This window comes from Castor canadensis, chromosome 12 (assembly GCF_047511655.1).
Source record: "Castor canadensis chromosome 12, mCasCan1.hap1v2, whole genome shotgun sequence".
Lineage (NCBI taxonomy): Eukaryota > Metazoa > Chordata > Mammalia > Rodentia > Castoridae > Castor > Castor canadensis.
The window spans coordinates 50,047,034-50,119,122 of NC_133397.1; positions in this window are offsets into that span (position 1 = coordinate 50,047,034).

Genomic DNA, 72,089 nt, shown 5'->3' on the forward strand with positions numbered 1-72,089 from the left:
TTTTTGATTCACATCAAAAGACCAAAATCTTTCCTGAAAAGTTTGGAAATGTATAGAAACAGAGAGATAACTCCCACAGTAGTTTCCTGAGCAAAATATAATTAGGTTCTTAAGATATAAACTGCTTATGCAAAGGGTTAAAAGAGTGCTAAAGGAAATAACTGGCTCCTCCAGTAAGAAATATTTGCAGAAATTATGTATTGCTATGACACTGTCAATAATCCAGTTTACTGCTTGCATATGCATGTGCAATTCTAAAAACCACTATTTCCATAATTAATTACAGTGTCATGTGATTATAATTTGGTTGTAGCTCTTCTGGCGCCTTTTGAGACTATACCAACCACCTTGACTTCTCCCTTCTCTCAAGTTCTGTAATGGAACATATGTAGTTTGGTATTCCAGATGACATTCTAATTATTTCGTACCTTTTAGTTTATACTTTTAAATGATTATATATTCTTTATGGGCATAGACACACAAAAGTTTGCATCTTATAAATTTAATAGTTTCTTTTAAAAAGTGGTAGGTGTAAAATAGGACCTCCAAAACCAATTCTTATTTGTTCATAAGAAATTTTGTAGCTATCCTTATCTCAACCAGCAAAACCCTTTGTTCCTTCCTATTATTGCTTATACTCTCTCTACAACAAAATTAGAGATAAGGGCAAAATAGTTTCTGCTGGGTATTGAGGGGGGGAGCGGGAGGGGGCGGAGTGGGTGGTAAGGGAGGGGGTGGGGGCAGGGGGGAGAAATGAACCAAGCCTTGTATGCACATATGAATAATAAAAGAAAAATGAAAAAAAATAAATAAAAAAAAATAAATAAAAATAATGCACAAATTATAAAAAAAAAAAAAAGAAATTTTCTTTAGGAAATTATATTGCATAAAAACAAAATTTTCTTAAAGCAGAGTGAATTTGTGATGTTACTGATATAAAAAAATCATGGCATGTAATTTTCAAGGTAGAGTCCTTTAACCAGAATTATTTTTTCCTCTCTTGGCACACACATGTGGTCAGGCACATAAACACATACTCCTAAACACTAAGGAGAAAAGGTAAGTAATCTTGCATTTTAATAAAACTCTGAAGAAAGTTACCTTAAAATTCAAAACTCATTTTAGTATAATTATTAATGGTTGGTAATAGTTCTGAAGAAGACTATAAAATGATATAGATAATAATCTTGAAACCAAGTCAACTAAATTGCCTACATTAAGAAGAAGAGAAAAGTAACTACCAAAATTAATAGAATTCCTTGGTGAAGTTTGCAGGTTTCAGAATAGGATATTAAATAATGACTATACATCGAACAGTTCCATTAATTTGAGGGAATGCATAAAATGTATTGACAGTTTTATTTTATTAACACTGATATATTTGTTGTATTATTTTACAGTAAAAGAATATGGTTCAGCATTAGAGGAAGTAGGTGGGTTCTTATTTTGCAATTTAAGAACTGCATAAAAAATCTCAAAGAATTACAAAATCTTAAAGATTTATGAAAAGAGACAAAGATTTGTTTATTTAAACTAAATGGTCAATTTGTTAATAGTTCATCTTTACTTTTCAAATTCAATACACAAAATATTTAATTTTTTCATATGACAGAGTAGAAATGGTCCCTTAAGTAAAGTACAGTAAATTTTAAATATGCAAATTTAAAATTCCAGCTTTGTTTCACAGAACACTATGTGAGGATTTAGGGAATCTGATTTAAAGAACTGGGTACCATTTACTTATAAAAGAAAATGAATATGCATAGAACATAAATGTCCAAAAGAAACAAAGAGGTAAGCTGAACTAGGAAGAATGAAAGTCTTCCTTCAACTCCTTTATACCATATTCCATGTTAAAATTCACTTTAAAAACAAGAACCATCTTGCAGTAGGTTTGGTGGTTCCAGAAATAACACATGAGTAGTGGTTATTTTCCCCAGTAGGCTTCTTTGTCTGTCTGGAAAAGGAAAGTCCCAGCCTTCTATCTGTAGTATAATTAGCTTATGAACGTAGGGTCATAATGAAAGCAAAATTCACATTATTACAGGCCTATGATTGTTTGCTCACTCTAACTGGAATAAAAACTGAATTCTGCTATGTACATTCAAAGGTTTATTCAATCTATTTTCTAATATCCCCCCTCTCCTTTAAGAAAAGCAAAAGTGTGATTAGCAACCTGGAACACTAAGCTTCCTGGAGGGAGAGATGCTATCCTGTTTCAGTGGGATCAAGGAAAAGACAAAGGCTCCAAACATGGCAAGAGATGTTTGGTCACTAGAAATGGTGCCACTGGGTTCTACTGCCACGTTGTAACTGAACAGCATTCAGAAGAAGTTATGCATTGTTCTTAGACATAAAATTACTAACAGTGATGATTCTGTTGATCAAAAATGATGAAACTGAACTAAAAGCTCTTTGTTTTCTCTCACCATCAAAGATGAGTTGCAGGTGAAGAATTATTGACAGCCAGATGCAGAATCCATCTTCAGATCCTGTGGCCTAAGGTCATTAAGGTGAAGGAAGCAAAATAAATGCAATTCTCATCCAGAAATAATGGATTTGCAAGAATATGAAACAAAACTTTCCTTCCAGCTACTGCTTTCATGTTAGAGAAATAAAATACATGTACAAGATACAAAGCATTGTGTGTCTAACCCTTTCTGACCCCTTTTACATTACTTATTAATAATAATAACTATGATAGTAATGCTTATGCCCGGTACTGGAATGAGGGTTAATTAGCTAATACTTTACTTTCTGAAAATGAAAAGTACTATTTAAACACTAACTATATTCTTTTTTCCTTTCATTCCATACTTTTATTTCCTTCTTTTATCACAGACCAATTTACTCCTCCTCGCATCTGACTGTTTTTTTTTTTAAACTGATGACATTTCCATGTTCTTTTTCTTTTCTTTTCCCTTAATTTACTTTGATCCCTATCACTCTCATACTTCTACCTGGAACTTCCTCTTCTCCCCTCCAGTACTATAGTCACCTCTTTCTCATTTTTCCTTTCTTTTCTGTTCTTCCACTCCTCACTCTCTTTCATCATTCAGCTGGAGATTTATCATTTTCATGCATCAGTGAAATATTAAAACCGGTATTATTTTTAATTCAATTTTATCTCTCAGTATTGAGACCAGTACGTAGATACACCAAATGGGTTGCCCCTAATCCTTTCCTACTAGATGGCAAACTCCCTGAAGTCACAGATTGTGACTATCCAGCATTTCTCTCTTGTGCCCTGTGTAATCACAATAAGAATTGTTTTTCTTGAATATGTCCACTGTATGTAAAATTCTTTCAAGAATATGAGCTTTCAAAAGTCCTGCCATTATTGTAAATGTTCAAAAAACTTATCATGGAGTATAATTGTTGCATCAAGTGTTGATTGGTCCCACATACTTCTATCCCATTTTGCAAATGGCTTCTAAAGTCTCATTAAACAGCAATAAAATGAAAGGAGCTTACCAATTCATCTCTTTTCTAAAAGTACAAGTGTAGAAACATTATAGCTATCTCCTTAGGCTGACATAAAATGTTAGTTGCAATTATAAGGATTAAGAACATTTAAAATTGGTATTTTAATGATATGTTTTGAGACATTCTATTATTAAACTAAGAGAGTTAATCAGATTTTGGAAATAGGTTTCCAAATATGAAGACCTGTTCAGCTCATAACTGACTCAACTAGTTGCTTACTAATTATCTTTACTCATGACAGTCCCTGTATCTAGTTATGTGCGTTGACAACTTGAGCAGTCTAACTCAATTGCTTGAATGCCATCATGATCTTCCTTTTGCTTATAAAATTCAAGACTTAAAAGTTAACACCCTAAAAATTATTCTTCCACCTTTTGTATTCAAATTGAATCAAATATTAGCAAAAATATACTATTAGGTCTGTTAAGTGCAGCTGGTCTGCATTTTCCCATTCCTGCCTAGAGGCCATAGAAGGAACAGCTATTGTGTCTAAAAGTGAAATATCCACAGAACTTGACTTGGACCAAGTTCAGGCATACATTCATCCAAACTCTTGTTGCCTACCAATGGGTTGTTAACTGATCCCATGATATTCTTGTGAACTTCAGTCTCTGTGTGATTTTACTCACCCATCATGACCCTGATACTCTTCTCCATCATTTTTTAAAAAGAAGTTTCCTGGACAATTTGAAGTGATTATCTCTCATCTTGTGATAAGTATTGTCCTGTGCATTTATTTTGATAATTAATCAAGCAAGGATCTCCTGTATTTACTCAAAAATGTGCATGAAATTCCTACTTTGTTCAAGAAATTGTAAGTTTTGCAGGAACCATGGAAATGTGTGAACCAGTTACTACCATTAAAAATACTGTTTATCTCCTTGAAGAAATAAATAGTGAAGAAAATGACAAATGAGAATGAGGGCCATCAACTAAATATTACAGGTATAGAAATGAAGAAGAAAATATTTTCAGCAAGTTGAAAGCAGGTAAGAAGCAATTAATTTTACTAGTGGGAACGTGACTTAGTACAGCCACTATGGAGAACAGCACAGAGATTCCTCAAAAAAAAAAAAAAACCTAAAAATAGAAATACCATTTGATGCAGTAATTTCACTACAGGGTGCATGTCCAAAGGAGGTGAAACTTTTATGCCAAAAAGATACTTGCACCACCATGTTTATTGCAACACTATTCACAATAGCCAAAATATGGAATCAGCCCTTGGTGACCTTCAGTAGATGAATGAAGAAAGAAAATGTGGTATATTTGCACAATGGAATACTACTTATTTTATCATTAAAACATTGCAGCAATGTGTGTACAACTGGAAAACATTATGTTGAGTAAAACAAGCCAGAGACAGAAAGGCAATACCACATGTTCTTATTCATTTAAGGAAATCAGTAAATAAACCTCATAGAAATACAGAATAGTGGTCACCAGAGACAGGAGAGGGCAAAAGAAAGTGGAAACAGAAAGAAATGAGCAGGGACTTTTAGGGACTGGAAGGTTTCTATGGAGGGAAAATATGGAGGTAGAGAGTAGAAGAAGAGAGGATGGACACAATCAATGCACCATATATGCATGTATGCAAATATCACAATTAACCTCATTAATTTGTACAATAAGTATGTGTTAATAATTATAATAAAAAAGAAGCTGCTAATGTTACAACTGGTATGTTCTGATAGACAAAAAATGGGCAGAAGGCTATTTAAGCAGTATATGTATGTATTAGTATGTATTAGTTATCTATTGCTGTGTAACAAATTATCGCAGAATCTAGTGGCTTAAAACAACAAATATTTCACTTGTTATCTCAGTTTCCATGAATTAGGGATGGAACTACGTTTATTTCAGTGCCTTTTACTCAAGGTCTCTCATGTGATAGCAATCAAGTTGTCAGAAACTGCAATCTCATCTGAAAGCTTCCACATCCACAATCACTCACATGGTTGTTGGCTAGCCTCAGTTTTTCCCACTGGGGCCTTTCTATAAGGATGCACTATAACGAGGAAGCTGGCTTCCTCAAGGAGATCAGAGAGAGGGAAAGGGAAGTAGGCACCAGTGGCTCACTCCTATAATCCTAACTACCCAGGAGGCAGAGATCAGGAGGATCATGGTTCAAAGCCAGCCCTGGGCAAATACTTCAAGAGACCCTATCTCAAAAATACCTAACACAAAATGGGGCTGGTGAAGTGGCTCAAGTGGTAGAGCGTCTGCATAAGGCCTTGAGTTCAAACCCTAGTACCACAAAAACAAAAGGAGTGAGAGAGATAGAGAAAGGGGAAGAATGGGAAAGAGTGGGGAGAGAAAGAGCAAGAGAGCAAGAGTGAGACAGCAAGAGAGAACAGAGAGAGCACACTACTGACTTAAGGCAGGAAGTCAGTCTCTACAATCTATCTCAGAATTGACATTGCATCATTTCTGCTATATTCTATTCATTTTTTTCAAGACATTAAATCCAGCCTGTACTCATGTTGATGGTTTTGAATAGTAGAAGGGTAGGAATAGTAGAAGGCAGGTCTTTTGGTGCCTTCATGGAGGCTGCCTTCCACTGTGATAACACAGTTACAGGACAGGGAGCAATTCTTCATGGGCATTGACAGTGGGAGCAGTCCAGAGTGGCTAGACATGTCACTTTAATATGCAATATGGAGAGCTCTTATATTGCTGAAGAGTTTGAGTTTATGGAACTAGTGGAGAACAGTTGACAATAATTGCAAGAGAACACAGATTCAGAGTGTCATTTTAGAAAAATTCCATTTGTCTTGTTAAGAAGCCTGAATTTGAGATAGGAGTCTTAGAATAAGGTAATGCTCATTCAGATGCTAACATAATAGTCCAAATATTAGATACATTTGAAGTGAGAGTTATTTGGAACCATAAAATTTTATTATGTAATTTTATATACATAATATATATCTTGTCTATCCATTGAGACTAACTTTTGGCATAAGTATAGGATATTCCTTCATATCTGCATTGTGTCCAACAAAATGCAATCAGTTAATGTTGTATAAATACTTCTGTAAAAATCAGAGAAGGATCACAGTATAAAAGGAGGGAGAAGTTTTAAGAACACTGTGCTTGATTTTCTCAAAATAAAATAAAGAATTTGAGTCAGATCTGAAGAGATGGCTGGATATAGAAAGGGGAATATCTTCCCAAGAGCAGTATCAGAGGGGAGGTAATGTAGGTCCCAAAAACAATGGACAAATGCAGAGCAGGGAAATAGTTAAAGGAAGTGAAGATTTATGGATATTTTTAACTAAAAGGAAGAAGTTATTAATATAGGAAAGAATTTAAAGATATGTAAAAGAAGGAGGACTCTATGCCATTAAATCCCAGAACAGAGAGAAAGGAATGAGGTTTTTAAAAATGTACAGATGGTGACATTAATCGTGGAAAGACATAGGGACAAACTCTTCAGAAGACATTAGGGAAACATGAGTATTATGTGAGAAAATATTTTTAGTTCTCAAAGTTTCTGCTATTAAAATGATCAAAATCATTACACAGACATATTCTGGCTTTTGTGTCACAAACAAATATGATCTAAGGTACATATAAATTAGATATAAATATATAAGGTACATATAAATTAGATAGAATAAACTGAATCCACAATAACATCTAATTATGATTTTGGTTACTTTCGTACTTCCTTGCCAATGGACCTCATGGAAATTTATTCTCATAAAATGACCAAAACAGTCATAGGGTTTTGTATTAATCTTAGGTCATGTGATTTCAAAAGGGTATTATTTTCCCCTAGAGCATCAAGAACTCTATTTAATGAGTTTCTGAGCTTCTACAATATGAAATGTATCGTTAGAAAATTTCAGAGAGAAAAATATAAGAACAAAAAGTTCTTGCCTTTTAAGAGCTCATGATAGAGAAAGGAGAGTGACACAGATGACTCCAAGACAGAGAAAATGGCATAGAATAGGTTTGTTAGTAATAGACTCAAAGGAGGTAAGGGTAGTACCCAGGTAAGATCAGCAAGAAGTCTTCCTCTAAGAGGTTACAATTTACACAGAAATGGCAGTTGTACATCACTTCTAAGAGGAACAATGAAAAGAAAGAACACTATAGTTTGAGGTGACAACATACATAAAGGCAAGGAAGTGGAAAATGTTCAGCGAAAAACAAATTTTCCCATAAACTCAAAAGCAGAGGTATGAGGGAAGGACTTAACAATAAACCTGGAATATCTGGGACTGTAATAAAGGGTGTTTTAACCAATGAGTCAATAAATTCAGACCAATGTTTTAAGAAACTCATTCTAGTAGCAATATACTTTGGAAGCAGGCTTTTTGTTTTGTTTTGTTTTTTTGTGGTACTGTGGTTTGAACTGAGGTCCTCACCATTGTTAGGCAAGCACTCTAACACTTGAGTCATTCCACCATCCCTAGAAGCAGTTTTTTAAAATGATGCAGAGAATTCAACTAGGAGCCTCTTGTAGTACTCTTGACAAGTAATGGGGACTTAAATGGAAACAATATCCAAATGGAGAACATCCGGGGTTGTGAGATGTTGGAAGAAAAAACCAAAAGGATGATGCAGATGACTGGATGTGAGGATGATGAGGGAAGCCAGAAATGACTACAAAGGTATTCAACTAAATCTCCTATCCTGCCAAGAATTCTCATAGTTTGAAACATGGACTGTCTCCAAGAATAGCAATACCAGGAGAGTGCAGTGATGTGGAAGTCAATGCATACTTCAGAAACCTTCCTCTTTGAATCCAGGAGATACATAATGGCCTAGGTGGCAGCACGAGCTACAAGGTTGAAAAATCTACAAAGGATAAAATTGACAGAACTATTTGGAATGTGAGCTCTGTCAAAAGATCATAAGAAACAAGAGGAAGAAATATATTGGTATAGTTGTATTATACTACAGATACTATACCTAGCAGAATTCCAGAACTAGAAGCTAAAACTTCTTCATTATAGGTAGTAATGTCTAAGTATGGTCAGTTTCTGTTAAAAAACAAAGAAGATCAATTCTTGCCACGACACTTTGCAGCATCCATTCCTCAACAAAATATTCCTCAGACCACCAGTTATTAACACTTCAAGGTCAACTATCTTCCTAAGAAATGCCAATACATCTTTAGCTTGCTCTTTATCAGGGAAGACCTGAGAGCAGTGTAAAAGCATAAAGAAACTTGAAATTATAACAAGCACACCAGCCAATCAGTATAATATATATTATTTATATCCCTGGTGAAGGATGCACCAAATAGATGCTCTGTCCTGTCATTCTGCACTTTGAAGTACAAAGAGTAATTGTGAATGAAGCTCTAAATTCTTTATTTATTCTATTTTCTTCTTTTCCTTAAATCAGCAAGTCCATTACATAGGCTCTTACTGATATTAGAATCATATGCTTTTTAACCCAATGGTATATTAATTATGGAAATAAGTGACTTTGAAAGTGCCCCAAAAGCAAAATATGGAAATTCCCACTTCACTCTCCCAAGAGAAAAGGATGAGCTGTCATTATTTTTGTGAATTCAGAGAACAGTACCCCAGTGCTCAGAGACAGCGTGTATCTAACTGTTTGTCTCTTTGAGTTTTTTTATTTTAATCCTCAGATACACTCAAGGACAGCTTGTCAGCTTGGGCAAGAATACTACATATTCACTAAGTATTTGTATTTGGCTAGGTATATAGGATATGTTATCCTTATTGTTTTTCTTGTAGTTGTTTATTCAGAGACAACAGAGGTCTATGAAAGGGAGTGCTTCCCTCACAGGTAGTATTTTACACATACTTCATTACATCTAGCAACACATCGCAGAACCTGATGTGTACTTCAGAAGGGTAGTTTAGCACTAATTGTCCTAAATAGACTAATTTGAACCACATAAAAAAGATAATTCCCTTGGGCATTTGTTAGTTTATAATCCTATCTACATGTTGCTAGACTTCAGTAATATTTTCTAGGAGCAAATGGACAATCCTCTTTATTTTTGGGGGGGGTGGTATTTAGTTCAATCTGTCTGTTAGACTTTAATTAGCTCCATAGTAATCTTTCTCTGCTATCTTGTTGAAAGTCAGAAAAGGTGAAAAATCAGCCTGATGACAAAGGGAACACTTGCCTACATTCTAATCAGAAAAATCTATCATTAAAAGAAGATTCAACATTCAGATCTAAAGCTCATTTCTCTTTCTCATAAGAAAACAGACAAACTTATTGTGAATAATAACTATTTCACCAGTGGAGCTAAGAGGAAATGTTTATTTGGTACTTTTCACTAGTATTTATGAAACATGTATATAGCGTTTAGGGTTACTTGAATATTCCAGAAAACAATACATTTAATATGCCAAGTGATTCAGTAACAAGTGGCTTTCAAATCATGTGTTTCATTTATATTTGTTAAAAACTTTGATTAGAAAAGTAACACAGACAAAATCTTAGCTAACCTTTAGCATGTCCCTGAATTACAATGAAATAAATTATAATTTCACTGAATTATAATGCCCACTCAAAATAACATCTACTCATTTTTCAGATTTTATGTATTTCTTTTTCTGAATTATTTGGTACCTGGTGAGCTAAAGAAGATTCTTGATTGTAAGTAACAGAAGCCCTCTCTGGCTAACTGAAAAACAGAAAATGAACTACCTGTTAGGATGTGTGGAGACTCTTGGAATTGTTGGGCCAACTGGAGATTTGTCTGGAATGTACATAGGAACCACGCGATGAGTAGGCTGCAAAGACCACCACTAAGTCACATCACAGGGGTAGTCTAGACTCTACTCCAGCTCCTTCAGTAGGCCCAGTATCTTTGTATCATTACCCAAATTTACAATCCCAGGAGGGAGTTTCTAATGATTTTTCAGACGTGTCCCCACCTTCACCCACCGAGAATGGGGAGACGCTGGATCTTATCGTGTATTTAGTGGGAAGGGTTATTTGACTACAAAGAGTCAGACAAAGGAGTCATTCACCCTTGGAGACCTCACATATTAGACAAGCAAAAGTTACAGTGAATACTGTTATGCATACTATAAAGAGAGCTACAGTCCCTATGCCGTATTTTTATACCTGTGTAGTCAGCATATTTAATTTTTGAAACTTGGAGAATAGGATAGAGAAATATGTATTGAATGTCACCTTTTTTGAAACTTCATTGTCAAATAGTGTATAGACTGATTAGTATTTTTTCTATCCTATACAACTGGAAGGAAAGTATTTCCCTCCTTTTAAAAACTTCCTTCTTTAAAAACGCTTTTTTTATTTATTAATGAAATCCATTTTAACACTAACACTAAAGAATACAAACACCCTGCTAAGAAGAGGTTACTTTTATGCTAAGCATTGTTCTAAGTGTTTCACATGCCTTAACTCACTTATCTGAATTAACTCATTTTACGTAGTGGAGTTCCTAAAGTTTCTGAAATCTTTTTGAGAAAATAAGCTAAACTTCAGATAAGGTTTCTAGCAACACCAAGCATCTCCAAATGCTAGAAGAATATAGAACTGCCCAATATCTCATTTTAAAATTTATTTTTTTTAAAAATCTGCATCATTTTCTGAAAAACTGAAGAACAGGTGGTTCTTATTTTGTGGTACACACTTATTACTCTAACTCAAAGATGATTCTAAAGCAACCAAAATAATGAAAATATGTGTGAAGTTTTTCTAAATTATATCTTAGTACATTGACGAAGGGTAACTGAAAATATCCAATTTGGAAACAGGATTAAACTATGAACAATTTTTAAACAGCCACTATTATGTCAAATAACTATAGTCTAGCAAATAACATATTCTAGCATGTAGACGATCCAATCACATATAATCCCATGACATAGGATATTGGCTGGCAACACGTTCTCATTTACCTAAAGAACTCTAGCAATGTATTCATCCAGAAGAGAATATTCCCCAGCCCCACAACAAAATATAAGCAGCAACCATAAGATGGTGTTCTAGGAAAACTTTTTACCATACATTAATTCTTTTTGCCTTTCCCCTAGACTTCCCTTTTGATCTCTTTGTCCATTTTCTCCTCTTCATCCTACTAGAATGCAATATCATATCAGTCAGATTTCTGTCACTGTGACCAAATACCTAAAACAAATCAACTTAAAGGAGACAAGGTTTATTTTGTCTCATGATTTCAGAGGTTTCAGACCATGGTCACTTGATCCTATTGCTTTGGGTATGGGGAAAGGCAGAATATCATGGTGCGGAATATGTTGTAGAGCAAAGCTGCTCACTTCATGGCAGGTGGCCAGGAAAAGAGAGAGAGAGAGAGCGAGAAAGAGAGAGAGAGAGAGAAGGAGGTTGGGATCCAAATATTTGTTTCAAGCCTCCAATGACCTAACTTCCTTCCACTAGGCCCACTAGGCCCTACTTCTTATAGGCACTACTCCCTCTCTATAGTTCTACATGCTAGCATCCAAGCCTTTAAACACATGTGCCTTTAGGGAGCACTTTAGATCTAAACTATAGCATAAGGACTAGACCTCCAATAGCTAGTGTTAGGCTGTAATGTGACACTAGAGGATAAAAGAGAAACTATAGAAGCACAAAAAGAAACTGGTTCTCTGAACACAGGATAGTGATACCACACCCACAGTAGACTCCTACCTCTGTTATTTTATATAAACTCTATCTTGCTGAAGTCTATGTAGTTTGAATTTTTGATGCTGAGCATAATCCTAAATGTTAGGACCTCTTCCTTCTTTGAACTTCATATTATAAATGTATATATCAGGTACAACATATACAAAGAATTCTGGTAATGATGCCTTTATCATTCTAAGTAGTCTAACACTCACCTAGCAATGTATCATTGAAAATATTTTCCAGATATATAGTCTACTTTCAAAACTCTAATAACCTGAGGAATGGTAATGTCAGATGAAATTATCCACAATTGTAGATGGTGAAATAGTTTCAGATGTTAGCTGTGTTGCTCATGATTATTGAGTAAGTAGAAATCTTTGCTATGGGCTTTAGTCATTAAACTCAGATTCCATCTCTTTCTACTATACCATACTGCTACTACCTGAGAGATCACCCCCATCTTTGATACTACATTTTGCATAATAGACAGCCACGTTTACAGCCTATAACAAGGAAATGTACTTACTTATTCTTGGTATTAATAACTTTAATTCAATGAGAAAATATTACTTTTACAACTCCATGGTCATGCCCCAATGAGAAACACACCAGTATGAAAGTGATTTACTGTGTGTTCCAAAATCTGCCAAATTCATTTTAGAAGACCTCAGGAATAGTTATCTGACTCAAAGTAAGTCAAAGAGATACAAATGAGTAGAGGGAAATATTAAATGAGAAGGAAAGGAAAATCTTAAATTTATGACTTAAGATTAAGTACTACTATATGGAGAGTAAAAGGAAAAGAATTCATTTGTCCAAATATTCAATAATGGTGAGATTTTATTGTAAATTATTTGTATAATTAACCACAATTTTACTTACATCTTTTTACATTTGCTTGCCTCACATAAACTCTAATCATACACCATGCAGTTTTACAAGAATCAGTTGCTCATGTTTCCATCCACCCATTCCTAGGAGTCAAATGGTCTCCATAGTCTGCATTATATTTTTTAAAAAAAGGCAAAGAGTTGACCCTGAATTCAAACTATAAAGACAATAATAGAACTAGTGACTGACCTAGCTTAATCATTTATTTCTTATATAAATAAAAATGGTTAACTTTAGAAACTAAGAATCACATAAAACAGTAATAGTTCCACCATAATAGTGTGTTTCAGTAACTCATAAAAGAAATACAAAAAATCTAATATAATAAACCATTAAGTGTTTGGACTTTGACACCTGGTGAACACCTTGGATAAAATCCTGACTTTGCAACCAACTGCCTCTGTGGGCATAAATGAATCATGTAATCATTCAGACCCTTTATTTCTTCACCTGTCAAATTGAGAATAAGGAGTCCCTCAAAAATTTATAGTGAGTTCTCAAGGAAATAATCCCTGTTGCATAGGAATTAGGGTAAGTGCTAAACAATTATATTACCATTATCATTTTCTAATGCCTCAAAGTTTGTTCATGTAACTCTTAAATCAATAAGGCTACAATTTCCTGAATAATATGCCCAAATAGCATTACCATAATTAACATCTCTGTATATGCATGAATATGGGTACATGCACAAGTGTCGCCACAAGCATCTTGATCCAAAGCAATATGGTTTATTTTTATTTTGAAGAGTTATTTTATGAAGGAGGGACTTGTAGCTTTATAGAACATGGTAGTTTTGAAAAAGATAGGCTAAATTCTTCTCTGTCCAGAATATACATATTATTGAAGCAAATGCAGGAAATACTAGATGGAGTTACTTTCTTGAAACCTACCTTGTTGAATCGTGCTCTCTTGAAGTACAGAAAGAATCATTATCATTTAGATAAAGAAGAATGAAATCAAATTCTGAATATTAAGGAGTGAAATTTCATCTAGTATCTGTCATGATTTCAATAGGGCTGAAAAACAGCAAATTTGAGATAAACATATTTTGTGGCCCAGGCTTTGGCCACAAAATGCTGGAAACACACATGCTCTGAGGATGGAGGGTAGAAGAGAATACTGACGGGCATATGAAGTGACTTGTAATCCACTTGGATTTTTGTAAGGCTATGCTGATGCTTCTTGGGCTCATCCAGATTCCTCAGTTATCTGATTGATACATTACTTGCCCGACCAAATATAGTCTCTTAGTACACAAGCGATTTCCTGGAACCTGTCCGAAGTTTACCCTGGAAGTCTCTACTCCTTAATGCTTAGCTACATGGGGTCTTTGCAATAAAGACAATGATGCAGCTGCTTCCCCAAAGCACCTCATCATAGAACAACTCCACATTGCATGTTACACTTTAACCACTGGCTCTGAAGCCTTGGTATTTAAATGAGAACAAAATAAAAAATTAAAACCTCATTAATTCAGAATATATTCTTGCTGAGTATGAGGCATTTTAGACAAAAATCTATGAAAGCAAAGTTTAGTATAGAAATTAATATTACAAATAGGAGGCCAGGGGAGATGTTTATTTAAGAGAATAATTTATATTCAATCCTTCAGAAGAATAGATAGGCTAATCACAATCACTTTTAAATCTCTTCATTAAAAACTTTTAAAGAGCTTTTAAAATGATACGAATAGCCTAGATTGACATTATTTCATATTCTAAAAAATATTAAAACTACATGTCTTTTAAAATAATACATAGTGACAACTGTTTCAATGTTTATTGAAATTAATGAGCTTGAACAATTTTTTTAAATAAACAGGCACAAAAATTTTATAATGATTGATCAAATATTAAATGTCACATATTTGGAAACATTGCATTGCATCCTTTGAAAAAACTATGCACATATATATACACACACATGAACACACATACTTATGTACACATATGCATATATGCAGAGACACATATGAATACATGTGCCCTTACCTCATTTACTGGATAAATTAAAAAATAAATAATGGTTACAGAATCATTTGAGAAACCAAATGGAAATATCAATGACTACTTGGCTAGCAAGAACAAACAGGCAAAAGCTTCAACTGGAATAAACATATATTGTAGCCAATAAAATTTTATAAAAATTTTGGCAGGGATCTGTAAAATATGTTCTGGAAAGGTAATTCCACCCATCTTTTCAGAAAAAGCAGAGGGGGAACAAATGCATAACACGGACACAAAGTCTTGGAATCCAGAACTCAATTTGAAGAGGAGGAAAGGATCACAAATCCAGAGACTCCTTTACATGTATTGTGATGTTTTCCTTTTGTGTACAGTATTGATGAGTGTGTCATGTGCTCATTGAGAAACCAGCCCTCGGTAATTGTCAGGGATCTTCATTCTGAGTGCAGACTCTACTGGAAATTAATTGCTTCGGTGCAATCTGAACCACATCATAAATGTCATGTAGAAGTTGCAGGGAGTGAGGAGGCAGTGACAGCTCAATCCACACTGTTTCATTTAAAGGTGGGTAAAACACACTGCGACAGAAGTGCTCTTCATCAATAATTTAGTCCGCAGTGTAAAGCCAAGCCGTGCCAAAGATGCCAGGGGAGCCGCTGCCTCCCTGGTTTTAATGACACCAGCAGGGAGGGGTTGAGGGGCCAGCTCAAATCAACATTCACTGCACATCTGGGCATGTCGGCAGATGAAGATATCAAGGACTGAGCTGACAGGACAAAGGGTTGAAAAAAGAAGTGTAACCTAGAAAACCTTTACTTTGAATTCTTTGTATAAATTCAAGGGAGATGGCAATTCCTAAGGTCATCTTACACAATAAAACTTCAGTGATCTATGTAGAGAATTTTAACCCTTTCCGACATGTAATCAAAGAGATGAAAGTTAAGTTTCTAACATTTACTTTATGACTCTAAAATGTTCTTATTTGTTCCCCCCAATAAGATTCCTGCAATGAGCCAAGTATTAATAGGAATTGCTTGATTTGAACCCTAATTATGATTCCTCAGAAGTCCCACTAGAGTTGGAGGTCAGTCCAAGCTCCTCTTAACCTTGGGGAATTTAATATCTTGGCTATTTCACAATTTGTTTGCTTGAAACTCAAAATTTAGTTTGGGAGCTCCCATTGTAATATAAAATAAGCAATGTAAAATAAAAAGCCATTCCTTCCTTATCATACCTTCTCTTAAAAAAATAATAGAGGAAGGAGGCATATGTGTTTTCACTACCTGAAAAGTGCTGTTTCTGGGATTCTAATGGAAAGTATGGATAAGGATTAAAAAGCAAGAGTCATGAGATTCACGTGAGTGGCAATTTGTCCTGGTCTTTGGAGGACACCATGCATTCCCAGGTTGTGCTATTCTTTGAACCCCAGAGACCAAATTCAATTATCTCATTCTATATTTGTGGTTTTAGAGGACATCACAACCTGGGTGAGGACTGATTGGATTCTCACACTAAGGAGATTCTGTTCTCATTGCAGGAAATTTCCTGTGTTTCCCTTTTCCCCCAATGGTTTCTACACTAAAGCCTGAAGTTAGTATTATTATTAATACTAATCAGTTAAAAGTTTTAAAAAATTGACTATAGAAAAGAAGAATATAAGATAATCAGTATATGTGTTTTATAAAGATAAAACATGAGATGAGCATGAAATTAATCTTAAATTGAATATTCTGTGAATATTTAGCCCCTTTTAAGTGACTAGTCCACAGATGATTGTTATCTAGAATCTAGAAAATGTTAGAAAGCATCAGCCATGTTAATTTCAGAGTGTGAGTTCATGGGAAGGTACATGGTAAAAAGGTAATAATTTCAAATCCCCAAGAAGTCCTAGTCATTATCAATCCAGCTTGAAGCCCAGGTAGAAAATATGTAATACAATTTACGAAATATTTTAACATGTCTTACATGAGTCAGAGTATCCATTGACAGTTATAAAATTCGGAAACATGATATAAGAAATTTAAACCATGACTAAAAATCATTTTATCATAGTATATCCCTTCTATCTACATGCCTAGTATTTAAGGAAGATTATAGATTTCCCTGTTAATCGGTTATTTTTTTCATTGAACTCAAGAAGATACAGAAAAAAATTTCTTAACAGACAAATAATTATCCTAGAAGATTTACATTTGACAGGTTAAGCCAGCACAACCCAAACCAATATTTAAAATGGGTTTCCTGATGGAGGAAATTTCATGTGTCCCAAGTGAAGGGTCTTATTAGAAAGAAAGAAAAAAAACTTTTGACTTTGATGTCAAATTCTCATCTAAAGTATGTAATAATGATTCTGTAATTATTTGGACTTAGGTAACCAGTTGTCAAAGTGGAAACTTTGTTTGAATACATGTAAAATTTCCCATTTTTTAGCTGATAAAATACAGAATTAATCAATAAAATTCATATTTTCAGTTAGACTGAGCCTACCATTTTTGGCTTCTTTAATTGCATTGTTATAGTCAAGGTAAAAAGTGACCTAACTCCATTTTCAAAACAAAATCATTTTTATTTACCAAGGGAAACATGAGATCGAAGACTATTGTAACAGAAAGAGTAAAGGTGAGCCCCATGAAGGCTGGATGCATGAAGCTAGGCAAGTGACAGAGCGCTTGCCTAGCACAATGAAGGAACTGGGTTAGATCTCTGGCACTGAGAAAATGAAAATAAAAAAGGAAAGGAAAGGAAATATTCTTTTATCTACAAAAATGCAGTTTCATATGACTCAAAAATGAAAATTTTAATGAAGCATTTAAATATTTGTTAAAACCATTCATTAATATGTTCAAGTTTTTGATATCTTCCTATGTATCAAGAAATGACTTTGGCCCTAGATTTTTTTAAAGCAACTGGTAATAACAACACTTGCTTCTTAGAGACAAATTGAGAAAGATTAGGAAATGAATTTAATGGTAAGATATTTGGAGTTCTATCATATGTTAAGTAATAGAAAATTGAAACTATCTTTGAAATTATTTCAGTTTATAGAAAATAAGATTTGGGTAATAATTATTTTCCTACTTTTGTCTTTTTAGTCTCTATAAAAATATTATCATGAAATCAACTCATGTAGAAAACTGCTACAATTTTCTAATGGCAAGAAAGAGTTGGGAACAAATTTCATATAGGTTATATAAACCAAAATGAAAGTAGCAGGTGTCACAAATTAAAAATTTTTGTCCACTTTACAAGCCAAAGATGCTCAACTTTCTCTCCACATTGAATGCATGAGTCTAGATAGCAATGAGCAAAAGCTGTAATTATCACTGGATTGTTGTAGACTTAAATGGTACTGAAGGATAATCATGCTGAAGTGTCAGACGCAAAGGATGGCTGCTTTTAAAAAGCCCATTAAACAATATTATTCAATTTAAATGGTAGCATTATCAGAAGGTCTTTGATAATGTAGCTGCCAATTGTGTTCTCTTGACTAGTAGCTTTTGTGAGGGCTTGAGGAACATGAGCTGTTTAAAGCACCTTTTAAGAAGGCTCCTAATATCTGACTTGGAATATTCTTTTTTCACTGTAAAACTGAACAAACTGTAACTCTGATTAAAATGAAGTTAGATTATTTGGACAGCCTGCCCTACAATTATATAGGTGTTATGATTAAAACTCAGAGATACCAGTAGTAAATGGTATGAAACCTCAGTAACAGGTAATAAAAGCTTCCATTTGAAACTTTATAAGAAGCAGAATCTCAAGTAGCATTTTTGCGTAGTGGGTAAAGTACTGTAGAGCTGCAGATTTCTAACAAAGAATTCACAACCACAAAAGAAAGGTCATGATCTATAATCATTCTATCAGAATTAGCTATTTTAAGAAAATTGTGTGTATGTGTCATATATATATGTTTCCCAAGACACATGACTACAAGTTGCTAATGGCCACACATATCATTTTAATCCAATCTTTTTATTTAGAGTATAATGAAACATACCAAAGCCAGTAAACATGCTTATTTTATTTTGGATTCTTATAGCTAGGGTGGCTGACTCTCCACTGTATCATTGTCTTGAACTGTTTGAAATTAGTCATTATCCTGCATCTTATCCAGGTTTTCTGTGAGATCTGTAATAGTATTAATATGAAAAAATGGCAGATAGATAACTTTTCTTTTGTTGATCATTTAGTATAAAAGTCACAATTTTTAATGACTAAAAGAAAAATGTACTTAATGTTTTAATTTCATGAATAGCTAATATTTCTGTGAAATTACAAACTAATACTAACTTTATAATTCACACAAAAGCTAAAGAAATACCCTAAGCATAGAAGTCATATACTAATTATTACATTTCTATTTCATCTATAATATTATTTGTATAATATATATTATATATATACTACAGTGTTCCTGGTTGGAACAGGTGAGTGATAGAACACAATAAAAAGGAGTTATTTTAAGCCAATAATTTTATGATTAACATGAATGTCTTAAGAGGTTAAATAAGAGTTTTTCCAGATTTTGTTAACCAATGAGTTGAACGCTCCAAAGTAGGAACTATTTAGGCAAAAATAGATGAAGTGAGTAACTTCATTCTAAGAAGTCAATTCTTTATTATTTAAACTCAACTTCCTTGTAGAATAACAAGACCTACCTAAGAGAAGGCTTGCCCACCAGCCTTATGAGTGATGAGAAGTAACACTCCTCTGGTCCCACCAGACATCCACCCTACATTCTAATTGTTTCAATTTGTCATAAAGTTAAATATTTCCCACAAGAGGAAAGCATTCACCTTGACATTTATTCCTACTCCCTCCATTCCCATAGTGTAAAATAGCAATAAATATTCATGCTTATAAGAGGATAGAGTAGGAAAGAAGACTTTTTCTTAGAAAGTAAAAAAGGGAAAGGTATAATTCAAAGATGGTAAACACCTAAAGTCCCTGCTACCTTGACCAGTTTTGGTGACCTGTAGTTTAGAAGGAAAAGGTGCCTAGAAGATTTGCAGGAAGGTCAGAAAAGGGAATGATATGGGCAAGGGGTAGTAAGGGTCTTTGGAGAGAAGCCAGGGAAGTAATATTTAACATAGATTTTTTTAAAAATTCACTTGGGTTTGCACAATATGTTTCTTGAAAGAGTTTGAAGCCCAATATATAAAAAGCTGACTATTTATATATTTGATTCCTTAAAAGCAATTAGGAATACAAAGCAGATGGTCCAGCATTGTAGATTTCCCTTTTCATATTGCTTAAACACTAGAGATCAATAAGTCTAATATAAACAGATGATTTCCATAGCAGGGTTTATAATTAGCTGGCACTGAATGTGTCCAAACTCTAAAATAATTAGCAGAAGCATGTGGTACACCATTAAAACCTTGTGGCTTGTCTGCATTTACATTTATAATTATTAAAGTTAATTATGATGCTTGTGGTGTGGTTGCAAGCTCCTTCACAACTCAGATTAAATATTTTTTTAATCTTATAACTTCTTTTCCAACCTTTCTTAAGCCTCTGGAAAACACTGAAATCAGACCAAATTATAAATGTATAGCTACATTTTTTTCTCCAAAGAATAAAATCTGGTTTGATCATGAAAGATAGGCTCTTCTTAAGGAGCTACCAGCTCTCTCAACTGATAAAAATATTTAGATCTTGAGTTTTAATTCATTCATAATGATGGGGATAGGCAGGATAACAATGCTTAGAAGTTTTTGGAGTGATAATTGTCATTTTCAGAGCTAAATGAATGGCAAGTTAGTGCTAATGTAGCTTCTCAATTTATTATATAGTAATGGAGAATTTAAGAGAATATATTTATGTAGTGTTCTGATTCAAGATTTAAAGATACTCTATTTTATTTTAGTGTACACTTAACATTTCACAAGGAGGGTAAAGCAGTTTATTTTAAAAATTAATATAACCCCCAAATGGTATTTTGTAAAGCCTTCCCCTATATTAGGAGTGTAACACAGACCCTGCCTTATCAGCTAGAACAATGAGTCTCAATATCACCAACAGTCATGCTTACCCTCAAGAGTGCATTTTTTAAAAATCTGCATCAAGAAATATTATGACACATATTTATTGTAGATCTTGTAGTCAGGTGTCATCTATTGTCATTGCAACAACTGGCCAGTGTTCTTAGTATAAATCTCATTAAATCTGGAGCTTTTCATGTCTGGTTAAGAGTATCCTATGAACATTTGGACTCTGTATCTTATTCTAATGTAGGCCAAGTTAAAAAGCATAATGTTTAATATGTTTATAAGTTAGTAAATCAGAAAAAGAATATTAACTACCTAATTTTCCACACTTGACTTCAGGTACTTCTGTTACTATTTTTAAGGTACCTATTCTCAATAAACATAACAAAATGTGCTTTTTTTTTTTTAATAAGACCATCCATTGATTTACCAAAAAGTGTTTTTGCTAATCTGTTATTATCTGGTACTTTCTGTTTGCTTGATATTTATATAAATTCTATACACAGCATTCTGTAAAATAAGAAATAAAACCTCTTTTCAGCCATTTTGCTTTTTAGATAACTTCTATTATATCATACATGAGTTTAAGTATAGTACTTGGGTATCTAAAAATTTCAAAAGACATTTCTACAAAATATCTAACTTCCAGTCTCATTTTTCCCATACCAGAGAGAGGTTTTTAATAGAAATTACTGCATTTTTCATGATAAAGAAAATCTTTTGTTTCATTACTCCTGATACACCACTTAGTGGTAAAAAATTAAAATCATTTTATTCAAATTATTAATACTACAATGAAAGACATTCATGTTAATTTCACTGCTAATGAAATATGTAGAGACATAAGATACCAGATTTAATGTAGCAGACTAAAAAGCAAATATAATATTAGCAGTGAATTTTAAATTACTTTTTATTTTAATAAAACCATAAAATAATTGTGTCCAATGAAGGCTATGGTCATTACTGGTCAAGAGAGGAACAAAAGATGAAGAAAGAAGATGGTTGAAGGTAAGAATATCTTCAATATTGGGAAGGAAAAAGAAAACACAGGAGTGCATAGAAGGGGTCAAGGAGAAGATTAGGATTATGGAATGTACATTTCAGAAATAATCTCCCTCTAGAAAACACCATGGATGTTCCCCTGCCCATGCTCATACTTGAATAGTCCTCCAAGGTTTAGTGATGTAATTTTCCTCCCGAAGCATATCTTATTCATATAGTACCCCTACTGTGACTACAAGAGATGTGATGGATTTAAGTACTTGTTTCATTATCATATCATTATAGTTATGTGTGTATGTGTGTTTATCTGTATAACCAATATATACTCCATGTTTCTTTTCAGTGTTTTCTCTGTGAGTACTTGTATAAGCTATTAGTCAGGAATCATTTTTCCTAAGTAAACTCAAATTCACATAACAGTCTTTCTCAACTGAGGTAACCCAGAGAAAAAACTAAAGGTGATTTTTTTAAAAGTTACTAAGATAAAGAGAACTATTACTAAGAAACCCTGTGATACTATTTTTTATTTCTTATACACACCCATATGTCATCATACACATAATTTAATTACACAAACATGAAGTATGTCATTCATCATCAGTATAACCCACTAGTTACACTGTTTGGGTATCTGATATGTGTAGGGCAGCTTGTTAGGTGCAAAAGTTCCTAAGATTAATGTCAAGTGATTCAGAGCCTGACTTGGGGAGATACAAAATATCAGGAGCAATAATGCAGGTCAAGTCTAAGGAGTATGTATTTCAATCATCAGGGAATAGCAAAAACTTGGGTTCTTTCTCCTCACAATATGCATTAACTACTCCTCCCCCCGCCACACACACAAAAACAATTGGCACAATTTTTAACTCCATTTTGCCCACTTCAATATATCTGTGGTCTACAGAGAATAAAACTGAGGTCACATCTTCCCTACAGCCCAAGTGTTTTCTTTTCTCTAATCTAAAAATTAAAAAAAAAAAAAAAACCTATACTCCTCTCTCAGAAAACCCACATTCTTCTCCTAGACTATTTAAGTCTACTCCATGTCCATCACACATTTTCTGGCCCACATTTCAGTTTCCTCTGGCTCAGTCCAGACCAGAAGATGTCTGGAATGTGACAAGGTAGTATGAGCCTGCCAGCTCTATTCTGTTAGCAAATTTATTTTCTTCTCTTAGACGGATGATAAAAATGTCACGGTGTGATGCTTCAGCAGGCCCAGGAGCTCCCACCTACAGCTGTGGGGCTCGCATGGGACCTGAAGCCAAGAATGCCATAAGGAGCACAGAGAGCAACTCTACCATCATTGCTTCTTCTGCATTGCTCATTCTCCTGCTAAATGATGCAATGGGACCCCCTCAGGGATTCTGAGTCTGATCATGTTTTTCTTGCTATTTTTTTAGTTCCATTTTCCCTTCACTAAAGCAGCCCAAACTGCTGAATTTTTCATGAAACAGATAATATCATTGTACACAAGATAATGGCATTCAAATATATCCATCTGCTTGTTAGTTCCGACTACATTGATTGCAAAGCTACTGAAAGAATATTTACCAAAAAATAATTTTTCTCTGCTTTTGTAGTATTAAAAATGCACATTTTCATAAGGGAATGATAGAGGGACCTGTATACATACATCAGCCAAGAGGGAAAACTGAACTGAGAAATTAAGCAGCAATCCTTGGGGCTCATCCAAAAACAACAGTTTACTTTTTCTCAAAGATGGATTTGAAATCCAGATGAGTTTTATGACTCAATGATCTTCTTCCATCAATTAAAGAATGAATGGTGGAAAACAGAGTTTCACTGGTATGATAGACAAGGCTCAGGCCCTAAAGGTTGGAAAAGAGAGTCATGCTGTTTACTATATCTAGTGAACCACACGGAGCAGGATGAGTGAACAAGATTCTTTCCCACCAATCCTTTCTAGGTCTCCATAGGAGTTAGAGTGATAGAAAAGATAAAGAGAAAATCAGAAGAGAAGTTTAAAAAGGAGAATTAAAAAAAAGTGTGTCCTTTGGATCTGCCCTTTTATGCCCTAGAACTTTGTTTCTGAGTTTAGAATGGGTAGTTATCAATACAATTCAAAGAAGGAATGTTACAAAGGTGGAGTTTACTTCTATCTGTATCATGAAATGTTACTTAAGTGTACCCAAACACTATCTACCTCAGTTCTCTCACTCATGAATGATGCACTTATTTATTTACTCTGCTATTCTAATTATCATTCTCATATTCAAAAGTCAAATTGAAAATTAATTCAGCCTGTTGGTGCATGTGTAACCATTATGTCATAAGATGTTGTTTTCTCCGTATTTTTTCTTTGTCCTATTCAACCACAGTCATGTCATATTAACTGGTTTGGATTCTTATTTGAATAATTGCTAAGACATTTTCTAACTGGCATGAGATTTTTAATTGAATGTTCAATTAATTCAATTACCCCTACCTTCCCTAAATTCTAGACAATTACCCCTAGCATTCTTAAGTTCTAGACAAATATTTTTATCCAGTATATAAATGAAACATCAAGTTTATTTCACTCCATATTATCTTCAATTTTCTAAACCAAAAGAAATAACACATTGCACTTAACCCAAATGTTGTTTCTACCAAAAGAGCTCTACCATTCTTCAATACTTACAAACTTTAGGTAGAAACTTATTTTGATATTCAGGAAGTGTTTTAAAGACTCAGCCAGAAATTCTTCTGTTATGAAGTGGTAATTTTAGTGAAAAACTGAAGAAGTATTGTGACAATAAACATACTCACACCCATACATCTTTTGAATAATTTGCAGATTGGGAGGGTGTCTATAGGTATGATGGTAGGTATGTGAGTATATTTTATTCAGTGTCATTTTCATAGATCAAATCCAGATTCCTGGAATATGGAATGATTTCTTCTGTGTGCTCTGGACCATAGCTAGAACACTGAAATCAACAGAATAAAAGTGAAGTGAAAATGGTCAGTCTTTACTATTCACTGATAAGTACTTCAAATCAATGTTGAATCACAAAAGATAACTTCTGCTGTGATCATAAATTCCTTTTCCACTTAAAACATGTTTTATCATTTATTAGAGAGATATACATGCTGCTACCAATGTCTGATGATCTTCTGATTGACAGCATTTTGTATAGTCTCCTCTACTTCCAAATAATTCAAAACACCTCATTGGTTTGAAGTATCTCTCCTCCCCTTTTAAGAAACCAAATTAACAATAATTTTAAAGAACTCATGTGATACATAGATTTGCAGCTCCTCCCGTGGAGTTCATAGTTCCTGTTATATTAATGGGAGCATTGCTAACTGACCAAAAAGAAGGAATATTGTTCTAAAACTTCCTATTAAATATGTCTATCTCTTGATGTTGAATGTACTTCAAATAGCTATAATTTTGCCTGCTAATGCTTTAGTTAGTCCTCTGCATAGTAAAGTTGTCTTTTTCCTAACAGCTAAATAAGCTGTCAAAATTTCTAAATCAAAAAACAAAGGCACTGTGATAGCAATAAAACGATACTCCTTATTTTATATATAACTGAGAAATAATAACAGCATACATATACCTTATTCAAATATTCTTCTAATGGTTATGTAACTAAAAACTAAGTAGTTAGGGAAGGAGGTAGAAGGGATAGCTGTGTACGTTGGCTTCATCAAATGGGCTGAAAAAAGGGTGACAGCTTTTGGTTTTGGTTTTGTTTTGTTTTGTTTTTTCTGGCAGTACTGGGGTTTCAAGTCAGGGCATAGCTTGCTCGGCAGGTGCTCTAACACCTGAGTCATACTTCTAGGTTTTTAACTCTTGTTCTTTTAGAGATAGTGTCTCACTTTTTTGCCCATACCAGCCTGGACTACAATTCTCTACTTTATACTTCCTGCAGTCACTGAGATGACAGGCACAGCTTTTTCCCATGAGATGGGGTCTCACAAAATTTTTTTTGCTATGGCTGGCCTGGAACAGCAATTCTCCTGATCTCAGTCTACCAAGTAGCTAGGATTTATAGGCATGAGTTGTCAGCACCTGGCATGCATTTTTATAATAAACTTTAAAGTACATTATAAGGCCTCAATAAATATTACCAAGAGCAAACATTTCCATTACATAATTCAGTGAGTTTCCTGTGACCACTACAGTGTACAAAGCATTACCTAGTATTTTCACTTTCACCCATATGATAAATGTTAAACATTTTTGCCTGGATTAGAAACATAAATGTTAAGTCTCCAATATAGATCTATTATTTCCCACAACTATTTCTGCACTTCCTTCCCACTCAGGCAAAACAACCAATTCATTTCACCCCCTAATTCCTCCGTAGGACTAATGTTTATGTCAATCTGTTTCCTGTCTCTAGCCATGTATCTACCTCAACCACAGTGAATTTTCCCAATAAATAAATCATAAGTTTTTACATGAGTGCAAAATAACATTGGGCCCACATCTTTTTTGGACATAGGGAATAATTGTTTGCAAATCCTTCAAGTTCCATAATACTAAAACCAAACAGATAGCTATTTAGTATCTACTTCAAATACAATTATGTTGGGATATGGAGACAAAGAATATATATTTTCCCCTCTCAGTCATCTTGCAAATAACAGTATGTTGTAAATGAAACAAGCACTGCAATAAAATAATATAATATGACACTCCAATATTGTGGAGTTCAGAAGAATGAGAAGGTAATTTGGGCAGGAGTAGTTAGCAAGGACTGTATTAAGGGACAGTGACAAGGAACAACTCAAATAGCAAAATGAGGGAGAAACAGAGAAGGGACCTTGGAAATCACAGTCTAACCTTCTCCTACTACAGATGAGAACAACAAAAACCACAGCAATGACATGACTTTCTCACATTGACAGATAGATGTCAGAAATACAAAGAAAATTCAAATTCCAGCTCTCAAGACAGTGCTTGCTCTCTGCAATCTGACTCTAATATTCTCTAATGTCAAAAAGCATACCTGATTCAAGAAATGCACAGTGGTATCATAAGAGCCACAAAATACAGTCTTTCATAGGGATTGGTCAAATGCTTTTCATGAAGAACCTGATAAACACTTAAACTTTGCAGATAATGTGGGTCTGTCACAGCTCCTCAGTTTTCCCTTTGAAGTGTGAAAGCAATTGTACTATGAACTGTAACTAAGCATACATGAATTCCAATAAAACTTTATTGACAAAGACAAGAGGAAAGCTGGATTTGGTTCATACCATATTTTGCTGGTAAATACCATATTTTATTTAAATATATTAAATAAAAAAATAAGATCTGTATTCAAATTAAATCCAGTCTTAATTACAGTTAAGAGATATTCCACTGGAACCCAGTTCTGTAAGACTGCGCTCTTTCCCATTCTTGTTTCTCTTACAAGGTAAAGTGATGTCTCACCTGATCTCTTAAGATCTTTCTGTTCCAAATAGCTTTAGGAATTAAAGTGGTGAATTAATTATTATTGTACTAAAATATGGTGGTTGTGGGCTGGGGGTGAGGCTTAAGTGGTAGAGAACCTGCCTAGCAAACATGAGGTCCTGAGTTCAAACTCAAGTACTGGCAAACTAAATCAATAAATCAGACAAGATTTTTTTTTTTGCTCACTGCCCAAATTATTTAGTAGGTAATACTTTGTTGATCTGCACTGTAGGAATTTAACTGATAAAATCAAGATTTGTAGAAAAGCTAAATTCTGTACGTAGTATCTCTAATGTCTGTATTATTTGCTTGTCTTGCATGACCTACAATGGAGATTAATATTGCCTATTATTTTGGCCCTGTGTACTCCTGAAACTTTCCATACATATTTCCAAGGAGGCCAGAAATCACTCACAGAGTTTTCATTTCCTTAAGGGAATGTACTGTTCTGCCTTCGGTAGTCGGTAGGTTGCTAAGAGCATCGTATCTTAGAGACAACCGGCTGAATTTCAGAAATAGATTTATATTACATAAAACCTAGAGCGTCTCAGTTGTAAAAGAATAGCAATACAATATCCACATGCAGATCTTAATTTCTACCCCCCCCCAACCTCATGGTAAATGAAGAACCTTCTCTATTTGAGCACTATACAACTCCCAGAAGAGGTTTATGGAGTTCACAGCCAATGCAAGCATTCCTGCTCCATGTTTAGGAGTTCTGACTTTGAAATTTAAAGGAAGAAAGATTATTTGAAATTTTGTTATACAGTTAAAATCTACATTAATCAAAGACAATTATACAAGTATGAGTTTTGTAATATTACAACCTTTCCTTCTGAAAGACTTAACAAGTGTTTTGATAGATTTGTAGAGTCTAACTGTACAAAAGTCCATCAGGTAGTTATACTAAACCAACATCCTCTTCCAGGGTTACTCATTTTCCTTGATAGTCTTAAAGGCCGAACTAGTTGAAATCCTTTTAAACAAGGGTTAATCAAAAGTATTGTCAAAATGGTTAAAGGCCCAGTGGTCTAAGATCAAACTCATTGAGTGAAGTCCAAGTAGTCAGAGGATAATTTTCTCTTCAAGTGTTTAAGCTAGTCCTGAGAATCAAAGCCAGAAACAAGAAAACTAAAAGAATGAGAAGTGAGAGAAGAAAAACCTGGGAGGGAACTTAGCAAAGACACTTTTCCAATTGCTTTGAGTGCCAATTTGGGTGGCAGGACAGCATGGGTAACAGGACTCTCAAAACAGTGAGGGTGTGACCTATACCCTACAAAGAAAGTCTCTTCTTCCTCTGCAAAAGAAATGAAATAGTTTGCTGAAACCTTCATGCTTTTGGGAAATTAAATGGGGTTACATACCCCACCCCCAACACACACACACTTTTTCATATTGGATGCAGTCAGGCTGAAAAAAAACTCACTAAACTTAAGAACATTTTTTAAAGCTCAAATCAAGAATCAAGAGTGAAGTTAATTTTGACTATGGATATAACATCTAGAATATTCTAATAGCCACATGTCCTGGCTCACACTGTTATCCCAGCTATGAGGGAGACAGAAATCAGGAGACAGAGAGTGGGAGGATCATGGTCCAAGGTCAGTCAGGGCAAAAAGTTAGCAAGACCCCATCTCAACAAATAAGCTGGATATGGTGAATCAAATGTATAATTTCAGCTATGCCAGAGGCATAGGTAGGAGAATCATGGTCTGGGGCTGGCCTTGGGCAAAATGTGAGACTGTCTGAAAAATAACTAGAGCAGAAAAGGGCTAGGGTTGTAACTCAAGTGGTACAGCACCTGCCTAGCAAGCATGAAGACCTGAGTTAAACCCAAATACCACCAAAATATAAAATATTGTTAAAATTATAAATCAGGATGTAGAATTAATTACATGTACTAGAGTCACATAAATCAACATATTGTAGATCCTATTATATGAATCCAGTACAGAATGTACCTGGACACTTTTTTCCTTTTCTTTCCTGCCAAAGATAGAGCTGGGTTCCATTGTCAGTACCCCACACTACAGGAAAAAAAAAGAAAAACTCTATACTTCTCAACAGGCCAGTGAAACAAGTGAAGAAGGGTGTGCACTCATCTGGAAAATCCTCAGGTCTACCTAGAGGAGTTCCTATTGCTATTCAAACTCTTATGATAATCTAATCTAGACAGATTTTTTTTCTTAATGAATGAAAATGGCTTCAAATGACTATAAACCTGTGTTAAATTAGCACCCTGTTAACTTAATACAAATAGCATTATAAAGTCAACTAAAATTAAATGATTCCTAAGAAAGATTATTTTGAGACTTGCCAGTCTTTACCTACTTAAAAACAATTTTTATTTCAAGAGATATATAAATATCATTTAACTAATCTGATGATCAAACTGTAAGCCCTCTGGCCTATGTAGAACCCTATTTCAAATACAGAAATTGGCTTTCATGGGGAAAATTTCTCTGAATGACAAGCTGCTACTAAAAAAGAAGAAACAAAAAAGAAATAGAAGAAGAACATAATCGTGTCTTGGTCAGGTAACAGAGGTACTGCACACACCCAGGGGTAAAATAAAGCCAGAGGGTAAAACCTCAGGAAAACACTAAAGACACAGAAGTGCCAGTAGAAGGAAAAGACAGAAAACCATGCAAAGCAGATAGAACTATAAAAGCTAACTACTTTAAAATTATTTGTGTAGAAAAAAACCATCTTTTCAATTTAAATCAAAAGAAGGGGTAAAATTTTAAGCACTAGCATAAAAAGATGTGTTTTAGAAAAGAAGTTAGGGCCATAGCTCTGGCACTAAGTGAACATCAGGATCACAGGGCCTTCACACCTGGGTCACATCAGAAGCTCCAGGTGAAGCCTAAGAATCTGCTCTTCCAGAAAGTTCCCCTCTAATGATGATACTGGCTGTCTAGGAATAGCTGTTTGAGAAGGAGAACCACAGATTAGGTTATTAAGTACACTCCTTAGTAAAAATGGGGTAAAAACAGGGGTAAACAAAGGGTGACAATGTGAGAGAACCTGAGTAATTTATGTTACCTCCATAAATTTACACATGGGCTCATCCTAAAGCAACCAGCAGTAAAATATTAATTTTCCATTATTTCAAACCTGATTTTTTCACATGTGTAACTAAATTCCCCTAGACCTTGTTTTTCTAAGCATGTAAAACCTTCCTAAAATCACTTTATAATGCACAGGCATCATTATCCAACTCAATCTGTGTTGTGGTCTATAAAACCTATAAATAGTACTTTGCTTGTGAACTAGTTGATATGATTTCCTTGTAAATGACTTTTAAGTCAGGTTTTTTTGCTTGTACAGTTGTGGGGATTCTTTTCTGTGTTTAGGTTGGTACATTGAAGCATATTGAAAATGTACAAAGGGACTCTATTTAAAGGTATCTTACAGAAAATCCTTTTTTGTGTAAATGACTCTTGCACACAGATTTAGCTCTTGGTGAAGTTGGATTTTCATGCACCAGTTTGGGTAGAAAAGAAAACTTGTCAACACATTAAAGATTTCAGATTTGGAAAACTGCTTTTACCTTCTTATTTCTCTCTTGAGGTAATTCTCTTACATTAAGTTAGCTTCATAAGTAAAATCTTCACATGTGTTACTTTTAATTTATTTTCATCCTTGAGAAAATGAAAGTATCAAGAGATTCTTGCCTTAGAGTGAAGGGCTTGTTTAAAACTCCAATGCTCCAAGCAACGCCCTAAGTAGGTCAAATTTCCAAGCTGTAATTTCAGCAAATTTGCCTGATTCCCCCAAAACAGTAAAAGAGGATACTTAATGCAAAATTTTCATCTGTCCAATCTTGACCTTCAAGTCTTTGTGGTCTAGCCCGGCCCAATCCAACAGCCCACAATAAGCAAACATTAGTGTGAGCAGATAGACTTGTTTCAAAATTCCAAATTGTACTCATATTTTCTCCATTCTGAATGTCTTTCTTTCTATTTATGCTCTAAACATCCATCTTCATGTCCAACTCTACAAAGTCTTCCCCAAACACTTCACCTCCCACTTCTCTCCCCATTTTCTACATTCCTCCAGTGTTCACTTTCTTTCCATAAGGCTTATGATGGCACTATGTCATGTACTGTCTTGTGAAGGACAATATCTCTTCTTTCTCTTTTGTATCTCTTCTTTATCATTAGCTATAGAATCGGTTCTTAGCAATTAAGTCTCTTATTAAGCACAGGTTTCAACAACAGTTACCCCACACATATTCCTTAAGTATTTATTTCATACTTATTATATGTCTAAACACACATTTGTATAGTCTAGTTGACTTCCAAATCAGCTCCATGAGTGACTCATTTCAGAAACTTCTATTTCCTTGATATTGCTTTACCCAACAAGAAGTCTATAGGCCATTTTTTTGGCCATGGTAGGTGGTGAACAAATTATTAACATGTGGTTGCTCTGCTTGTGTGACTGCCCGACCTTTTCTATGAGACCAATTTTATCTATGTTCCACTGAAAGCATTTTGTACTCCAAATAATTTAAAGTGTCTGTGGTGACACAATGTGTATCATTCTAAAGTGGGCATCTTCTCTCTTCCCATGTGGACCAATGCTAAGTGTGAAGTTGACTTTGATTATAATGACCAACATTTTTCAACTCAGCATTACTCAGGATGATGGTGGAAAGTCTGGGCTTCGGAATCAGAGATACTAGTGGTTTGACCTAGAACTAACTACAATCCTTCTTTGGACGCAAACTTTGAGAATGAGTTACAATGACCACTGCCTAATGCTGATTTAACGAATTAATTTAGATGATGTCAGAAAAGCACTTAGTGATATTTGGTATGATGTAATCATTTAAAAAGTCGTTATATTAGTCCTAATAAAATTGTAACCAAACAACTATAGCTTGCAAGAATGGACTGTGGAGACACAAAGAAAGACTATTTTTAACGCAGCTAAATTCAGGAAGTGGCCTCCTGGCTGTTAATCACAAGCCACCAGCCACCGAGTAGCCCCATCTTAAGGGCAAACAAAAATCTTTTTGTTGGTTTTTGAAAGATAAAATAGCCCTGTGAGAGACAGAGAGGGTGTACTCTTCTGCAGAGCAGAATGTTGAGTAAATATGGCATCCACAAATTGCTGAAAACATACCTCCAAGAGAACTCATTGCAAGAGCTTTCATTTTCTTCTATTTTTCCTTTAAATTCTTTTCCTCGCCTGATTTGCTCTTTACCCCTCTATCACTAGCCCTAATCAATGCAGCAGGTCAGGTTGAAAGAATGGACAGCCTCAGAGCCACACACATTTAAACCACTTTAATGCAAATATTGATCGAAGGAGCATAGACACAGACTAGGCTGCGTGGGTTTTTTTATTTTTTTTTAATGGACATGCTTTTTTTTTTCTGAGGCTGTACTCCCCATGATAAAATATATCATCATAGATCAGCATTTCACCATCTTTCTATACATAAGAATGTACAAGCAAATCCAAATGGTGGCCAAGTTTGTTGAGCCTCCAAAGTGGTTACTTCAATAGACTACTAGGCCATATTTTCTTAGCCATTTATCACTCTTCTCATAGTTCCTAATTAGCTATGTTTGTGCACACAGAGATAGATTATCAGAATGGTGTCCTATCTTATAAGAAGAGTTGTGTAACAACAATGTCCACTCTGCTAAAATACTTAATTCCCGTGTACAGAAGATTATCAAAGCATGGTATCAGAAAGCTACTGTCCAAGACAGATTTAGCAGCAGAGTCCTAGTCTGAGCTGAAACCCGAAAGGAGAGATCAAGGGCAGGAAAGAATTCTAAGGGCCACTTTGAAATTCGATACTAAAAAGATCTGATATTCTATCTGCAGGCATTTTCAAGCTGGACTGGAGGGGAAAAAAAAGGAGGGAGGGGGAGAAAGAAAGAAAAAGAAAACCTGTTTGTACAAAGAAAGCATGCTTGGCCTATTGCCAAGAAAGGAGGCATACAAACCTGGGAGGAGTTTGAAAGCAACACAAACCAACCTAAAGCCTAAGAACAGAGGGGTAGACAATCCAACTTAAAAGCCCCAAACAAGCACAAGTTGCTTCAAAGCAATACTAGTTGTTTCAGATGTTTTTTCATTCTGTTTTTTTCTATGGGTCTCTGATTGTTGTTCTTGTGTATTGCAACGCTAAGAGGAAATAAAAAAGCAGCCACATTCCACCACATTTACAAACAGCTGTGGAGATGGAAATAAGGCCATCACAACTTTCGCCACTACTTGGAGCAGCTTTTTTTTGCCTCTTTTCCATGGCTGGGTTGGCCACCACATCTTTATGCAAAGGGGTAGAGGTCATCATAAAGAGGCATAAACAAGATGTGTACATCAAGTGGACAGAATGTTCAATGTAGGTTATCAGTCTAAAAGCTAGAGATAACTGAAGGTGAGGGGGAAAGTGAGCAGTATGCAAAGTGGGAGGGCAGTTAGGCGGAATGAAGCCTTTGACCTTGGAAGAGCTAAGTACTAGAGGAGTGGAGGGAGGGAGAGGGAGAATGGAATGAGGAATTCCTTGCTGTAATATATTCGGGTAAAAATGGGGCTGTCATCTTGAGCTACAAGTTAGAAAGTTATTACTTTTAATATGCCACTACCTTAGGCCTATACTGTTATGTAAAAGAAAAATAACCTTGTGTGACAGTTTAACATTGATCGATGTGCCTGCCAAATGCAAAGAGATAAATAAGCAGGTGATGAATAAACAGCACTTCAAGTAAAGACATTACGCTGCATGCATAAAACGGCGCCAGGCACCTAGGAGCTGTGGGTGGCCGAAGGTTGGCCATTTCATGCCCACTCAGTAAAGCAGACTTAATCGCTTCCAATATTTTCTGTTAAAAAGCACGCTTAATGAGCCAATTTCACAAGCCCAGAGAAACTGATTATTATCTCTGAGTTCCAACAGAGTTGGTTGTTTTCCAAGAGCCAGGTTTTTTTTTTTTTTTTGCCTTGACGGGATTAAAAAAACCTTTTTTAGAGAGAGAGAGAGAGAGAGAGAGAGAGAGAGAGGAGTAAGAGAGAGAGCAAGAGAGAAAGGAGGGAGCAACTGAGCCAGCCTGAGGGCACAGAAGCAAGCTCACCAGGGAGAGGCAGCCACTAGATGGCAGTGTTGCTCTGTAAACTGCACCCAGACCAGGCTCGGAACTGGACTAGAGGACTCTGGAAAGAAGAGAGGGTAAATAAAGCTGAAAGCAGCTGCCTGAGGAGTTCATACCCTACCCTCCGCCCTCCTCAGGCCCTTTGTCCACAATTTTTCCATCCTTCAGCCTGTACAAGGCGAGGAGACAAAAGGGGCAGTCCTCAAATGGCCTCCCTCCCTCTAACAACCCAGGGCTCCAATTATTGTATGCAGCCTTGCTTCACAAGGTGCAGGGGTCCTTTCTCCTGGTTAGAAAGAGTTCTTCATGGTTTTTCTCCCCCCTCCCGAGGGGTTTGCAATCTCTGTATCCCTCACAGGGCTATGCATGTGGTGTCTCAAGAGCCTGCAAATCCCAAGAGAATATAGCAGTCTAGTTCTTCACCATTACTTCAGGCAGGTTCCTGTTTCCCTTGCCTCTTCTCTTGCATGTTCTTTTTGCACTTTCAGAAAAAAGTGTGCAAGAAAGGAATTTACCCCTTTCTTAGGATTAGGAGACAAGAAGGAGAGAGAGTGCCCCCTTAAGAAGCCAGCTGTCCTTCAAAAACATGATTAAGTGTCTTCCTCCATGCACACAGCAATGTGGTGAAAGCCACACAAACACAGGACTATTGTCATCAACTACAGTCACTCAGTCACCACTAGGAAGAAGATCCAGCAACTAGACCTCAGCATATAATTAACTCAGATTTGAAAAAAAATAGAAAAGAACTGTCATAAGGTTCTAAATTGAGATGCGTGTTAATTATTTATGAATATTCATAGAAAATTTGAACAATTTCCAAATTTGGCCTTTAGTTTCTCATCAGTTAACCAAATAATTGATGTATATTCTTTGTGCAAGGTAAATTTCTCTAGAAGTGCAACGTAACTATTCATCTCAGGATTTTGAGATTAATTTTGCCTTCTGATGAATCAAAAGGCAATAGACTTGGCCTTAGAACAAAAATAATTTTCATCTCTTATCTTTTACTTCTAGTCACCTGAAGAGAAGAATGAAATGACACTCAGCAAAGATTGGTCCATTATGGGAAAGAAAATTGGGATATTTGAGGAACATTCAGAAGCAGCAGATAAAATTCAACTTTCTGTCTGCGAGGAGAGAGTAGAGTGGGGAAGGAAAAGGAGTATTTGGGGAATGGAAGGTGGGCTCAGAAATGAAGCCACTAAAATGGGACCCTATTTCCAAGAACTTATTACAAGTAATCATGGTGACAAGCTACCCCAAATATGACTCCTTGGCATTTGAGAAAACAGCAGAAACAGGAAGACTAGGTTCTCTGTTCAGTCACTCTTCTCCCCTGAGGCAGGTCATAAGACACTCAGTAAAGTGGTACTCTCCGTATACCAGGAGAACAGACAAGGGATACAGAGAAGAATTTAAACAAACAGGCCTTGCTGAATCTTCATAGTTTATTACCATTAAATCATCCCTCCTTTGTCCAATCACACTTCTCTGCAACTGAACACTCTTTAAACACAGGCACAAAATGCACGCGTTTACCTGCTTCTTTAGGTCTTCATTTCCTTATGAAATCTTGCATATTACAAAGGCATATTAAATAAATGCAATTTTTTCTTTAGTTAATTAGTCTTTTGTTTCAGGAGCCTCACCCATGAACCTAATGTACAAAGAAAAAACATTTATTTTGCCCACAATGGCCACTTTTCTCGTTTAATCACTGAGAATACAAAGCCCTCAGATGTCTGCAAGCTATACAACAATATTTTTACTCCCACATCTCTATCATCCAGAGGCCCAGTCCACTTTCCACATCTGAATGTCTTCCCTCCCACTGCCACAGAGCCCAGCTCTCTAACCTGAAGCATTAACCAACAGCCACACTGATTATCAATTGACTGGAGCACTTTGTTACAGAAGTGCAACCAAGCTATTCATTACAGCCCCTTAAGAGAAAAGGCAAACTCAGGGACATAACTGGAGACATTGGTTAGATTTGTCATCAAAGACAAAATGGAACAAACAAAATTCAAAGGAATATGTGATAGCCCTCATCAGAAATCTGTCATTTCAGTGATATACTTACCCTATAAGAAAACGTCATCCTGTTACATGCTGAGCAGTATGCTGGGCACAGCAAAGAGAGAACAACATTCCATGAGTTTCCCTCCAGGAGCCCACTGGCTGGAGGTCAAACACAATAGAAGAAGGAAGAAGTACATGGTGCCCAGAAGGTAGACCCTTACCTGACCAGGAGATCCTGAAGGTTATTTCACTTGGAAGGTGGCCGACAAAATGATAGAAATAAGTTCTTTTACACTCGTGAAGGTTAGAAGTCTGAAGTTCATGTGTTGGCAGAGTTGATTCTTTCTATAGGCTTTGGGGAAGCATCCATCCCAGGCCTCTCTCTTGGCTTCCAATTGTTGCCAGCAGTCATCATTCCTTAACTTGTAGACAGATCCCCAATCTGCATCTGTCTTCTGTGGCATTCTCCCTTGTCTGTTTGGGTCTCTGTATATCCTTCCCTTTCCTTATAAGGCCCCAGTCTTACTGGGTTTAGGGCTCACCTAAACTAGTATGATTTCACATTAATTTCATTTGCAAAGTGTCCATCAGTGAGTGAACTGAATAAAGAAACTGTGACACCTGCTGCAATATTATCCAGCCTTAAGAAAAGATATGCTGGCATTTGCAACAACACAAATGAGTCTAGAGGACATTGTGCTATGTGAAACGATTCATATACAAAAGACAATACTGTATAATCATGCTTATATGTGGAATCTAAAAGAAAGTCAAATACATAGATGGAGTGTAGAACAGGTGGTTATGAGAGGCAAGGAAGGGGAGGATATGAGGAGAAAGGAGTCAAAGGATAGAATTTCCCTATGTCAGATGAATAAGTCTACAGATCTAATATGCAACCTGACAACTATAGTTAAAAACACTGTAATGTACTAAAAACTTGCTGAGAGCAGATTTCAGGTGCTCTTACCACTCACACTCATACATAATAAAAAGGTAATCATTTTACTTGGCCACAGTAATAATCATTTTGCTATGCACATCAGAAGACCATGGTATATTTCTTAAATATATAATTTTTAAAATACATCCTCATAATAATAATAATAAGGAAACATTCTGAGGTTCCTGGTGAACACAAATTTCCAGGAGACACAATTCACCCCAGTTCCAGGGGCATTTTAGGCAAGGATACTGGGGGACATAGAGAATTCTAAGAACTTAGACAGTTTCTCATAGTCACCAAGTACAAGGGAAATGTGGCAAAAGAGTCAGAAAGAGAGCCTAAAACATATGAAAAAGGATCTCATGTGAGATATGAAAGACTTCAAATATTGTACTGATGGGGGGTGGGAAATATGCAAATGTCAAAAACAGCAGTATTCTGACAGGAGGACAGATATTTAGAAGGAAGGGAAGTCAGAGGCAAACATTCCAGGTGGAGTGTTGATGCAACAACGTGAACAAGACAGGACTCCATCCTAAACCAGTGCCTGTGAGGAGGGAAGGAGGAAACGCTGGTGTAAACAATAATAAACTACAGTGTACATAATTTTAAGTGTGTAGGAATAACAAAATATATTTTGTTGAAGAGTGAACATGTCAAAAGCTGCCAAGAGTCCCAGACTTGATCTAGAATTCTGGCCTGAACAAAAAGGTTGATCATCCTGCCTGCCATTCAGCAATGTTGGGCCTATGTTTAGTGTGTGTGTGTGTGTGTGTGTGTGAGAGAGAGAGAGAGACAGAAACAGAAACAGAGAGAAAGAGAGAATCTGAGAGGTAAGATAAAGAGCAGAAGATAGAAGTAAGTCTGAAGAAGTGATGAATGGTTCTCAATGTTAAACACTGAAGAGAACTCACGATAGGACTGAGAAATTCAGGGAGGCTGGAATCTTTACAGTTGAGTGAGACCCCCTCCTCTGTCCTGATGCTTGGCTGCAGAGAGCAACGGAGAAACAGTAGATGGGACAATTGGGAATAAATACTCAGCCAATAAAGAAGGATGTTACTGAAGGATAGACTTATGTTTTTGCTTGTTTGTTAAAACAAGAGAATCAAGCATCTTTATACGCATACATATGACTATACAGAGAAAGGGGGTATAGAGCTAGAATAAAGAATGAATAATAGGGAATGTAGGAGAAGGGATATCCAGGACGATCTTTGGGACCCATCACTATGCCTCCAGGCAGTGAGACCCAAGTTGTCTGTTTCACAGAGCTGTTGGGAGAATAACATGAGATAATGATGCAAAACTGCTTTGAAAACCAATTTGGAAAGACGCAAATGACAAATTATTACTAAAATAATGATGTTTTCAGTGATAAGGTTTTAAATGTGTGGTAGCTTTTGTTTTGTTAAGTTGGCATACACTGCAGGAAGTAGAACAGCAAATAACAAGCCTACATGTTCCTCTGCCCTGGGGGAGCATTGACCATTCTGAGGTTCAGTGTGTTCAGATTTGACCTGATTGCACACAGAAAGGTTTTTCTTCAGGAAAGGAAGTGGATTTGGAGCTTTGGTGTGTTTCATAAACCCATTGAGCAGACATTCTTCCCTCTTTCTTTGACATCTGAGTGGATTTCTACTCTGTCACATCAATGAAAACACTAATTCAATAATTAATAAGTAAGGGTGAGGCCTTCACCCGTTGTTCCAAGATCTCTACACAATGGAGAAACTGCTACAGACTGGAACTTGACCCACTAAAGAGATTATGAAGAGGGAGAAAAAGAGCAGTATTTCCACTCTAGTCAGAACACTTCATTAAAAACAATCCTCAATCAATATTGAAACAAAGGTACTTCTTTCTCATTTATGAGCAACCCATTCACCTTCTACTCACTGGTGAGTTCAATGCCCAGTGTGTTTGCAGTACTTATAACTACTTGTGTTCTTCCTTAAGTGGTTAGAAAAATGATCACAGAATAAGATCCTCAATTACAATAAATGGAACACTACACATTTAATACATACCAGAAAATGAACTGTAACATTAAATCAAACAAGACCAAACTCCAATTCAATTTTAAAACAATAAAGCACTAAGCTAAGCATTAGCTCTATTTTTCCAGTGTATAAAACCTATATGCTGTCCATTAATAGATGCATGAAGAGAGTTTGCACTGAAACACCAAAAGAAGGCTAATGCAATTCATGCGATCCTTACCAATGCAAAGAAACTCCTGCCTATTTTACCAAGGTTTAGAGACTTTTAAAATATACTAAGACTGGTTTAAATGGATTCCTCACATTTGGTATAAATTCAGAAAGAGGTCATTTTTCATATCTAAGGTGTAAAGTAGGACAGAAATGAAAACACAAAAGTAATAGAATTACCAAATTTTTAGAAACAATAAAGGACAGACAGCTGTATAGTATCCATTAATTTTACATATTCTGTACATGAGTGTAGAAAAACTCAGTCTCTTCTGTATTTGGAAAACTATGCTAATGGGTATAATTAGAAAGAGAAAAGGAAAGAGTAACTTAAGAATAGCCAAAGTACATGCAATTTTCATAAAATGCGAAAACACAATAGATTTGCCACTTGAGTTTTGCAAATGGAGACTACTACTTGAATTACAAGAAATGTAAATTTCTCTATAATATCAAGAACAATTGCTCATGATTTTTTAATCCATAAATTGAGCAGATGCCATTTTTGCCACATTTAATAATACATTAGAATAAGGACAAGTAAATTAACTGGTCAAGAGATTACACTTATATTGAGATAAAGACTATAATTAAAAAGAAATCTATGTTAAGGGTCATAATAATCAAGATGATGTCTTAGTTAATATATTTTGGAAATAAAACTAACAGCACCATCAGTATGCTGTCACACTCATCACACTATCTCATGGGAAAACTCTGGTTCTTTGTCTCAGAAGCACATTGGTATCAGTTGCTAAGATTTCTATATTTAATGTACTCGGAAATAGTCTAGATTAAGATACATTAATATTGTATATGATTAGTATGATATATGTTCATGTATGCGTGTGTACTGTGTGTCTCCAGGGAGTATAGAGAAAGAGTTGTATTCATCCCCTCCACTAGCTTACTTTGTGCTTGTGTTTTTATTTCCCCTATTCTCTTGCCTAGTGTGGAAGGGTTCAGTGCACACTGTGTCTATATCCATAGAAAATATTTTAAAGTCTATTTGATCTGAACAGATTAAAAGATTTATTCTAAAACTGTTTACCACGTTGGTAGCCTGACACATAATGGTGCTCAACCAAAGCTTACAGACCAAGGACATAATGGGTCAACAGAAAAAAGTCATTTCAGTCATCAGAATGCTTATCTATTTTGGCTGCCCTCTTCCTTTCTGAACACCCCCTGAAACAACTAGTTAACCTTCTTGTCAGTGTACTCCACTCTATACTTTGTGTTCCTTAAGAGCTATTCCTTGAATAAACAAACAGAAAACAAAGAATTCCTTAATGGTGGTATCAAAGGATATGTGGCATTCACTTATGAAAGAATATAAAACAAGGTGACCCTTTGTTACTTTAAATGCTATCTCATGTATCTACCTGGAAAAATGCACCTGCCAGGGAGATTCAACGGCCAAGGGGTGTCATCATATTTCTTATCTGGCAACCCTGAAGATTTAGATATTTCTTACAACTTCATTATCTCCTAAAAATAAATTTTAGTTTTCAAACTTTATTTTATCCCGTTAGATAAGAATATTTTGGAAACTGATAACAAAACAAAAAGAACAGATTACATGATTTTTTTTTTGCTTTCATAAAATGTATGGCAATATACCTTGACCTTGAGAAGACAAATACCCTAGTAAATGGGTCAGATTTCTACACAGTGCCAGGAGTTCAAGTGGAAGCCAGACTGCCCTTAGCTTGATTCTCAACTGCAGCAATTATCTGCTGCTGAACTTTATGTACCAGCTCCCTCACCTAGAAAACAGACATATAAGTAAACCTCAAAAGGTTGTATGGAGGGCTCTGAGGGTAATATATGTAGCTTTACCCAGGTATTCTGCAAATGTTAGGCTCCTTCTCCTTAACCTTCTCTAGTTAATAAAAATGACAAACATATATAATTCACTGCCTTCTTAAGCAAGATACAAATAGCTAAATTAACTTTCCTTAGCTTTTTCCAGTCAAGTTATAGTAATAAATTATTTGATAATACATAGCCATAAACTGACCTGTGCCTTATTCACATTTTAAAAACTTACTCCTATGGCACACACAAACATTTGATACATTTTATTTTCACCATTTATGTATAAAAGTCTTCAAAATTATTGTTGTTCTTTCCATCATTTTAATATTATAAATCTAATAATCAATCAATATAAATATTGATTGTATAAGTTTTTATTAAAAATACACCAGAAAGCACAAGAAAATTAAAATCACTAGTAGTAATCTAACTCAGAGATAATTAGCAATAATACGAGGGACTTTGTTTTCATTCTATGCATTTGAATTGGGCTTTTCTCCTCATATCCTGCCTTATAACCATTTTACATGTATTAGTATTTTATGAATATTTCGAATGCCGAAATATTTTAAACATTGTTCATAATATATAGACAAAGATGATCTTGACGATTGCATATCATTTCTATCATTAATAAATCATAAATTTTTGAGCTAAAATTAAACATTTGGGGTTATGGTTCCTTTTAAGTAAGAGTGATAAAATAGACTATCATGCACTCACAACCCAGCCCCTAAACTTACCAACTTATGGTTGGTCTTGTTTCATAGACAATCTCACTTATTCTCATACAACACTCTTGGATTATTTGAAAGAAAATCCACTCATTGTTTCATCTGTACATATTTCACTATATATCATTAAAAGATTGGAAGTTTTTAAAAACATGCAAGCACAATACCATTATCATACCTCAAAATCTTAACAATTGTTCTTTCACATCATTAAATATCTAAGCATTGTTTGAAAATCCATCTCCCCTTCCTCTCCTTCTTCCTCCCTCCTTTCTTCTCCCTCTCTAAGCTCTCATGCCCCCTCCCTTCCAGATTGCTAAAATAAACATCCAAATAATATTCATACAGTGCATGTGATTAATAGATTCTTTTCTCTTTTTTTCTATCCCTTGGAATTAATTTCTTGATGAAAAATAAAAACAAAAAATAGGAAAACCAATCTAAACTATTTCCCATGTTCTGAATTTACTGGGTGGCATCACCATCACTGTCATTAGTATGCTCCTCCTATCAAGTGAATTTCCCACTAATAAGTTCTTACAGGTAGAACTTAGTTCAGATTTAGGCTCCATGTTTTTGCAAGAATATTTCATAGGTGTTATAGCATACTGCCCTTAAAGGACACACAAGAGTGACCTGTCTGGTTCTGTTTCTGATAGCAGCCACTGATAAGCAATGCCTTAGACCACTAATTTACCAGCACTGTACAATGGTGATGTAACACTTTCACTAATAAAAATAATAATACAACAACTAAAGTCATACAGTAAGTACGTACACATAATTATGTGCTTATATTTACTTTTAGGAGAAATTTCTAAAAATCAAATATGTAAATAAAAGTTAATTTACATTTGTAGTATCTGAATCAAAGTGAATTTCTGAAATCAAAATAAACTTACATTTGCAAATTGACATAATACATATTGCCCACATCTCCTCTAAGAAAGTTATATTAACTTGCATCCCAATGCTGGACATCATAACTGTTTAAAATATTTCTGTTAATTTGTTAACTATGAACAGAAATACATTGTGGTTTACTTTTGAATACTTCACTAAACATGCTTTTCTTTTATTTAAATTTTCATTGTTTCTTTTGTGAATTGTCAGCTTTGTTTGTAAAGCCATTGTTCTCTTTGTTATCTATCTTCTTTTTTTTCCCTTCTTCTTCTTTTCTGGATTCTTCCATACTTGTAACATCTAATTATTCTCTATGCTACATCTGCTCAGTCTAACATTTTTCCCAAGACCCTGGTCAAATGTGGCAAGCTGACATCGGTAAAACATGCCAAACACAATTACCTTACTATTTTAGGAAAAGTAGTTTAATTCCTTGCAGTGAGGGACTGAGATAACAGGAGGTAGCCTGCACTACCATGATCCTCAGTAAATGATCATTTCAGGTGTGTTTTCGTCTTGCAATTTAGGCATTAAGACAATTAATTTCCAGGGGTAACACATGACATTATACTAAATACTGTGGCCATATAAAAATCCTCATACCTAGCTCCACATAAAAATTAATTCACCTATCTCCTGGCTTTGCAAATATTCATTTCCCCTACAAAGAATGACAGGAAAAATGTATTTTTATTATAATGCTCTTAAAAAGTAATATAGAAGTTATCACAGTTCAATCACTGTAGACAGAGACTGTTATCCTTCCAGTGTTCTGTACTTAAGCATGCTATGCACCTAAGCATGCTATACGATCTAGCTCTAATGAGAAAATAAATACCCACAAAAGCCAAGGGTGTTCGCTCATGCCTATAATCCTACCTACTTAGGAAGCAGACATCTGGAAGATCGTGGTTCAAGGTCAATCCCCATCTCAATCAATAAGCCATGTGTGGTGATACATGCCCATGGTCCCAGCAATGTGGGAAGGTGTAGGTAGATTGTGCTCTGAAGCCTGCCAAGGCAAAAACACAAGACCCTACCTGAAAAATAGCAAAAGCAAAAAGGAGACTGGAGCATGGCTCAAGTGGTAGAGGGCCCACCTAGCAAGCATGAGGCCCTGAGTTCAACCTCCAATTCCACACACACACACACACACACACAAGAAGGTAGAACTGATTATGTTAGACTTTATTAGGTTCATATGGAGGAGTCAAATATAATAATTAGAATTGAATGAGGTAACTAAAAATTGCAATTAGGTCTCTGCCACATTGATATTTACATATATACATTAGGATCATGAAAACAGGATCAATTAATGCTCAAGTCATTTAGATACATGGTAGCTTAACTCAGTGGCTTTCCAATTGCTACCATACATAATATATAATGGTGATAATACTTATAAAGAATGGAAAACGAAGGAAACAGAAGGTATAAATAGAGGTTGAAATGGAGGAAAACTTGCTGAGAAAATATTTTCTTTACAGAGAAAATCATATTCCAATTATAGTTCAGTAATCACAATGCTTGTTTCACTAGAATCAGCCCCATAACTATTTTCTCAGTTTTATTCCACATTAGAATATATATATTCATTATATATATCTAAATATATAGATATGAAATTTATATTTCATTTTTTGGGTGGTATTGGGGTTTTAATTCAGCACCTTGTGTTTCCTAGGCAGGTCTTCTACTACTTGAGCTATACCTCTAGCCCTTTTCACTCTGGTTATTTTAGAGATATGGTCTCACTTTTTGCCTGGGCTGACCTGGACTGCAATCCTCCTATTTTATGAAGCTTGCCATAGCTGAGATCACAGGCTTACATTACCATGCTCCGCTTTTTTCTGTTTGGATGGAAGTCTCACAAACCTATTTTGCCCAGGGTGGCTTGGAACAGCAATCTTCCAAATTTCAGTTTCCCAGTAGCTAGAATAACAGGTGTCAGCCTCCAATACCTGGCTCTACATTGGAATTTTAAGCTAATTCTCTTGTAGCTCTTAAAACCCAAACATTCACATTAATTTCCTTAATCATTTACAAATTCACATAATTGAAAATGAAAGCAACATTCTAAACTATTTCAAAAAAAAAGCAAATGTCATCACCTACTTAGAAATGCAAAACCTTCCTCAGAATGGTTATTTTGTTTCATACCCTATTAAACGGAGTGAAGAAGATTGAGACTTTATTTGAACTTGGTCATTATTTAACTTTCTAAACCTTATAAAAGTGGGGGTAGCCACTGAGACTACCTTGTATAGCTGCTCTAAAGACTGAATAAGGCAATGCTTGTTGATACCGTCAAACAGTGACTCACATAAATGTGCTCAGAGTTGACATTGGTTATTGCTGTCATCTTGTCTGGGAATTTGTATATCAAAGGAGTTTTCATAAAAATACTTGACTTATAAAAAATTCTCCTCATCTAGCATGGGTGCCAAAGATAGCACAACACAATATATCTGTTTTAAAATAAGTCATTCAAGTGATGGTATGGGGGAATGGCTTTGGCCCCATCTAAGAGATGAATTAACAGGAGATAAGGGTGCTGGGAGGTGTTGTTACTGGCACATGATGGTAGACAACAAGGATGCTGCTGAATATTCTTTTTTTTTTTTTTTTTTTTTGCAGAGGCACTGTGGTGTGAACTAAGGACCTCACACTTGCTATGCAGGTGCTCTTACCACTTGAGTCACTCCGCCAGCCTTAAGTATACAACACAGCTCCTGAAGCAAAGAACTATTGAGCCCAAATGTTAATAGGAATGAGATTCAGAACCCCTATAGTGAAGTCAATATATTCCTAATAAATATGTTCAAAGGAATATCCAGGCTTTGCTGAAACAAATAATTTTGAAAGTCTCATGTATTTTCCTAATTTATATTTGACTTCAGTTGGATTCAGACTTACAATCTATAAAGCTTAGTTTTATAATCTTATTTAATTGTTTCTTAACACTATTTGCTTAAAAATCTATGAAGTTATCTTTCATTTCTTAAATAATCTAGCTTATTTATACTTTTGGGGGAAATCCTTAAGAACTAACAATTTTTTACATTTGATATTTTAATGTCAAGGATTTATATTTTTATTTTAATGATCATGCTAGAAAAAGTAGCACTTGTGAATACATATTAGCCATATGCAAAAGACAATGAGGTTTAGTAATTAAAAATGAAAAAGTAAAGAACTATGCAGTAATTAGAACACTGATTAATCAGCTGATAATTTTATCTTGATTAATGCTGCTGGTTTCTCTCCTTATTGACCTAGGAAAGGTAGGTTTAGACCAATTAAATATAAATTATTCTTCTTTTTATACATTCTGGGCAACTTCCAGTATTCTAAATCGTACTACGTTTAAAGAGTACTATTAAAATGTTCTCACTAAATTGGGAAGCTCAACAAACGATAGAATTATGTTTATGTTCCAAACATACTGTAACTTTCATCTAAGGCTAAATTAAACAAAACTGGTTTATTTCAATATTACCTAGGAAATATTAAAATTAGAGTGAATTGCTATTTTTACTTTAAAGCAACTGAGGCCAATAGGAGAAGGGGACCAGGAACTAGAGAAAAGGTTAGTTCAAGAAGAATTATCTTAAAAGGTAACACACATGTACAGGAAAGCAATGTGAGTAAACTCCCTGTATAGCTATCCTTATCTCAACTAGCAAAAAACCTTGGTCCTTCCTATTATTGCTTATACTCTCTCTTCAACAAAATTAGAGATAAGGCCAAAATAGTTTCTGCCGGGTAGCGAGGGGTAAGGGGGGTAAGGGAGGGGGGAAGTAGGAAGGGTGGGGGGGGTGTAAGGGAGGAGGCGGGGGGAGAAATGACCCAAACATTGTATGCACATATGAATAAAATAAAAATTTTTTTAAAATCCTCTGATAACACTCAGTTTAAAAACAACTACATAGCTCATATATTTTACTAAATCTAACTTGAGAAATTAGGACTGAAATGAAGGAGTGTAACATATTGTTCTTACTTCATGGAATATTGATGTTATGCAAGTTAACAGAACAAATCATTCTAGTATTAGAGAGATACAACCATTGATTTTTAGTCAATTATTTTTCTAAAAGAGACCCCAGTAAATACATAAAGAAGAGTACTGCTAAAAGATTCCTGAATTCACAAATGAATGTATACATGTAAAGTTCACTTTTCAAAAGCCAAGCACACAGACCCCCAAAAGAGAAATGCAAGCCAGACAATACTAAATGAAAGTTATGATTAAGAAGGAGAAAAATCTCTCTCCCTTTTAATTAAACTGATTATGTTCAAGTGACAAATGTTTATAAAGCCAAGCAGTTAACATACTGTTGTAAACTGGGTGTTTTCTAGATTTTTTTCTTCACCTTCTGAAGCAGCATCCAGGCTCATCTATCTAGAAGTCCCTTGATTGATCAATTTATGGAAAACCAACTCTCTCCTTCCTTACCTGTTCTCCCCTTCTCCCATGTGTCTGGTCCCACAGTCTCCAACCGCTGCTAAAGCCCTGGAAGTGACAAAGCTGCCCAGGTTTTGGTAGATGGATGTTAATTACAGGTCTACAATCTGAGAGGGAGATGTCAAAGCAAAGTTGCACAGAGTGGATCTTAGAAAGCTTCCTTTGTGCTCGTGTGTGTGTGTGTGTGATATTTAAAATAACATGTTAATATATAAAGCTATATATACATATATATGTGTGTGACTCAGTGTTTCTTTAATGCCTCAGGAGACGTATGAAGTTGGTTATTAATAAAAACAGCAGCTACAAACATCAGCATCCCCTAATAGTACGTGTGTGCTTGCTTTGAGCCATAAATGTTGACCAACATTTATTGCATTGATAATTGTCTAACATCCAAAGAGTTGGGGCTCTACTTTAATCTTGTTTCATCAATGAGGATTGAGCCACAGAAAGGTAAAGTAGAATACAAGATTAATTAGAACTGAAGTCAGGGAGTCTGACTCCATTGTTTTGACTCTGAGTTTTGGTTGTTTGGGCTCTGCTTTTCAGCAACATAGAATACAAGAAAAGAGATTGACTTACCCATTTCCTAGGTCCATGTATGTTGAGCAGGCATATCTTTCTGACTCGAGTGACTTAAACAACTGTAACTAAAATATTTGATAATGGCTTACTGCCTAAGTACATAAAATGCAAACAGGTCCCAAGTGAAATTTCATAGTCATTGTTAATGACAGAAAGGTTGATATAAAAAGTGCTTTCCCAATTAAATGTTTGGATGTAAGATGATTTTTTTAACATTCTTATCAGAATATATTAGCTGTGCAACAGTTTCATTATGACATATCCTCTGTGCTTATACGATGTCTTAATTATATTTACCCTCTCAATTATTCTCCATCATTCCCCCTTTTCCCCCTTTTAGAAACATTTTCAACAGGTTTCATTCATCCTCTTCATCTACCTATCCCCCACCCCACTGCTGCTGACTGCCAGATAGAATCTGTTTTATCTTCTTGACTTTCATTAATTTACATGTATATTGACTGCTTATTGACTTGTAAGGGTCTTTTTCATTAAAGAAAACTCAGGCTCATGGAGGTGGGATTGCATCTGTCTTACCATCTTCTCTCTTGTTTTTTTGTTTGTTTTCTTGTTTCTTTCTTTTTTTGGTTGTATTGGGGTTTGAACTCAAGGACTGAAGACTTTGCACTTGCTAGGCAGGTTCTTTACCACTTGAGCCATGTCTCCAGCCCTATATTGATTGTTAAATTGGGTTTTGCCATGCTATTTCACACATGTGTATTTCATACTTAATCAGATTAACCCTCTCTATTGTTACTCTTTCTCTATCACCCAGCTCCTCCGTTACTCAACAGCTTTCAGTGTATTTCATTATGGAGATCATCATGTCAAGCAAAGTAAGCCAGGCTCAGAAAGACAAAGGTTGCATGTTTTCCTTCATATGTAGGTGATAGACCTAAAATATAAATGCATACATAAATGCATATATGATCTTATATTCATATGTGTATACAGACACATAAAGAGAGAGATCATGATTGTAATGGTGGGTCTGTTGGAAGGGACTAGGGGGAGGTGGGAGAGGAAAAGAGAATGATGGAAATATATTGCATCTATGTATAAAGATAGCATAACAAAATACACTAAAAGATGATTTTGAAATAAATTCTCGTACTATTTTCAAAATGAAAGTGCAGTCCACTCATTAAGTCTATTCAATATATTTAGCCACTTGCTGACCCCTATACAAATCACTATATTTGATAGCAACAGTCATTCCCTCATTTGACAAAGTCTTCTACATGATGAGATACACCAGGGCTTGAAGTTGTCCTCATGGACAATTACACTCTAATTGCATGGAATAAAAGCTAAAATTAATAGAATGATGAAAAACTAGGGGCATTTCATTTGTAAGTTATTTATTGAAGTCAGGATGGTTGAAGTGTGACCTGAAATACATATACGATTTTACCTTTAATATTTATTGAGAATTTTATTGTATGTAATAGTTATATCTGGCATATGTAGCACTTGGAAATTAATTAAGTACTTATTTCATCCCTGTGAGTTAGGTCATTGTTACCCCTACTTTTCAGAGGAGGGAACTATGACTCAAACAAATCATTTGCTTAAGAATATTGAATAAGTAGTAATCCTAAAACTAAACTTAAATGATGGGAATCTTTGCTCCCATTTCCTGTATGAGGGACAGGAAATGTTTCTATTTTTCTAACCCCCTCACCTTGTCCATCCTTCACCCTGTTATACTAAAATAAATCCTTTCTAAAACTCTAAAAAACAAAAATAAACCACGGTGAGAAAACCAAACATATAAAATACTAAGTATAAATACATACCTAAGAGTGTGTAATAAAGAACCAGACAAGCAAAGCTCATTTATTCTACAAATATTTACTCTGTTTACTACTTTGGCCACATGAAATATGTGGCTCTTTATCTGGACCTTGATGACTGAATACACACTCAAATAAATAGAGGAAGAGAACATATGGAGACGCAGCACAGTTACAGCACTGCAAACCAAGACTGGATATGAAGTCATGAAAATATCTGGCACATTTATGGAATAATGATTGTTGAAGGTAACTAAAGTAAAGAGGATACAGTAAATGACAGTACTGCATACTGAAGGCCCTATGGGTGCCATACAATGAATATGTACTTAATTTCATTGGGTATTTAGAAATGATTTTAAATGGAGCTTAAATGTGAATTTTGTATGATTTGATTAATGTTGTAAGAAATTAATACTGTTAGCATTACAAAGGATTGGCAAGGTAAAAGATGCTCAGTTTGCTTTTCTCTTCTAAGCCTCCTGGTGTGTATGTGACGACTCCTGGTGTGTATGTGACGATCAGATGATAAATCAATATGCCTAAAGGGGAGGGAAACTGGAAGATAGATACAGGAAGAGGGCTGGAAAGGTACAGTAGGTCAAGATTCTGTAGGGCCTTGATTGCTAATGATTTTATTTTATATTATTCTATTTAGGAGGCAAATTTTATAGCACATGTGATCAAAATTATGTTAGTAGCTCATTTTTACTTCCCTTAGTAGTTAGCACTGGGTCATAGAATTATACATGGGATGGATAAACAGTGTGTTAAAAATTTATGTATAGGACTAAATTTAATTTAACACAGAGAGTTTTTAGGAAACATGATATATGTTTTTCCAAGGTGGGGAAAAGTCCTCATGTCCTATATTATCAGACATTAAAAATAAAAATTAATTGTGAGGGAGAAATTTAAAATTTTAAGTGTTGGGGCACTAAAATTATAACTTGTGAAACTTTTACCTAGAGCTCACATTAATAATAAAATAATTTCGGTACACACCTGTAATTCCAGCACATGGAAGACTAACAAGGACCACCAGTTCCAGCATGGCCTGGGCTGTATAACAAGACCCTCTTTTTCCTGTCTCAAATATTCAACGTGTATATGTATAAATACATATGCACACTAAAAAGCATGTCAAATACCAAGTAAGTAAAGAAATACTGTATTAAAATATGGGTTTTCACTTTAAACAATGATGGGTAAAAATACCTTAAAAGAGGAGGGTATAAGGAAATGCTGAGGCTGCTGATGACATGAAAAAGAATTAAATGCACATGGAGAAAATTGCTCAATTAGCTTATCCAAACCTGAGCACATGTTAAACTGAGCCACAGAAAGAACTTGCAAGTCAATATGCTGTTCCTTTATATCTTGTATCCTGTGTTGAGTTTACTTTGAGTCAAATTATTACTTGTTAGGTGGAAGAGCTGGTGGCTCACACCTGTAATCCTAGCTACTCAGGAGCAGAGATCAGGATTGGGTTTGAAGCCAGCCAGGGTAAATAATTCACGAGACCCTATCTTGAAAAAATGCATCACAGAAAGGGCTGTTGGAGTGGCTCAATGTGTAGGGCCTGTGTTCAAACCCAGTACCATCAAAAATATATATTACTTGCTAATAAAAATATTCATTATATATGAACCTATGTGTTTTTCATTCTAAGTAGGTATCATTTCCATATTTATAAATTATGTAAGAGCTCATTAATGTTACATACAGCAGGACATAGTGTAACTGGAGTTATTGAAATAATCTCCTAACATAAACAGGTCAATTTACCTTTTCTGGTTTGAAATAACTATACATTGAAGAATATATAAGTGAAAAATAAAAAAAACAGCTACACAGTCACCAGTAAGCTTTAAAATAGCATGATTGCTAATTTGAACACCACATCCCTGATGACCCCCCTTCAGGACCCCATACTCAAAGGTGAACATCATCCTGGTTTCAGTCCTTATCATTCTTCTTCCTTATTTATAGCTTGTCCTAAACAACACATTGCTTGATTTTGTATATTGTATTTGTTTTATAAATGGAATTACATTGAACAGAATTTATGCTTTGGTTTGTTCACTTAATATTATACCTGTTTATACTGCTGTGTAATATTGCATTCCAAGAATATATAAAAATTCATTCACCCATTCTATAGACAATGGGTGTTTGAACTGTTTCTACTTTTATTGCTATTATAAACAAAATATTTATATACATTCCTTTGCATGCTTCAGGTACGTGTGCACAGCATTCCTTTGAAGTAGGTGCTGCTGGATTATAGGGAAACTTCATGTTCCTTATTATGCGATAGAGGTTGATTCCTAAATTGTTTCTATTTTAATTTTCAAATATATTATGCAATTTCCCATTTCTCCACATTCTTACCAACCTAACATACTTACAATTTAATTTTTAAAAGTGGCAGCTGTAAATGGTATCATTACTTCAATTTGTATCTTCATGATAACTAATGAATTTAAAATCATTTTTTATTCCTAGTCACGCATTCTTTAACAGGAAGTCCACTTTTCCTTTAGCATTATTTGTGTCTTACATATAAATTTGTATAGTATATTTGTATATTATAGATTCTAATTCCTTGTCAATATAGTTAGATATTATAAATATATCCTTCCTACTTATTGTCAGTTTTCCCTCTATGATGTGAAACAGATATGCATAATTTTGTGTAGTCAAATTTGCCTTCATGAATTACTATTTCCATGTTTTCATTAAGAAGTATTTTTAACAAATATATAACTATATTCACCTGTAGTATCTTTCAAAAGATTAAAAACTTCACATTTAAGGGATTTTTGTACATGGAGCTGATGTTTGTATTTGTTGTGATATAGGGAGTGAGGTAAAATAGGCTTTCATCTTCCCCTACTGAGAAGGGAATTATCCGAGCACCATCCTGCAGCCAACACTTTTCCTCACTCACCTGTAAGAATGGTGCTGTCTTTACAAAAGTGTAGATCTATTTCTGGGCTGTCTAAGTTGTACAACTACCATAAATCTTAATTATGTAACTTTATAATAAGAATTAATGAATGGTAGGCCGTGTCCTCTGACCTTGGTCTTGGCTCTTCTTGTCTATTATCTTTCCACACACATTGTAAAATCATGTTACCCAGGTCTGCACCTGCTATGATTTGGAGTGGTTTGTCCTCACCTAAACTCATGTTGAAATTTGGTTGCTAATGAAGCAGTGTTGGGAGGAGGTCCCTTTAAGAGAGATGAATGTTTTTCTTGAGAGACTGGATTAGTTCCCAACAGAATGGATTAGTTCTCACAGAAACGGGTTGTTACAAAGCTTGTGGACCTTTTTGTCCCCCTTTCTCTTTCACACATGCCCACTTGTCATTCTCACTCATACTCATGCCACATAATACCATTTTCAACATTAGAACATAGCACAAAGCCCTCTCCAAATCTAGCTGTCCAATCTTGGATTTGCCCACCTACAGAACTGTGAGCTAAAAATAAACCTCTTTTCTTTATAAATTACCTAGTCTTCAACACTCTGTTATAGCAACAGAAAATAGATTTAAGAAAACAAAAGAAAGGAAATCAATACAGTAATCATTTTTATCCTAGACATCTTTAATCTTGTTAAGAAATTTCTTTCCTATCCACTTTGTCTAAAAATATTGTCATTATTTTTATTATTGAATTTCATAAAGTAATTTTTATGGATCTATAAAATGATCTCACTGTTTTCTAATTCTGTGTAACCTGGTATTCTTATTTTTTAAAAAGCTCACTTGGCTTCCACACAATGTATTGCTAGACTCCTTCTGCTATCACTTCAAGTTTTTTAATCTAAATTCTGGGTGAAATCAGTCTATAATTGTTCTTTCCTATACTGTCTGTCTCAAAAATAAAAATAAGTTAAGAGTAGACTTCCTTTTTTTTCTCACCTAGAAGAGTTTTTTTAAGATTGGAATTTTTAGTTGCTTAAAGATTTGGTTTTTAAAACATCCCAGCAAAATTATATGACAACAATGAGTTTTGAGGAAAAGATTAGCTAGTGGTCCAAATGTCTAAGGATACAGAGCATTCGTGTGTTCTATTTCCTTTCTTTCTGTTAGGGAATTACACTAGGTCTCAGGTTCTGGTCCTCCAACCTTGTTTGTCCTCTGCTGGAGTCTTGGTTTTTCTTGTTTATTGTGGTATTTAAGTGTCCTATTGTTACCTTTTTATGCTCTAGTGATTTTTTTCATTACCCCATTGTGTCTAAATACATAATTTGATGCATTTTTGGCATCTACTTTTTTCTTTAATACTCTTGTGGGATAGTCATTTTTTTATTGGTGTTTTCAGAGCACAAATTTTGGTTTTGTTAATTTTTGCTCCCATTTCTTCCTTTGGCATTTTATTAATTATGCCTCATATGTTATTTCCTTCTCCCAATGTCTTTGTATTTACTTTCAGCTCTTTTTTCTAATCATTTTAATACATTAGGACTTCATCAAGTTCAATAGGTTTTCTATGACTTGTCTAGTTACTTGGATGCTATTCTCTGTACATATCTTCTATAAAAGTTTTTCAAACTGTCTTCTTTAATTCTGCCTGATCTGTAAATTTCTAGAGAAATGCTTTTACCAATTTTTGTTCTTGTAGTTCTATCAACTTGGGCTTTATATATTGTGAAGCTATGATGTTAAGCACAAAGTTTAGAATTTTGCATCTTCTGAATTAATTGAAACTTTTATCAGTATATTTCGACTCATTTTATAGAGTGTTTTTCTGTAATTTTGCCTGCAAGCCCACCTTCTTTCAGTAATACACCTATTCCAGATTTCTTTCATTAATGCTTTTTCCTTATTATAACTCACGTTATTATGTGTTCATCTGTGTTAGGCTGAAATTTATTTTTCTTTTTAAAAAATCATTCTGCCTTCCAAGCAGTGTTTAAGCCTTCTTTTTTCTCACTGAAACATTTAGATCGTTTATATTGAGTATAATTATGCATTTACTCTTTTAGTTTGTGCTTTCTATCTATCACATTTCTTTAAATCTTTGGTTATTTACTAGATTAGCTTTTATTCTGACTGTTAGTGTCAATTGGATTTCCATCATTGCAATTTCCCTCCAATAATTTGAGAGCTATATACACATTTTATCTTTTAATGGTTGCTGTAGGATAACCAATCTTTGTAAGGTCCTGCCAAATGTCACAAGAACCCAAGAATTCAAACCGCTTCCTTCAAAAAATTACTATTTGAGGAAGAGTTTTGGTCAATTACTCCATGAACTTGGACTTCTAATATATAGTCGGTGTTTGTTTAGATTTTTCCACACACTTAGACTTTCTAAGGGGGGATTGCTCTTCCTTCTGAGGGTCCATTTTAGAATTCCCTTTGCCAAGGGGATTGGACTTTGATCACATGATAAAACGAGAACACACAAGGAAGGTATGAGGATAGGTAAGACACCCAAAAAACTAGATAGCATTTGTTGCCCTCAACGCAGAGAAACTAAAGCAGATACTTTAAAGCAACTGAGCCAATAGGAGAAGGGGACCAGGAACTAGAGAAAAGGTTAGCTAGAGAAGAATTAACTTAGAAGGTAACACACATGTATAGGAAAGCAATGCGAGTCAACTCCCTGTATAGCTATCCTTATCTCAACTATCAAAAACCCTAGGTCCTTCCTATTATTGCTTATACTCTCTCTTCAACAAAATTAGAGATAAGGGCAAAATAGTTTCTGCCTGGTAGCAAGGGGCTGGGGGGAGTATAGGGGGGGAAGGGGGTGGAAGGGGAGAAATGACCCAAACATTGTATGCACGTATGAATAAAAAAAAAAAAAAGAATTCCCTTTGCCAAAGGATTGTTGGTGGTAAACTCTCTTAGCTCTGTTCTTAAATTCATATTGCTTCACTTATGAAAGACAGTTCTTTGTAAGTATAATGCTAAATGGACAATTATTTTTGTATGCAAATATAATTGCATACTTTCTTCTATCTTCCACTATTATTGTAATGTCAGCTGTCCTCTGTGTAGTCCACTTTTCATTTGCTGAGTAATCGGTGACTCTTTTCTGTGCCTTAGCATTCTGCACATTCATTATAAGGATTCTAGATTTAGATTAAATTTTATTAATTTTTGAGATTTCTGTATGTAAAAATTAGGTCTTCTCTATTAATTCTGGAAATTCTTTGCCATTATTTATCTAAGCTGCACATCTTTCACATTTTATTTTTCCTATATGTGATGCTTTTTTCCCCTTTATTATGTGTCCTTCAATTTGTCTTCTTACATATTCTTCATCTTAATTTTTATTCTATGCTGTATTCCATATTATTTCCTCAGCTATTCTAGTTCCCTAATACTCTTTTGATCTGTGTATTCTTTGCTATTTAACTCATCCTTTAAAAATTTTTAAATTGGGTTTTATTGTTAATTTCATATTTTCAAACCTGTTTGATCATTTATATTCCCTATTCATATTTTTCTACCTATCTTTTAATTCTTTAAATATATTAGTCTTACTTTATGCCTTGAACTTAGCATATATTATACTTCTCAGATGACAAAATTGAGTTTAAAAAAGTTGCTCAACATGGGAATCACTCTTTTTGATGCTCCACAAAACAGAAATTAATAAACTCAACACTAAATATCTTTGTAAGAGGTAAGGCATCCCATAGAGTCAGGTTTTAACAGTTTAAACATTAACCTAGCTTGGACCTTTCAAAATTTCAGTTTTAAACTATAAAACATAAGGAAAGATTCCAAATTTATAAAATAGCATTTTACTTTAATATCAAAACCACAACTAATATCAACAATTCATTTTCATGGACGGTTGAAAACCCCAAACATGGAAAAAATATGAAAGGATTATGTCATCTTTACAGCTGACATTCCAGGAAAATAAGTGCTTACAGTATTGACTATGGACATCTGTTCTTTTTTAGGCATGTTGGTCAATTTTGTCTGGACACCATATGATATTTGCTAGTGTGAAGAAGGAAAAGGATGAACAACTATGTTAATGCACTAGTAGTGAAATATATTTCAAAATAGTTCAACATTTCATACCAAATTTATATTTCTGTGTCTGAACTCCCCAAACTGGACAGATATGGCATCAAGCTTTTTCTGAAGTCTGGGCTAGCAACTAAACACTACCCCAAATAGTGTTCCTCTCAAAATAGCACTCATGTCAAGATCTATGGCCAAAGGGAAAACACAAAGGCCAGAATCATCATGCTTTTCTTCTAGATTCAGGTAATTCACCCAGTCATTGTATCTACCATTAGCTTCCAATTCTTACAGGGTCTTACATTCATAATGTAGAGAAGGAAAATACCTTTTCATTCTACCCTCTTAAGTTCTCAGTGGGACCCCTGCAACCAAAAAACAGAGTAACAAGAAAAAAGTGTACCAATTTCTTTAAGTTTTATATGACATAGGAACTTTCATAAAGAAATAAAGGCCCAAAGAAGGGGTTATACCTGCATATTTTATACAAGGTCTAATGAAGACTGAAGGGTTACGGTAAAATATAATAGTACAAAAGGATATGAACTAAGAATATTAAACTGAGGGAAATGTAACATGGCCTATTCATTCAGATTCTTCACATCCTTCCAACCTTGGAGACAGGCTACCACATTCCTTTGGATATAGGAAGTGTACCTTTCACATGAGGGGCTTGTGATCTGGCTTGAGAGAATGTCAGAGAGTCATTTCTCAAATTCCTCAGCTTAAATACTCAATATTCCAAGTCACCATGTTTTGAAATAGCATGTCTTGAAACCTATCTACTACACTGAAGACCTCATTACTCAGGGTGTCGGCTGAGGCCCAGCAGCATTATTACTGCCCACCTTCTACTCCAGAAACCAGCTCCTATGAGCTAATTTATATCTACAGATTACTGTGACCCTTTACATCCACATAGAAGACTCCAATTCATACTCAGAAAATGTTAAACGTTTCACTATAACATGCATTTTAAACATTTGTTTATGAAGAAGCACAAATACAAGATTTCTTCACCCTAACAACTCAGAGGAGGGTATGAGCCAACACAGGAGCTCCACTTAGAGTCTTAGTAGAAATGCAGAATCTTGGGTTCTAGTCAAAACCTACTGATTAAAGATTTTCATTTTTGAAAGCAATCCAGGTTATTAAATTACACTGCTCTTGGTCCTAGAGTATTGACACTAATGCTCTTTATAACACAAGCACACGTGGAAGTATTAATGCACTATTGTTAGTAGCATGGGATGGAAGGTACTGTGAAGTTTAGAAAAGGCCACATCAAGCATCCTGATATACCTTCTCACTATCCTATTGATTACAAATTCCCCCATACCAGGGATCACCTTTCAATCCTTAGCAGTTATCACTTTTCTTAAATTTACTTATTTAATTAATGTTTATTACCTAAGCTTCCTTTCTTTCATCAGTTCCTTAAATTTTCTCCCACATCAATAGAGACCTGCTCCTGTAAGGTCAAATCAATATCTTCTAGACTAATTTTAACTTCTGAGATTTTATGGTAAGAAACAAATTCCTTCAAAATACAAAAACTCAGGTGAGTTTTGCTCTCAAACTGAGAATGATTCAATCTCTCTATATAAAAACTTAACATTAAAGTAATTATGCCTAAATTCTATAGGATCTTAATATAATGCCGTCCTTCCAATGAGCCCAATTTAAGTACTAAGAAAGAAGTCACTGAGAAATAATAGTCACAATATCTTTCCACAGAATTCATTTTAATTAAAAACCAGGTGGTCCTGAGTTTTCCTCTAAGGCTCCGTGTTAAAAAAAAAAAAATCCCATTGATCATGCTTTCTATAATGAAAGACTCAACTATAAATTGGAGGGAAAATGGAACAGATGAATTAAAATGTTCTCTCATTCTACTTAAAATAATCCTGGTATCCAGTAGGGGTTTATAATTACGACACTGAAACTGGAAATCACAAAGGGAAAATTTCATAGATTTACTAATAACAAATTTTTAAGCTTTTTTGTATAAAAACCTACATTTTTAAAGGCCTATTTATCTTAAACAACTAGCTTTTTTAAATAATGAAAAAGTTGATATATAACAAGAAAAATGAGAGGACACTATATGATTAGGATTTTCACAAAAGAAATACCAATGCCCCCAAAACTCAGAAAACCATGTTCATCACTTTAGTAAGAAAAACCTGCCAAAGTTTAAGAAGGATATTGCCAATTGTTTTGACTGACAGAAAATTGAACTGTATTTGCCAGTGTTTATAAGAATTTGAGAAATAATTATTGGTGATAGGAAGGTGAATGATTTGGTAATATGCAACAAAAGCCTGAAATATTTGCACATGACATCCAACCTTTCAAAATTTATGGTTAGAAAATAATCTGATCACTGCAGTGATGTTCAATGTGTCACTTTTGAAAAACTAAGCAATCTAAATACCCAGTAAGAAAGCTTGATAGAATACATCCTGGTACATCCATCCATGTACTGCAATAAACACAAAGACTGAACATCTATAATGACATGAGAAGAAATTCAAAGTAAATCAAATGGGGGAAACACAAAAGTAAATACATACATTATGGCTGGGCACAGTGGCTCATACAGCTACTCATGAAGCAGAGATCAGGAGAACTACAAATTAAGGCCAGCTCAGGCAAAAAGTTAGTGAGATCCCATTTCAAGAAACAAGCCTGGAGTGGTAGTATGTGCCAGCTATATGGGGAGGCATAGGTAGGAGGATTATGATCTGAGGCCAACCCTGGCAAAAGAGAGACCCTACCTGAAAAATAAACTAAAAGCAAAAAGGACTGGGGCATGACTCAACTGGTAGAGTACTTGCTTACCAAGTGCAAGGCCCTGAATTCAAAACCCATTACAACCAAAAATAGATACATTATGATTCCTTTCTTAAAAATTACATGTACATGGGTGGATGGCTGCATAGGTGGTGGGTAACACAGAAAGGTTAGTATATAAATGAATAGATTAATAGATGAATCAATGAATAGAAATATGATAAATCACAGACTGGAAGGATATTTAAGAAACTACCAACTGGCTAGCTCTGATTGGTGTGTTTATGGATTCATATCTGTGATTCCCAGTTAAGCTGAGCTTTTTATAATATGTTAAAAATTATTTTTCTTTTGTGACTCATCTAAAACTGTACTAGGTCCATTTTTCTATTAGAATTTTATCACTTTTTTATAATTTCTATAGATTCTTAGACTATAAAAATACAAAGCCTATGAAATAAATGCTTCTCTAATAGTTTTTCCATGATGTTTTCCCCAGGTTATTGCTTTTGTTATTCAGAAATTAATTTCTTTACGCAAATCAGTGGACTTTCTCTTTTTTATATACTTTATATATTATTGTTCAGTTAGTAAATCAACATTTTTCCAAAGTTTTAACATTTTTATTATGTTTATTGCTTTAACTATCTGGAGTTTATCATGCTATATAATGAGGAAATATAAGCTAATTTCATTGTTTTCCACATTGGTGAATCAATTGTCTATGACTACTTTAATTGTACATCATTAGACCATTGATTTATAATACCAAGTCAATAAAGTTTTACACTTTGGGTTTTGTCTTGATTTTCCCTCTATTCTATTGCTTTTTTGATAAAGTGCCACTGTTTTCATTTTTATAGTCTAGGGGAAATGAATTACCTTTCTTCCCCATCACTGGGTTCAAGGCTGAGGCCTCTTCTGTGGAAGATAGATCTAAAAGACAAACATATACACAAAAACAAACATGATAATTTACAAACTTACATGTAGAACATGTTTGTAATTTTGGAACTACTCTGTGGAACTCAGGGATGGAGGGAATGGAAAACAGAGTAACAGAGTAGCAACAATACCATAAAACATAACATCAGTGAAGGTAGAGGATACAAAGATATGTACTAAAAGCTGTTGAAAATGGAAGGTGGGAGATAAAAGGGTAAAGGAGTGTAATAGAAGGGGTTGAATGGACCAAAGTAAAGTATACCCACAGCAGGGAAACACTGAGAAACCTCTTTGAACATTGACTTAAATATTAATAACAAAAGGCAAGACTGTAAAATAGGTACAGTCGGGGTGGGGGGGGGGTCCCTGTGGGAGGAGGAAGGGTGAATGAAGGCGATTAAGGTGAGGGTATATGGTTGATGGACTTCATATATTTGTTTGAGATAGAACAAAGAAACCTCTTGCAATTGCTTTAAGTGGGGCTGGGAAGAGGCCTAACCAATGTATAACACATGCATATTTGGCATTGCCACAATGAGTCCCCCCTGTACAATTAATACATTCTAATTTTTAAAAAGGCAGATTAACAAGAGAAAAATGTGCATGCTTATTTAGTATAAGTTTTATGGGACATGAGCGCTTTGAGAAATGAAGACACAAAAAAGTAGGTAAACTTGTGCATTTTTTATACTTATGTTTGATGAAGATGGGACAGTTGTGAAGTGTGACTAGACAAGTGGACATGATCTGATGGTAATAAATGGGAGGAACTTACCTAGACCTGTTTGTTCATATTCTCTGAATGCACAGGCCATGCTAAGGTCTGGGTTCTGTGTCTGGGTCCCCAAGACTTCAAAGATAAGGACATTTCTTTCTTCTTGGTATAATGAGGACACCTCACCAATGCAGGTCTTATGGTCTACCTCAGGGGAGGACTAGAAAATTCTTTTATGGCCTGCTTCAGGAAAGAAGGTCAGGAGAAGATCAGAGAGACCTTCCTTTATTTGCTATTCTCCCAAAAGGCAAGGGAACAGAGCTAAGGGTAGCACATACTGAACCCTAGCAGCAGTTTGATAACCTCTAAGACAATTGTATTATTCATTTTTCCTTGTTCATTCTAAGAGATGAATGTTAGATTTACTGGGCTAAACTTACATAAATGAAGAGCTGACTACATTTTCATCAAATTATATGATTTCTATGAATTAAAACATAAAGAATACGCAACTTTCAATATATTTATGTCTCTCAAGTCTTAGCAAACTTTCTCATTTTCATTATATAGTTCCCATGTTTTCTTTTCTTCCTAATGCTATATCAAGATATTTTGTAATTTTACCCAATTTAAATGGAATTTTGTTACACATATTTTTGCCTCATAGTTTTTTTTTTAATTTTCATTAGGATATATCCATTGTATGGGGGAGTGTCACTGTGACAATTCCAAGTAGAATTGTACATTACATTGTACATTGGCTAGATGGCACCTTGACCCATCTTTCCCCACCCTTGAACCCCTCTCTGCCTCACTTAAAGAATTGCAAGAAGTTTTATTGTTCTTTTACATATATATATATATATATATATATATATATATATATATATATATATATATGCAGCCAATCAACCATATTCCCTCACCTTCATCTCCTCCACTTACCCTCTCCCCTCCCACAAATACCTCCCCGCACACTATACTTGTTTTATAGTCCTGTCTTTCATTATTAATTCCAAAGTCAATGTTCAAAGGGGTTTCTTGATGTATCTCCATTGTGTGTATATTTGACTTTGGTCAGTTCAACCCCCTTCTGTTACTCTCCCTTAACCTTTCCCTCCCAACCCACATTATTCAACAGCTTTCAATACTTAGCATTATATTCTCTACCTGCATAGATGTTATGTATTTTGATACTGTTGAAGCTTTACCATTTTCTTTTCCCTCCTACTCCCATAGAGTAGCTCCATTATTACAAACATGTTTTATATATAAGTTTATACATGATCATGTTTGGTTTTGTGTATATGTTTATGTTTTAGATCTGTCTTCCACATATGAGAGAAACCATGTGACCTTTGTCTTTCTGAGCCTGGCTTACTTCACTTAACATGATGACCTCCAATTGCATCCATTTACCTTCAAATCACATAATGCCCTTCTTCCTTATGGCTGAGCAAAACTCCATTGTGTGCATATACCACATTTTCTTGATCCATCCATCAGTTGTAGGGCATCAGGGTTGTTTCCGCAGCTTGGCTATTGTGCATATTGCTGCAGTAAATGTCACTGTGCAAGTGTCTCTATTGTATCCTGACTTATGTTCCTTCAGATATATGCCCAGGAGAGGTATCACTGAATCATCTGGCAGTTCTATTTTTAGCTTTTTAAGGAATCTCTATACTGCTTTCCATAACAGCTATACTGATTTGCATTCCCACCAAGAGTGTATAAGGGTTCCTGTTTCACCAAATCCTCATCAGCATTTGTTGTTTTATTCTTTGAATATAGCCATTCTAACTGGGATGAGATGAAATCTTAGTGTAGTTTTGATCTGCATCTCTTTTAGAACCAAGGAAATTGAATACTTCTTTGTATATTTATTGGCCATTTGTACCTCTCCCTTGAAAATTCCCTATTCAATTCATGTGCCCATTTCTTCATTGGAATATTGATTCTTTTGGGGTTGAATTTTTTGAGCTTGCTGTAGATTCTGGATATTAGTTCCTTATTGGATGATTAGCTGCTAAAGATTTTCTCCCATTCTGTAAGGCAGTCTCTTAAGTCTAGTGACTGTTTCTTTTGGCTGTGCAAAAGTTTTTTAGTTTGATGCATTCCCATTTACTCATTTTTTCTCTGAGTTTTTGAGCCCATTAGAGCTCTATTTAGGAAGTAGTTACCTATTTTCCAGTGTATTTTCCTACTACTTCCTATAGTTTCAAGCCTTACATTAAAGTCTTTGATCCACTTTAAGTTGGTTTTGGTACAGGATGAGAGACAGGGGTCTAGTTTCAGTCTTCTACATGTGGCTATCCAGTTTTTCCAGAAACATTTATTGAAGAGGCTGTCTTTTCTCCATTGTGTGCTTTGGGCTCCTTTGGCAAAATTCAGTTGGCTGAAGTTGAATGGGTTTCTGTCTGGGTCTTCTATTCCATTGGTTGTTATACTTTTTTTTTAAAGAGTTAGAAAGAATGAAAGAAATTCATACAAAGAAATTATTCTAAACAACTTATTTAAAATAAATTCTGACACAAAATTCATAAGCAATAAATAAGCAGAAAACTTTTTAAAAGTATAAATGATTAAGCAATCTCGTAGAGTACTGAAACAATCAAATAAAACAGTGGTGTGACAAACATCTGCACTCAGTTAAAGGGATAAATTAAGATTCTTTCATAGATTTACTCTCCTCAAAATAAGACAATATCAAAGCAAAATTCAAAATTCATCTTACCAAAAATCATTAAATGGTACATATGGCAGAATTTCTACAAAAATTACAGGATACCATAATGTTTTGGTTTATAAATATCACATCTAAAAAACACAGTGTATTAAAATAATTCATTTTCTGGATCACATATTATTAGGAATAGCTTCTCTAGTTAGGAGGTGGAGCAGTGGGGAGGGAGAAGTCAGGAATGCCCTCCCTCTGTGTAGTATGAATGAAAGCAGTATATTCTAAGGGAGGAGCTTAATTCACTTGGATTCAACTCTAAGATATAACAGATGTGGGGATTCCTGTGATGCAAATTGCCAGGGAGGATTTAGACTGGACTAAGAACACATTCATTATAGAAAGTAAGATACAAGATTTCTTTAGGGATTTGGTGGTAAATAAATACTCACAATTACCCCCTGGTTTATAACATCAGAAAATTCTATCATATATGTTCCTTAGCTTTCTAGAAATAAAAATTAAAAAAAAGAAAGAAAAAGAAATCTAGTGTAAAGATGTATGCATTTGGTCACCATTTTTACTGATGACCTTAGAATTGAAATAATCTCAATCAACCCTGAGCCAAATACATAAGAATCAGAAGGAATAAAGGACTCTCTGGTTTGAGGAAGGATTGAAGTCAGTGTTTCAGACAACTAGTTTGCTGAAAACAACAACAAAAAACATAAGATGTTGGTGGACTATCAATTTTGATTAGCCAAGAAATGATCACTGAATTTTCATGTCAACATTTTAAAAATGAAATTTTTGTAAACTGAGTCTCTTCATCTCCAATCTTCGTAACTGTGGAATACTAAATCAGTTGTTATTGCATTAAATTTTGTAAAATGGAAATGTTGAATGGTTCAAATATTAGCCTATTTCATTTTTGAATTTTTTCTTCTTTATCAAAAAAGATTCTAGACACTCATTTTGCAACATTTTTGAAGTAAAATAAGATTTAACAGTCTGAGTTAATAGTATTAACTGAAGATAGACATAGAAAGAAATGAGATTGATTTGCAAAATTGTTAGAAAAGATAACAAAAGGTATTTATCCTTTTCTGCAAGGAAAACACACCTAATGTCTTTAATAATTTCAAATTTAAAGTCAAAAACATGAAATTTGTGTGTTTATGAGGAAATGCAGCAGGAAAATGGTCTCTCCTTCAACAGAAAACCCATTCATGCATTAGTGAATTTCCTGGGAATTGGATTAACTCATGGTTTCAATAGCAACTGTCTTTCACTTTGTAGTATCATCTGAGAAAACTGAGTAGTATGGAACACTGTTTTGTCTTCAAATATAGAACTCCTCAAAATAATGCATTAAAAAATTAATGCATATTAACTAATGTTTAAAAAGCACCTCACAACCATTTTTTAAAATAAAGTTTGGTTTGCAAGTTATGATTCTTGGAGAAAAGAGAGCTTTTGGTAAAACAATTCATTAACATTCAGTTTTTGTTGCTGTATGAAGTGTTTGATTTTAAAAACTCTGACTAGCCAAGTGGTTATTCTGAACAGTAGCTGAGTTGTAGTGAGAAAAATCAGAGCCATACCATATATTGAAATGGAACACTCTTAAACAGAAAAGAACAGTGCGATAGAGGTGGTGATGATTCTCATTTACGCTGGATTTCAAAGGACCTTAACAAAGTGACTATGTGTCTTTTTAACATCCAGAGAACAAAGCCGGAGATCTGAGAACAGTTAGTGCTATTTAAAAAAAAGGTTAAAAAATCACCAATTCTGACAAATGTATGTAGGTATTGGATTAAATAGAAGTGGCTTTTTCCATGGACAAGCTACCTAATGAAGCACAGAATAAAAACAGCCACTTCAGAAAATGATAGGACTGAGTTGTATTGTGATCCTTTAGTTATTGAAGGTATGTAAAAATTTAATGAAAAACTAATCCTTGAAATATCAGATTATTAATCGTTTTTAAATATGTGATCTTATTTATACATTCTATGGTAATAGATATATACCAATAAAAACCATTGTCCTAAGACATACATTACCTCTTTCAAACATGACATTCTCAGTTCTCAGACAATGAAGGCAAAAATCATGTATTAACATGCCCACTCGAGATTCTGGTCTACTTCTTTTTCTATTTGTATTTTAGTTACCTCAGTTTGGCAATCACTAAAAGAAACTGAGAAATGATAATATGTTTAAATCTTCACAAAGAATAAGTTTATGCAGAACATATGTGAAAAATAAAAGTATGATGCAATCTGATAGAGTAATTATAAAAAACTTAGTAAGATAAAAGTAAGTATTTATAATGGAAAAAAATGTTGAAAAGAAATATATACTCACTCACTATTATGGCTGAAATTAAAAAGACTAACAACACCAAGTGTTGGTGAGGGTGTAGTTTACCTACAATAGCCATTACTAGTGGGAATGCAAAATAGTATAGTCACTTGGAAAACAGATTAATACTATCTGATAAAATTCAAAATATGGGGTGGTGGATGTAGCATAGTGGTAGAGTGCTTGCCTACCATGTACAGTACCCTAGACTTGATCTCCAGCACAAAAATTCAAAATATGTTTACTATGCAATACAGGAATTCCATGCCTATATATTTACCCAAGAGAAATTAAAACTTACAATGATATAAAAACCATGCATGCAAATGTTTACAGTAGTTGTATTTACATCATGGAAGGTTGAAAAGAACTAAAGAGGCTTTGTCAAATGGTAACTGGATAAACCAACTGTTGTATGTCCATACAGTAGAGTACTAGTCAGCAAAAATAAGGAAAAAACTCTACCCACACATGCATTGACATGAATGAAATTCAAAAACATTGGACTAAGTGAAAGAAACTAGACACAAAGAGCATATACTATATGATTTCACTAATATAAAATTATTTAAAAAGTCAAAACTAAAGTAAAAGAAAGATTAGTGGTTGCTGGGGACTCCTGGCAGGGGTAGGGGACAGGGCTGCAGGAATTTAACTTTGAAGAAGCAAGGCAGACACTTTCAGGATGCAAACATTCGATTGTGGTGGTGGTTACCTGGCTGTGTATATTTGCCAAAACTCATTGCATTATGCACTCACTATTGGTGAATTTTACTGCATATAAACAATAGCTTGATAAAGCTGATTTTAAAAAATAATACAAAGAAATTTTATGTGTAAAATTTCTAATCTGTTTTTAACTTAAAATAGGACAACTGATGAAACAGAATAATCTGTTTTTCATAGGAAATAAATTAGAAACTTCATCATGATACATTGGCTGAAAAATCTGATAGACACAGAGAAAAGAGAAGAAAGAACACACATATCATGAAGAAAGAGCAAGCTACCAAGTCACAGAGAGAAATCACTGCTTGGGTTAACTGCCTATATTTTGAGGAGTTTAACGAAAGAAATACATATGTGTGGAAATCCATTCAAAAGATAAGTTACCTGAAATTAATTTTAATTAAATAAAGTGGAAAGAGCAAAAATGAGAAACTATCCAAAAAAGCACAACACGTGTTCTGCAAATAAGTAGCAATTTCTTAGCCCAAACCAGTTGCAAGAGCAACATGAGGCCCACAGTTAGCACAATTATGTTTCCCCACAAGTTTCTCACTGTGTAAGATATATTAGTTTTCAATGTTTATTCCTTTCTTTTATTGAATTATTTATGCTAAGCAGATATATAGTAACATGCATGTAGTTATCACTCAGGCATGTGTGTTCAGTTATTTTTAAGCAAATTTTTGTCACTGGATGTAGTAAACTGGGCTCCACAGACAATATTAGACCAAAGAATAGGGAAATCTTAGTGTCCTAAGCTTTAAAAAGCAGTAATATGGATCAAATTGACATTATAGAGATTGAAAAATAAGAAAAACCTGAATTGATTAGGAAAACTTTAAAATAAAAATGAGCAAATATACATGCACACACAGGTACATACACTCATGTATGTGCATGTATGTGTGTGTGTGTGTGTGTCTATAAAATGTCTTCTCTCTTTGGGTTATGAAATGTTTTTAACAGAGTTTTACAAACAGTCTGTGAGCCTAAAATCTGTAGTCACTAATTTTATTGATTTCCCATGTCATTTAGTTTTTAATATCTTTCAATTTATAAAATGATTTATTATAAGAAATTATTATAATAATAACTAATATACTCTATAATCTGTATGAACTTAGTTCTCAATGAATTGATGGCAATATTGCTCATATTAAGTTCAAAATACAAATTTGGTAAAATATTGACACTATATAATAAATGATTAGCTAGCAGAATAGAAAGCATACAAGGACTCAAAATACAATTTAAAAAGTTAGTAATGAAAATTTGAAGTTGAAAATGCATCTATATAGAATAAAAAAATACTTATAACATTTATATTCTCCCCCCCCCAAAAAAAATCAGAAATTGTCAATGAATTAGGAAAAATCCTTAGAAAAAAATATTTGTGAAAAAACAAGGTCCAAGACCATCTGGTCTATGAAGAAATGATAAATAAATGTCTTCATGAAGAAATGATAAATAAATGTCTTCATCATTCCAGTATGTGCAAGACATATTCTACTCTTAAAAACACAAAGCACCATTTAAGTTACCTATTAGGATAGAACCAATTTCATCTAGGTTGAAAGGCAGTAACTCAATTTTATTAACATGGATTTAACAGCTCTTTCTGGAAGTGAAGGAATTATAGATATGCAAAAGAATGAGATATTGAACAAACACCTCAATCCTGGTATAGATACAATTCAATAATGGCTGAATAATGATGTAAGTTATAGAAATTTATGCTCTGTTCAATGAAAAAACTTAATGGTAGACATTTAAGAAAATTTTTAAGCCCTGATGAATCGCCAATGTCAAAAAGAGCACTGCTGAATTTTGAGAACAATGATCATTAGCAAATGGAACACTCTAATTCCAAAGAGACAAACTGATGGCAGACCCATCAAACCTGCCCCCACCCAAGCCACCCATCAGAGGAGAGCAGACAACATGAGAAAAACCCTTACTTCATCCACTCTGCATTCAAGTGCATGACGTTGATCCAGATGAGAATGTAAGTGAAAAATGATTTGCACCTCCATTTTGAATTTGACAACTTATGTCTCCTTCCCAATTTTTCTCCAAGTTTTCCACTTCTGTAGGGTTTTTCCAAACAAGATGTTTCCAAAACCATAATCTACAGACAATAAAGTAACCATTTGTCTTCCTTTCTTTACCAACATCAGCAATACTCATTCCCTTCTCTCAGAAGCTCTTCATACCAAACACCACTCAGTTTTACAGCATTGTCCAAAGGGTTGACAGTGTTGTTCATAATGACCTCTGCCTTTCTCCCTAGCTCTTACAGAACTTGAAGGGGAAACAGGAAGAAACAGAAAAGGCTATGCTCTAGGAGAAGTACAAACTTATTTTCTACATGCATGAATCCCCAACTTCTACTCACAGACATTTGTTCTACATCTACAATCATTAATCTTGCTAATGCAACAGCCGCCTTCTTCTAAAAGCAACCAGGAGATTGCCCTTTTTCAAAAAAAAAAAAATTATTCTGTACTGTTCTGTGGCCACAGTAGCATTTTTCACAGTTAGGATTATTCTCCACATTGTTGTATCCAGTCAAAGCCACTCAAGAATTCCTATGGTCCCAGCAGCACTAAAAATACATAACAGCCTCCTTACAATAATGACTGTGAATCACAGCGTTCCTCAGCTGACATAAGTAGTTAAAATAGTTGGGAAAAAAAAGTTAAATAAAACTTTTTTAAAAGTTCAAGTTAAAAAAAAAATATGAAAAGGGGGTTGAAAAGGACTCCCCTACCGTCTAACAATATTAAAGTCTGTCTCAAATTTACAAACGTCCTCAGGAACATCAAATGTGGCAGCTTCAAACACATGCGCCAGCTTCAAGCCCGACAGCTTCAAATGCCGCAGCTTCAAACACGCGCGCCAGCTTCAAACGCACCGGCTTCAAACAGCCTTGGGGCAGCCATCTTGCACACGCTCCAAGGAGCACAACCTCAGGGCCCTGAGGCGGCCACCCCATCCCAGAGGCCACACAGAGGCTTTGTTGGGGGAAAAATGGGAAGAAGGGGAGGAAAAAAAGAAAAGAAATATAATTTGCAGACGTTAAATTAGCCCGTAGAGGGAGCTCATAGAGCCCCATAATTTCACAGTAATTGGAATCTCCTGTAATTGAAAATGTAGCCCCATCATTTGTAAGAGAGAGCTTCCAGGGGTCAAAGAGAGCATGTCTTACTTCATACCGATCTCTGCATGCCTATAAAATGCAATTCCATTTAGACCCCCTTGACCGTGTGTTTTGTTATCGCAACAAAAAGATGATGATTCTTGGCTACATGTTCTCCAAAACCAGCCCAGAAATTAAAGTGACTCGTCTATGTGTGCTGTTAGGGTGAATCCAACTGAATAAAGACCATAATAAGAATAAAGTTCCAACAATTAGAATTGTCATGGCAATAACCTAAATGTCCCCCATTCAGAGCGTTCATTTTAGAAAGCTATGTGTTCTCTTTCAACCTTGACTAGAGATACTCTCGTGGCTATCCATTTCCCTCACTCTATAGAGTCCTTAGACCAGGAATGCTGCAATGTGCCTTCAGACAAAAGGATAAAACCGGAAAACGAAATGATATAATGACAGAGAGCCTTTTCAATAAAACATGAGAGGAGCAAAATTCCAAATTCTATGGAAAGAAAGCTTGAGGAGAAGTACACTCAGAAATAAAGGAAACATCTAAATGTACAGTAGGAATTGTTACCTTCTCTTGTGAAACAAATTTTGAATGGAAACATTAGTTTACATTTATGTAATTCTTAAATATTTAGAAAGTTCAAATTTATCTATAACTAAAATGGTTTCTAGAAATGTTTAACCTTTAAAATAATGTTATTTCTATTTTAAATGCAAACTAAGAGTGGAGAGAAAGCTCAATATATAGACTTTAATCAATAATTTAACATATGTGGATTTTATGCTATTTGGAATAATCTACCAGATGCTAAGAAAAACCTATCTATTCAAAATCTATGTTTCATTTAAATTATTAAGTGATACATTTGTATGTTATTACTTTTTCTCAGTAATAAACCTGTTTGGTTTTGGAGCTATGATTATCTTTCCTGTCCTCTGTAGTTTAAATTATATATACACATATATATGTATATATATAATAAAAATTTTAGAATTTAAATGTCGTTTTAACATTGCAGATACTATATCAACAAATGTAAAAGGCAAGCCACACACACCACAGGAGCATATATATGCATGCACTTTGTGGGGAACCATCTCTCCACAAAGATGTGAGGCAGAGCTCTATTTCAAGCCCATATTTATCACAAGTAGGCAAAATTCTATGAGGGAATAAAAACGATGTTTCCCTATTAAAAGTGCTCTCACTACCATGTGTATTTCCTGTCTCAGAAATGCCTCATTTTAGATGTGTCTGATAATCATATCTGTCTCTCATTTTAAACTCAACCAGAAATAAGTCAAAAACCTTATAGATAGGATTTGATGACAACAGTGCCATACAAGCTCAGATTTTCCCCAGGCAATTAAATCAAAGTAATCTTGGAGATACTAACCCTGGTTAGCATGGTCTACCAGGAAACTCATCGTGAACACATGGGTGAGGGGAGACTCAAAGGAGAATCCTGAAGGTTTAAGGTCTGAAAACTATGTGAACTCTTACAGGTTAGAATCATTCACTTGCCACAGGACTATAAAGACTCGGCAGTTCTGCATCTGTTAAAATTATGATGGGTAGAAGAAAACTTTATTAAATGCAAATAAATATATTCAAGTGTAGCTTCTTTATTTCTACTTCTTCCATTAGAAGAAATTACAAGAGTTATATCTTACTCCATTCTAAGTCTGATGCATATTCTAATATTGAAGAATGTTGCATGGGAA